Below are 68,681 nucleotides of genomic sequence, written 5' to 3'. Positions count from 1 at the left end.
AAGACAAATTAACATTATTTATGAACTTCATTCTCCATAAATAACTGATAAGACAAACACCTCAAAACTAAAAGATAAATTTCAAACAACAATCACAATGTTCAATGAGAAACTACCCACACATAAATATATGAAGGATCGAATAATCATAGCAAGAAAATTAAAAGAAAAACGATCCAATTCGAAAAAAAGTAGTAGTATCAGAATTATACGTACACATGTAAGATGAATATCCAACCTCGTGTTGCTTGACGACACACATCACCCTTTGAAGTTTGAGCAAATTAACCGACATGCTAACTCCAAGATATTTATAAATATCTGCAGATCCATTGGAAGATATTTTTTGGGACAACAAACTATCTCACTGCATTCACTGATCTAATCACGCTTTTACTTAGATACTTTTATAATTTAATCATCAGCCTGCAATTTAATTCATTTTTATACTCACAAGTCTCTAATATTTAACTCCATTTACTAATTCGCAAGGCTGTAAAGCACCAATCAAACTGATTCCGCTGTCTTCGCCGTGTTAATTGATTTTTTTACTACTTTAGTAAAGTTTTGGAGGATGATCAACTAATTAGTTCTTAATGTTTTTATGCATTAAATAATAGTAGTATATTTTTATCTATTAAAGTTATGTTTCACGACCTCAATATTTTTGTAAAACATACTATATGATTGTTTATATATAGTGTAAAGGTCACAAGTATTATTACACAAAATTTGTAGTACTATGATTATATTAGATGTATATCCGTTTATCGATAGTTAATTTAAACCAATGAGATAGAGACCACAAGCAATTTCCCAAGTGGTGGGTGAAGCAGTCATAAGCCATGACGATTTTTTGGAACACTAAACTTGCAGTTCCACATGGAAAACAATCCCTTATTTGGCTAAACAACAAAATAACTTAGATCTACAAACTGCCTAACTAAGATTCCTTCAGATAAAATACTACAGATACGTGTCGAATGTATGTGGTCGGATAATAATATAAACTTTTAAAAATTACTTCCTCTCCCTCCTACCTGTAGGGTCACTTTAAAAATTACTACCTCCGTCCACAAAAATTTGTCCATTTTTCCATTTCCGTCCGTCCTCCAAAATTTGTTCCATTTCACTTTTACCACTACTATTTTTGGTAGTAAACCCCATATTTCACTAACTAATTCCTACTCACATTTTATTATAAAACTAATATATAAAAGTAGGACCCACAATCCACTAACTTTTTCAACTCACTTTCCATTACATTTCTTAAAATCCGTGTCCGGTTAAATCGGGATGAATTTTCGTGGACGGAGGTAGTACTTCCTCTCCCTCCTTCATTTAGGGTCGCGCCTGGTGTGAGTATAGATTTTAAGAAATATAATGAATAGAGAGTTGAAAAGGTTGGTGAAATATGAGATCTATTTTATTATATTGGTTTTGTAATTGAATGTGAGTGAAATGAGTTAGTGGAGTGTGAGACCTACTTACCATATGGTAAGAGTGAAATGTGACTTTTATTTCAGGACGGACTGAAAGGATAAAATGTAACTCTTATTGTTGGACAGATGAAGTATTTGATTGAAACATACCAATTATAAGGTTATACCCTCAATCCAAAAAAATAGTTTTATCCTGAACTATATAAATAATTAGTGAGCAATTAATAATATATACTTCATCCATCCCACTATAAGTGAGACGCTAAAAGATAAAAAATAGTTTACTTTGCCCAAGATAGTTGAGTTGTATTCATTTTCTGTTTGTCCCAAGGTAGTTGAGACATTTCTTTTTTTTGGTAAAAACTTTATTCAATCTCTTATTTTACTCTTTCTTCATCCCTCCTACTTTATTCCGTCTCTTACTTTACTCTCTCCACTTTAATATTTAACAAATCAACTTCTCAAATCTTATGTCCAAATGAAATGTCACAACTATCATGAGACAGAGGGAGCATAAACTAGTAAAAATAGTGATAATCGTACATAATTGTACGTACATAACGAACTTTTTTTCAACATTTTACATTGAAAATCGATTATAAACATTAAGACATTTAAAATAAATCTCATACTAATAATTTTGACTGAAATATTGCAACACTTAAAAAAAAAATTGAAATTTTAACTGAAATATTTGTATATTTAAGAAAAAAAACTTTTTACTAAATATTGTATAATTAATTTGAATCAAGCTCGAAATCATGTTACTAATTGACATAAAATTTCTATATCACTTCTTTCTTGTTGCAACCTATAATACAAAAAATAACAAAACTAACTTTTTATTAAATTTAATTTAATTTAAAAATTTAAGAATATTATATATATATATATATATATATAATTTATGTACATTTGTCTTTTCTCTAAAATAGTTAAAATAGATTAGGGAGGTAAGGCACATCTTTGCAGCAGCCACCATGGTGGAGTGCAATATAATAGTGAAATATAGGAGTAAGAATTTAGTTGTAACTATCATGTGTTATGGTTTCACATGTAATATAGTTGGACCTTTTTGGGTTATGGAAAAATGGGCTTAGTTGATAAATTAAAAGAGAATGAAAAGGAAAAAGCCCATTATTTGAAGCCCAATAAAGAGATGATGTGGAAAACAAACCCATTTTTCTTTCTCACATCGTTCAATGTTCATCATCCATTACTGTGAGAAATAAAATTGGGAACTATATATCCTAGTTGAATTCATGTGAAATTAGAGGAGATTTCTTTCAAAAAAGTGGAAGAATCGATCAAAAAAGGGTCAAAATTTGATTTAGTTTCATTGTTGGAGGAGAGAGAATTGGGGATGGCGAGAAACGCAGTGAAGAAAGCATCCTTAGTGGGTGAAATGGGCTTCATCAAAGGCGGCGGTAAGATCAATTGGTTCCCCGGCCACATGGCTAGTGCCACTCGGGCAATTCGCGACCGCCTCAAACTCTCCGATTTTGTCATCGAAGTCCGCGACGCCCGTGTAACAATTCTCCCCATTTTATTACTTTCTTCAACCAATCCACCTCAGTTTAATTTGAGCTGTATTTGTTGAAGCCATCGAAGCTAATCGAGCTTCATTAGTTTGATCTTTCCCATGTGTCAATTAATAGTAATTTTTTAGGTTATCAAGTTTTTCTGGAACTGGGGATGTTAATTGAGCTGTATTTGTAATGTTAGTGAAATTAGGTCATTCTATCAGTTGAATTTGGGAATGAGATTATTGCAATTGCTGTGAAGATGATTCAGATGAATAACTTATTATGAGTTTATAATGTTTGTTGCCCCAAAAAGGTTTTTTCCGTAAAAGAATAGATTTTTGTGATATTTAAGTAATGTAGATATGATGTCTTGATTATGACTATGAGTAACCAACTCCTGACATAACTCTTTTTAAATTCGTGTAGATACCATTGTCATCTAAAAACGATGAGCTGCAGCCTTTGCTGGCGGGTAAGAAGCGCGTTGTTGCTCTCAATAAGAAAGATTTGGCCAACCCCAACATCATGCATGTAATACTTTGGGATTCAAGTGTTAATCCTTTGTGTGTGTGTGTGTTTGTGGGTCTGTGTACATTAAGCTGTTTGGAACTATATATATTTTGTGATGTTATAGAAATGATAGTTAAGCGTCTGCCCTCTGTTCTTTTGCAGAAGTGGGCTCGGTACTTTGATTCAAACAAACAAGACTGTTTAGCGATAAATGCACACAGCAGAAGTTCTGTTCAAAAGGTTGGTTTTGTTTTCTGTTTTTGTATACGAATTAGGAGCATTCTGTTCAAAAGGCTGGTTTAGTTTTTCCTCAAATTATAAGTATTCTCAACCATGTCTTGCAATCAAACAACTAAATGGTGTAATGAATCAAGATTTTTCATAGATTCTCGTCAATGTAACTTTTTCGACCTCATTGTTGTAAGTTTCTTCCTAGCGTTGCTGACTTGTGTTTGATGTGCAAAAGCTTCTAGATCTCGTCGAGTACAAAATGAAGGAGGCTATCTGTAAGGAGCCGACCCTCCTTGTTCTGGTGGTCGGAGTTCCCAATGTTGGAAAGTCTGCACTGATCAATTCCATCCATCAAATAGCATCATCTCGGTTTCCAGGTGGGGTTTCGTTTTCACTAACATTTCTAGCTTTCCCCTACTCTTAAGCTGTGGTAAGCAAGCAATGATGGTCGAAGCTCCATCATAGTGCAGGAGAAAAGAAAGCGAGCTACTGTTGGACCCTTGCCCGGAGTCACTCAAGATATTGCTGGATTCAAGGTAGACTATGAGATTCTTTGCTCGCCATAGTTTATGTCCATACAGTTTGCAAAGAAGCTTCACAAACTCTGGATTTGTACACTGTACATATTTGTATCATTTGCATGGCCGTTTGTGTCACTAAGATATCTATTCCAGCATTATATCTGATTTCAAGATTTTCAACTGCCCACTACTCTTCTCAATGACCTAACTTTATGCTGAATCTTCTTCTAGATTGCGCATCAACCTAGCATATATGTTCTTGATACACCAGGAGTGTTGATTCCAAGTATCCCAGATATAGAAACCGGGTTAAAGCTAGCTGCAGCAGGTTTGTGTTTCTTTCTCAAGGCTGTTTTTGGTTGTTGTGGATTTGTTTTTTTTGAAGATTCTACATATATGTATAGAAACATGTCATTACATTATTGTACTCATCATATCTAAAATACTTCAAAACTAGTGGTATTAAATTCAAAATTCTATCAAAGTGTTCAACCTCGTCTAAAGTTGTTCAGGAATAAGTTAATCGTGGAAGCTTCAAGTGGGAATGCTCTGTATAGCAGTTATTGTCTCATCAAGTTTACTGTTATCTTTGGCAGGTTCAGTGAAGGACTCTGTAGTTGGCGAGGAGCGGATAGCTCAATACTTGCTAGCAGTGTTGAACAGCCGAGGCACTCCTCTTCATTGGAGGCGATTCATGGATGCAGGAACTGACAGGCATCTCGAAAGTGCGGATAAACCTGATTACAGCCTTGAAAATCTTTTGCCAAAGCGGAAAAGACCTCCTAGTATTAAATCTGATGTTGTCTACATTGAGGTAAAGGAGTGTTGAATGTGATGAATATGAAACTATTGCTATCATTCTTACTTTTTTCGACTAATTTGCAGGATGTTGTGACACGCGTTCAAGGGGCGCTGTGCAGGACTCTAATGGAATTCAATGGAAGCTTGGAGGATGAGGGCGAGTTTGGAGATCTTATAGACCAACAGTTTGAAGCGCTGCAAAAGGCTCTGAAGATACCCCATAAAACCTCAGAGGCTCGAACAATGGTATCTAAGAAATTCCTCACACTGTTCAGAATGGGCAAGCTTGGGCCCTTCATCCTTGATGATGTCCCTGATCAATGAATCCACACCTGGTACGTGCTAATTTCTCGACTTTTCCTCTCCTCGTACGGATACATGTAGGGTAAGTAGTGTATTTCACCGGGTGTAGCTTCTCGATGCAATCTTGGGAGTGAGGTCACTTTTTCACCTCCTTGCTCCAGCAAGTTTTGATGATTTATCTATTACAGTATTTCTTGGTTTCGGATAAAATATTTGAGCTATAAACCATGTCTATAAGATGAACACCTGAGTAATTTTTTTCAGTTTTTAGTATTGTAACTTTTGTACACACGATTCTCATAACCAGTGGTCTCCAATTTTGGATTTCATTTTTTTCTAAGAAAAAACAAGCGAATGAAGAACTTTTTAATCCATTTCACCAACATTTCTTTCACCAGTATGAAAAAGGCAAGAATGGTTATAAATTTGCCTAAATTGGTATTGTAGCATTTTCTTATAAAAGAGAAGTCCAGCATAGCGATGCCTTCAGTATGATCACTGTGGACCTTTTTGTGGCCAATTTTCTGGCAGAATTTCGATCAAAATGCAAAATATTTGGTCGAAAATTAGTTTACGAGAATTTTTGCAAGCATAATATTTGTGCTCGCAAACGTACATTTGGCTGTGCTTACTTTCTCCAATGATAGTTTACGAGTGAAAGAATACTTTTTCCAATGATAGTTTGCGAGTGAAAGAATTGTTACTTGCTATATTATTCGATTATTTGCGAGTAGGTATAAACAATTTAAGTTCTCGCAATTAGGCTGAGAAAAAACCCTGCATATTTTTGGGCTAAAATATGGGCTCACCTTAATATACACTGATATATGGAGTAGAAATACCTATCAAAATGGAGTAGCTTTTTCATATGCTTACTCGCTGCCTAATTCACAATTGCCACCTATCTCCCTTGCTCTGCCACCAACCAATCTCTCATGATCATGAAGAAATGAAAATTTTACTCCCTCCGTCCCATAATAGATGTTACACTTTCCTTTTTTTATTTTCCCCTACAAAAGATGTTATATTTTCTTTTTTTAAAAAAAATTCTCTCTCACATTAATATAAATATATTATTTTTTTTTTCCACTTAATACACAAAACAACACGTCAACACATGCTAAAATTATGTGCCAATCTCCAAGTGTGATATCTACTATGGGAATAGAGGGTATATTTTACAGTCTAAAGGAAAAAAGCACTCTGCATAACCCAAGTAAGATAAGGTGCAGTGGAACGTGAAGTCACAAAGAATAAATCAATTTTAGTTTGTCTAGTACTCCCTCCGTCCTAGATAATTTGTCCCATTTTTTCATTTCAGTCCGTTCCACATAATTTGTCTTATTTCACTTTTCACCATTTTTTGTAGTAGATCTCATATTCCACTTACCCATTCCTATTCACATTTTATTATAAAATCAATATATAAAAGTAGGATCCACGTTCCACTAACTTTTTTAGCTCACTTTTCATTACATTTCTTAAAATCTGTGCCTGATCATAGTGAGACGAATTATCTGGGACGGATGGAGTACATTTTAAAATTCAAATGATAAATTGGGAAGTTTCAAAATTTGAATGATAAATCCGTTTACATCTTGGGAACATGTAAGTTGACTTGGCACGTCGCGAAAATGATGTGGCATGAACTTCCGAGAAGTGAAATAATGTTTTCTTGTGCTAGAAATGATAACATTTCACTTAATTTATCATTTTTCCTCAATCAAATCAAATTTCAGGGCTTATGGCTTCTCTCTTCACAACTTCATTTTTCGACTGCCTTGCGCCACTACTTCATGAGCCTTTATCGTGGGTTTGGCTTGGATTTCGATTCTCATCACAAGGAATGCCATGTTTTACATGGAAGAATGAACTTCCACACGTGTTTCACTATAGATGATAAAACAATCACAGCGTAGATCTCTTCTCTTTATTTCTCGAGCCTTATCTATCCTCTGTCACAACATCATTCCCCTCAATTTTTGCAATAAACCTTAAAAACTTCCACAACCCGATACCTCTAGCCATACTCTCATATCAATTTGCATGTTGTTGTTTGTTGTTTTAACTATCGAATAATTAGAAAATGGAAAGATACAATAACAATATAAATAATACTAATAATAATGACAATGAATATAATAATAATAATAATAATAATTGTTCCTAAATTAAAATTTTATTAAATTATATACTATAAACATAATAATTAGTAGCCTTATTCCTATCATAATAATAAATAGTGTATATATTCCAAATTATAATAACTGAAACTATAATATTAAGAGTTGTGATCAACGTTGAACTAATTTTAAAGATCGAACTAGAGACCAAATTAGGATTAGATCTAGTTTTTTTGATGAGATTTGCTAATGTGTAAATTATTTCGGTCTTCATTACAAACACATTTTACTTCATTCTAACAGATTTATTACTTCATTCCGGTACATAATACCTTGAAACTACAGTATGTTTTCACTTACTTTCAGTATGTTTTGAAATGATTCAACACATGCTTCATTCGAATTTATTGAACTGGGTTTTCACTTTATTGACTTCAAAAAATATAATTTATTTTAGCTTTATTACTTCATTAAAAAATGTTATTAATTCATTGGACATGGTTTACTTCATTTCAGCAGGACTTCAAATACTTCTACACATACATCATTCTATGTGCTTATTAAACTATTCAATTAGGCTATCATTCCATTTTGTTGTCAGCGTCGTGGCGGCGGTGATAGACAACAGTATGCGAGGCGAAACCGTTTGTACGTACTGGAATGAAGTAATAATCCTATTGGAATGCAGTAAAAACCTAATGGAATGAAGTAATATATTTTGGAATAAGTTAAGTACTCCTGATGTGTATTTTTCGAGCTTTTATATCAATGAACTAATAACACACAAGTATATCAAATAGCTCTAAAATTACAACTTTTCTGCAAAAGTACAGATGTAGTTGTAGTAACAGAGTGTCGAACCACAGGGAGGCATACGATTATCTAATTCGAAAGCAAGTAAATTTTTGGAATTTTTGGATTGAGAAACCAAATTGAAACAAAAACAAGTGAAGAAATAAAATGATAACACAAAGTAAAACCAAGAGAGTGAGAACATTGCTCCTAATATGCTCCAGTTGTGAAATAACTTAATGGACCAATAAAGCTAGCTATGGATTAAAGATTAATCTAATGAAAGTTGTAAATATCTCGTTCATTCTACTCACACTGAACATGTTCACAGATGCTTGAATTTAACCTTGCTGAACACTAAGATCAAATTCGTACTCATCGGATTATCACTCCTACGGTAGCGTGATAAGCTCTAACCCAACTTCTAAGTTCCAATGTACATGATTCATTTACAAAATCAATTGAACATTCCTACGAAAGCACAGTAAATGTCCAACAATTATTGTAACGACATGTAAATTAACTTATCCAAAATTCATATGTTGAACACAATACAAATCTCAAACTCTTTATCTACGTTTTCACCTTTTAACCAAGTTAAAGAGACATTGGCTAAAAGACATGATTGAATAATAAATCAGGCCAGAATTATAATTCAATGTAAAAAGCACCGTAGAAAAAGATCACAAATTAATACTAATCCATATAATCCAAAAGTAATTCACATCTTTCACAAATTAGGAGCAACGTAAGAGTTTAGTTACACATCCACAACCAATAAAGAAGAACCATAGGACTCATGAAATTGATGTGTAAATGGTAGCAAATCTCCTCTGGGATGATGGAAGTTGAATGATTGCACCTTCAATCTTCCTCTCTTTCTTTCTCCTCTCCTTTCTCGTCTGGAATATCTGAATAACTCCCTAGAAACCGCTCCAGAAACCAATTTGAAGACTAAATTCGGCAGTTTCCGAGAAAAATGCCCGACCCAACGTTTTTTATGCCAACCCGGGCGTTTCTACTGGACCCGGGCGTTTTTGCCGGGTTCTCACTGCTCCGCGCAACCTTCGTCAAATGGCCATAACTTTTTCATCAGACCTCCGATTGAGGCGTACAAGGTACCCACACGAAGCTATTTCAAAGACGAAGTTAATGGTGGTAAGATAAAAGAATTTGGACGCCGTCTTGATAGGCAACGAACACTTTGAATCAAACCCCACCGCTTTGGCTCATTGTAGTCACTCCACATGTACATCTATCAACTAATATATAATAATCAAACTTTAATGATTAATTGATAGATGATTTTAATATCAAAAATAGGAGAACTCTTGGAGTAGGATTAGCATCATTTGATTCACATCAACTCCTAATATGTTATGACTTAATTGCCCTAGGCTGAAGTAAAATATGCTCATGATGAAGGCGAAAATATATTATACATTTGTGCATCTCATCCAAATAAAACTGATCTAAAAACCCTAATTTGGTCTAGTTCTGCAATTCTGCAATAAGGAGTGGATTTACATACAATGAGACTAATAATATTAATACATAATTCAGTTCATATAAAAAAGAAGAATGCACAATAACCATTTTTCTTCTTCCTCTTCCTCTTCCTCTTCCTCTTCCTCTCCTTCGCCCTCCCCCAAACTTATTACATGCATGTCTCACATCATCTTCGCATTCACTGAATCACTGGACATTGGGCAATTATGATTTTTTGAAACTTCATGAATTGTAATTCAAATTTTAAAATGAGCTTGGCCAAACTTTGTAATTTACATGCAATTTTGCCTTTAAAAATAGAATTAATTACTGCTCCCAGCGAGACAAGGCTCATTCAAAATTATTTGTTGTTTGCATTTTGGGTTGTTAATGAACATTTAGCTACTCGTTAGTTATTCAAGCCTGAGCTCGTTACAAGCTTTCTTGAAGCTCATTGATAGTATACAAGTTGACCCAAACCTAATTTCGAGCTCGAGCTTTATGGTGTTTGGTTCGATGGGCCTAGTTCATTGTTCACAAACATGTTTGCAAGCTTCTGTCAATGATCACATGCCAATCGCAAGCACATTTTGAATATTGCACGAGATTGAGCTCAAACACAAATTTACTAATATAGACGAGCCAGGCTCGAGCTCAAATACAGGATCATCCAGTATCACACAAATCGAGCTAAAAGCAAAGCTTAGATGTCAAGCCGAGCTCAAACAACTTAATTATAAAATTGTTTGATTCAGGGTTCTATGTTACACTGTAATGAATCGAATCCTTCCTTGTATTTTCCACCTTCCATGAATCACAAGTAACGTATCAATAATACGGACAAATATCATACAATTCATTAAATAATATCATCTGCACTCCTTCTAGTCTCATAAATAGTGTAATAGCAATACATTGACACCCTTTCGATCAAACGCTAGTAAATTGTAGCAAAAAATAAAAATGATCACAAGGATGCAGAAAAAGAAAAAGAAAAGAAGAGTAAATGCAGAGAAAAGTTGAAAGCAAAAGAAAGGAACCAAAACCAATGCCTAACAATTTGCAGCTTTATGAGTAAGTACTTAGGTAGTTGTAGTAAGAGATATATGAGATGAGGCACGAAGACCTGAGGGAGAAATGCGCGTTTTCTAGAAGAGCTCAGCTTTCTTTTTGAGAAGGTCTTGCTTCCATTTCGGGGTCTGGTAGAAAGCTTCTTTGCTCATCTCAAACACTGTCTGGAATTCTTCCACGGAAAGATAGGCCTAATAATCAGTGCATGTTCAAAAGGGATTAGTCTCATTGTGATGATTTTTGTTAGAGATGAACGTGATCAAAGATTATGTAAGCAACCTCTCGGTGTTTGGAATCAATCCCTGGGATGGACTTGGATTTGAGCTGCTCATAACTATATGTACCCTCAACAGCTTTAGAGGCACCCATGTATTGCTCGTTTTCCTCCTCATTAGCATCTTCATTAGGCTCAGCTGGCTCCGAATCCTTCCCTTCCAAATTTTCTTTGGCTTCTTCCGCAAAGGCAGAAGCCTCTGTGTTCTTCCTTGGAGTTCGAGCTGTAGAATAACAAACATTTTGCCTCGGTTTAATTCAGTATTCAATCAAATGAACCTTTAGTTAGAGAGAGAGAAAGAGATACCAGTAGGGCTAGCTTCTGCACGTGGACTTCTGAGCCTTCGACCTGGAGATGATTCGGGTGATCGTTTCTCAGCAGTCAAAACAGAAGATAAAGCAGCCACTGCAGCAGCTCTCTGCCCTTGGCCCCTAGGGGCTGTGACTGGTTTCGGAGATGAAGTAGAATTGAATGCAGTGTTCAAAGCTGCCAAAGCTGAAGCCCTTTGAGTTGGTCCCTCATTATTCGAAGAATTGGACTTATCCTGAATTTGACACAGCTTAGATCAAGCAAATGTAGTTCAAGAAAAATGCTGAAACTTAAATACAATAAACTGAGCAAAATGCCTCATCAAATGTAATATTGCATAAACTGGAAATATACCTCATTGCCATAACCAAAGAGTTGCAAAGCCTTCTTTTGGAATGAGTTCCCACATACCTGTTTAAGGAAAATAAGAAAAAAAAAACCCTCATTTCAACGAACAAGCACAAAAATGTCTTTGGGAAATTATAGAATTTTAAGCACATTGTGATATCATTTAGTACGAAAATGAATATGTGTAACATACATTTGCTTTTGCAGGATCCCACGAAAAATATGTGGTAAAGAAGCATGGCTCATTTCCTTCAGAAACTTTGTAAAGTGGAACATTTGGGGCCAATCCGTCAAGTGAGGCAGCCATCTCCACGTATTTCTGTTGTAAGTTTCAGCAGTCAATAGAGCAGTTCTTGAGAGAACAACTTTAAGAACGACTTGAAAACATTTTAGATGATGATCACTAGTACTACCTGTCCAATCTCGAAAGCAGATTGCTTCTCTTTTGTGTCCACTAATTGGCCAACCCAAACAATCACTTCCGCATGTGTATCAAGTATCAACATATCCTCCGTTAACAGATCATCTTGAGAGAATCTGTATATTTCTTCAACCTGTCGTATAAAACACAGTTTTTAGTGCTTGAATTGCTACAAGGGTACTTCATGAATCATGAAAAATACTCGTTACATCCTGTACCTCAAATTTTCCTGGATTCCATAAGCCAGCATGTCATCATAAGAAAATGATTCAGAACAAGCAAAACATTGTTACTTCCAAGATATCCAGGGAGGAATGAAAATTGCATCAGAAATTTGGTACCTTTATTAATGGAGTAAGCAAACAAGTGAGGATCCCTGGGAGTCTCCGGTGCGGAATTCTTACTGGTGTGGGGCTTTTTTCCTCCGACAGCACCCCAAAAGACCGAGCTCTCGGTTCCTTCTTTAGTGTGCTTGATTGGTGATCCAGGCTAGGTTCACAAAGAAGCACGGAATTAATATCATCAAATGCAAAACGAGATGTATCTTATATAATAAGCCATTCAAAGTAGAAAAGATCTTTTTAGCAAGTAAAATCCATAATTTAATATTCAAATAAAAATAAAGGCATCTTATGTATGATTATTTATAACTTTGTAAAGTGCATACCTTGAGAAATTCTGCAACCTTGACTCCTAATTGCTGCTGCTCAACGGTACTTTGATTCCCTATCCAACAGAAATTTGTTGTTCCAGATTGAAGCACAAAACACTGATTCGAGTTCAATGATGTGGCCACCTACAAAGTCAGAAGAGCTTTGAGATAACCATAGTAAATAAAGATGATCAGATCACATGATGAAACCAATGACATACAATAACGTGAAACTCAGGTTTTTGGAAAATGTCGAAATGTAATAACTTCAAAATTAAGAATCGCATTGAGCATACCGCATCAACTTGCTCAGCTTTATTATTATGCACAGAAGTTCCAGATATGCAGAATAATGCAACACCATCGGCAGTGTAGGTCTCATCTTTTCCGCCCTTTTCAGCTATACGATCCTTGTAACCAGAGCTCATTCCACCCTTAAAAAAGATTTAAGGTTGTCAAATAAATGTTTTGACACTCCTTTTATATTTGTCAAATAAATGTTTGACACTACTTTCCAACGACAAGTAGTGAAAGGCACCTTAAGGGTCACCATGGGCTGGAATATGGCTATAAATTGAGGTGGCTCTTTCCCTTGATATATCCGGCTCTGCCAAAAGATTCATCATGTCATAACTTTGTAATTCACAAGTATCTAATTTTAGTGAAAACAGGTGGAATGTTACCTGCACTGGTCTCCCTTTTAGTGTGTTATACACTGTATTACACAATCTAGTAGCTGTCTCTACTACTTCCTGGGGATTGGAAAAGTCAATATGCTAAAACGATAAAAGGATTATTTTCCATTGAGTATAGATCGCTTACATAATGTTTAGGAAGCAATGTACCTGAACACTGTCTTTCCCAATCCAGCTACACAAATAGAAATCTTCCTTTCTTTCATGGTGATTATATGTGTAAAGCACAATGTAGCAATCCCCACTGTAAAATTTTCCTATTTCTTCTGCTGGAACTGCGGTTTTCTCACTGCCATTGATTCGCCAAACCTGGAAATATCACTCAAAAGTTCAAAACATCTTCAGGTAAGAAAGTACATTATACCAGTCTCAAACATGAAATGAAATTAAACCTCCAGTTTTCCACCTCCTTCAAGCAAAGGAGGAACGATGTCCTCGACAACTGGAGCATTTTTAGTAGCTGCCTTTACGCCGCCACCTTTCTGTTTCAGTAAGGCTGAAAGTTTTTTGGTAGAGAAGTTCATACCTCAGCCGACATGTGAGTAAATATCTATGTAGCTCAGGACTAAAATGTACCTGCTACTTTCCCCTTTCCCTCCTCAACAACAGTAGTAGATGATGCCACTGGCCAGGAGTCAAACTTGGATTTGAAAGCATGATTCTCATGACCTTGAATAAGCCGGATTATTTGTGTTGATTTTGGTCTACTTTGGCTAGTAACAAACACCTGAAATTGTCACTTGGCTTTGAGAGATCAAATTAATCACATTATAGTATGAATATGGCAGGTAAGATTTCCACCTCTGCAGCTTGACTAGCAGCTTTTCTCTCATCGACTTGAGTCACTCGGCCAACCCAAAGAAATATCTCATTGCCACAATCCAACAAATAACATCTGTTATTTTCAAGAAGTGACTTGGAAAGCTCTCCTTCTATGGCATTAGCATTGCCATCTTTTATGCTGCGAAGAAGAAAAGCAATTCGTTGACATCCAGTAAATAATTAGGACAATCATTTGCACCTCTACTAATACATTGAGGAAAAGAAGAAGGTTTGGAAGAACACAAGACAACATGGATTCTAACACTCCGTATACATTTTTATGCCACTTGATGGTAGGCATACAATTTAGGAAACTTTTGCAATCAAGAACTGCGACAGATATTGTTAAACAGCTACCTGTAAAGTTGTGGGGAAGTCTTATCTGCAACAACATCATCATCGGTGATAACTTTTTTACCAATGGGAGCAAAACCTCCGAAGAGAACCCAGAATTCACCAGAATCTGATTCAGCTTTTAATTTTCCATCATCTGTAAAACAGAGGAAATACAAATAACAGATATTATCATTACAGACACATAGATAGAGAAGTGAGAATTGGAAACAGAAAACAGTTCTCACCAACGATTGCAACATCACAAGTCCCTTCGTGGTACTTGTCCTTCAGAAACTGGACTACTTCTAAGGCCTTTCCCCTTTCTTGAATGTTGGAGTTTGCACCATTGAACTGATATATCTTGTTTTCAGTGTCGAGAATAAAGACATCGTCGTGATTCAATGATGATCGGGAGAACGGGACCTGCATGACACAGAGACAAGTTATTATAAACAACCAACCAATCTTCGGGTGTCTTAAACCCGGGTGCGAGACCGATTCTACTGGTCAGCATATGGATGCTGCCTACCTGTTTCAACCTTACAACACGTTTTCCTCTACAGATGTATAATCGAGTTTCAAACTCTTCTTCTTTTGGTGTCTTAAACCCGGATGCAACACCACCTTCTAGTGGTATGATACAAGGTTTAAAGTATGACAAGAATTTGTCGGACTCGTGTCCTTGCAATTCTCTGTACTGAACAGCACGGCCGCCAAGAACTGCATCAAGTTCGACAGTTTTGATAGCCGCAGTCCCTGCTTCATCCTAAGAATATGTGGAACATCATGTATGAAAAATAAAACGTGACTTGAGTGCTTCTAATAACAATAGAAAAAATAAACAGAATTATACTTGGCTAGTATCCTTTCCGAGCCAGAAGTGTACATCATAATGATAACCGCCTCCTCTTCCAGCAATTGTCTAGGCACAAAAGGACATGGAATTAAGTCTAGATTGCATATTTATTCTCTTTCTATGAAATAGATACATTACTTAAAATGGACGAACCTGTAGAATGATATAAGAATCTCCGCAGTAGAATTTGCCATAGTCAGGTTTTGGCAAGGGAACTGGTTGGAAGTTCTCAATTCTCCATATCTCAAGCCCTCTAGCTTAGAATTAAGGTTAACAAGATAGGTAGATTCACAATGAATAAATGACAAAATAAAGATGCACAAACCATCAAATATGTACAACACTTAATTAGGCAACAAGAATTGTCTCCATAAGTAAGGATACGCTTTTTGACCAACTCCCTGAAAAGCAGGTTCCAGAGATTTTGCTGCGTTAGACATTAGATTATACTGTTCTTGGTCGTGAAACAGGAACAAGATTTATCCGAGCAACTGATGGTTGAACTGGCATCAGCAGATTCAATTGCTGAAACGAAGCAACGAAAGAAATTCTTCAAACAGCTATCCAACACAAAAATTGACAAAAAATTATAGTTTTCCTACTAATGATTCAGTTATTTCTGTTTAAGTGATGATATCTATTCGGCAAAAATAATTCAGCGTTTACTAACACCCCTACCACGCAAAACTAGAATCCCAAACAACTACTACATGTTTCTTGGTGAATGGTGATCATACTAACAAAAGACAATGGAGGGGGAAACCGACACCACCATTGCCTACTAAGTAGTCAGATATACAACACGATGTTGATCACAGAAGCCTCAGTTATATTCAAACACTTGCTGTCATTTTCACAAACCTCAATTATAAACCAATTAATAGAGCCAATCAAATCACACTATTCTATACCAAAACATCAAGCTGCAACTCCAGCGTCAAGGCATTTCCCTCAACCAATTTACTTTTTAAACTCGATGATCATTCTACTCTAGGTGACAAATCAAACTCAAACATATACTACTACTAATTAACAAAAATCACCTTACTCTTCAGCACTGCTTCAATGTATGATCATCTATATACATTACATCTATTGCAGAAGATGAAGTACTAACTTCTTATAACAGTAATTTAAAGCATTTCCACCTCACAATCAACCGATCATACCTCCAATCGACAACATTCGGAAACAAAAAACGGCAATCACAGTCATGATAAAAAAAATTGGACGAAAACATAATCAGAATCCCTAGAAAAGCACAATCCAATCACCGAAACCTTTTGGAAACTCCTACTTTCAGGAGGTGAAAAGTAATGCGAAAAAGAGAAAAAAAGCAAAGGTGCTGGCAAAATGAAACGACAAGTGAGAGAAATGATTCACATTAATAGAGGAAAAGGTAATTGAATCATTGCTGCATGTAATCCACACGGGTGAAATCAGCGATTCTGTGATTGCATCTCTGTTTTTGATCACACGATTCCAAAATTCGACGATAATTTGATTTTACAATGGCATTTTATCGAGGCAGCGTTTGGGCAACAATGGAGGAGGAAGTGATAAATATAGAGAGAGAAACGTTGAGAGAGAAAGAAGGTGAATGAGAGAACTGAGAAAAGATCCGGTGATGGTGGCAGCACCAGCCATGTTGGCTTTTCTTCTTTTTATGGGCCTCCTTTTTCGCCTTCTTTAAATTCATTTCTCTTATTTTTTACTTTTCGAGAAATAGTGTTGTCATTTCTTTTCTTTTATATGCTTATCACATATTTATGTTTAGCAAACCGAAAGAAAAATTATGACGTAATTTGATCAAATTTAGTTTTGTTTGCAGAAGTTGAAAAAAATAATAAAGTTTGAATTTTATTATACTTATAACAAAAAAATTTAGCAGATGAAAAATAATGCCGGTGTGTTATTATACTGGCGATGAGCTAAAAAATGTTGTCTATTTATAAATATTTATGTTTATTTGAAAAACATAAAAAACATATTTTATGTAAGTAGTTAGATTTTTGCTGATTGATTATTGCCAATATATCCATGTATAATAATTTTTTAGTGATTTTTAAAATTCTTAGACTAACCATAGTCTAACCAAATTTCATTACTTTTCCAACAAAAAAATTGTCTTTATATTTTTATCATTTTTTGCATTTTCAAAGCTTGGCTAGAATGATATACAATTCCTTTATTTACTAATACTAATAAATACTGTACTAGTCATAAATATTGAATTGTAACCTGATAAATCTAATTCAACAAATGACTTGGTTTAATAGAATATTATGATGGAATTCTTCGGTCATTAAAATTGTGATTGGTCAATGTTTTTATTTAAAACGTGATGATTCCATTAAGTGTGACCGCGATTTTGACATGGTTGGTTACTTAAACACAAGACTAAAATCCATTATTATCCAAATCATAATAGTAATATTTTACGTTTTACAATATTAGATAAAGGTGTGGCTATAATATAAGATAATTTTAAAGAACATACTTGTATATTTTCGCACTTTAATGATAGATGAACAGATATTTGTTCGCCTTTTTTGTCTGCCGGCTTCTGCATTCATGTGGTTTGTGGCCCATGCAACCCACACATAACTCACCTTGTTAGTATTTTGCTCTTTAATTATTGGAATATTGACATCTAATATCATAAATTTTTTAAAAAGTTGAATTTTTTCCACAAACTTTAAAATTAGCAATATAATATCACGAATTTTATCCCGAGTTTATAATTTCAGTCAATAAAGAAATTCGACTATATTAATAGATTGAAGAACAAATTTGGAGAGTTTGCTTCAAAAAACTATTCTCAAAGATTGAAAATCTTGACACTCTCAAGTTGTTGTCGAGAAATTACGAAAAAATGATATTATTTGCTGGAATTTTTTCATTAGTTGAAAATAACAAACTCAGGATAAAGTTCGTGATATTATTTGTCAATTTCAAAGTTCGTGGAAAAAACAAACTTTTTGAAAGTTCCATAATATTCGGTGTCAATATCTCATAATTATTTCTGTTTTTTGGAGAGAGAGAATGTAGTAAATAAATTTAAATGTGTATTGAAATTAAACAATTATTTAATTGCATGTCATTATAGGCAACACTAAATTTAATTGCGTATATTTGATTTGTTTGTTTGCATGCATGATGTGAATAATAGACTTATTTCTCAATAAGAGAGCAAATTGTAAAAAAAATTAAGAAGTTCAATCAAATTTTGGGATAATCAACAAAAGAATAACGTTGGATTTAAATGCATCTATTCCATGATGATTTTTCGTATAAAATTGTACTAGTATATCTGATGTATAATTGAGAAACATGTACGTCATTGTCGGTGAGTTAAACGACATGATCTTTTTTATAAAAGAATATAATATTATTTTATTAATCAATAATATATTAAATTTATAATTGCAAATAAATTCAAACTGAAGTTGAAAGTAAAGTTGCCATTGCTTTTATTTCTCTTGTGTATATATACATTTTCATTGATACTATACCGTCGCATATAAAAAATTGCTTCATTAATTCAGGAAAACTCAGCAGTAAAAATTCCTCATGTATGTAAATAAAAGTGTGTTCATTTTGTGCGTGTGAAGTAGCCAAGCGGTAGACTGAGGTCAAAGGTCTCGGATTCAATTCCTCCGTGTCGTGACCTTTAAATTTATATTCATATAACAATTAAAAAAAAATGTGTTCATTTTGGTGGCAACGAGCTCGATTTTAGCGCCAAAGCAATTTGCAGAGCAAAGTGGGCATAAAGAGCACGAAATCAGCCACTGCTCTATCATCAATGTACTGCATATGGAAACCATGCCTGTACTTCTCCTCAACCCTAATTTGCTCCCCAATAGCCAACTCCGACAAGCAGATCGCGAGCTTCATCCTCTCCGAGTAAATTAACTGTGGAACCTTGATCGCCTTCTCCCTCAACACGCATGATTTATCTCCGGCGGCTACGATTGGCCATTCCGGACACCGCATTTGGTCGGCGGCGGTGAAAATCGGCTGTTGCCGGCTGGTCAGATGGTAACGGTCTCATCCTCTCTGTCTAGCTAAGCTGCTATTTACTTACTCTTTCTGTTTACTTTTTAGTATCTTTTACTTACCTTTTTGACTGATTGCATTTTCTGCTAAGGAAGTATTGGAAATTAGGGGACTGAGTGATTGAGATGAATAGAATAATAGAGATGCTGTGTGATTTTACAAATTTTCACGCATTATCCACTTAATGACGAAGAAAATGATTGATTTCAGCTCTTAATGCCACATATTAGAAAGTGAATTATGCAAATGCTGTTCTTCTCTAGAATAAGTTTAGTTAATTTAATAAAGTAAATATGATCATAACTTGATCATTGCTTGAAACAAGAAGAGGCTAACTCACAAGATTTTGTATCACTTTTTTCCATTGCAAGTAACGGATTTAGATCTTGTTACTTGGTCACATTTTTTAGTTCTACAAACAATTTTGAGCATCAAGTACAAGTCCAATAGGTTCCATTTATCTATTGAGTTAATCAGTATTTGGTGGGGTTCTTGTCTTCATAATTTTTTTCAGTCATCATTATCCTGCGACGAGATTTTCTGTTGTTAATGATGTTTGTATTTCAATATTGGTAGTGAATATTACATGGATAATTATGACTACAGTGATTGTAGAGGAGATCATTTGATTGAGAAAGGTTGATTTTAATAGAAGGGATATATACATTGAAATGTATGTCAACCATCTAAACTCTGAATGATCCCAGTAGATCCACAACTCATTGCCATCCACAAATTTTTCCAGTTTGTCCTAAAACCTTTGAGGTTGAATGATTTATCGATAAGGTACAGGGTGTACATTCAGAAAGGAAGTGCGCTGCGAAAAGGCAACTGATATGATAAGGGCAATGCAGCAAGTCTTCAAATTTTAGGTTGGGGGGAAGTTAGGTTGGGTAGGGTGGCGACTTAAGTAATTTGACTGTGTCATCTTATCTACTTTATATTGTGTTTCAATATTGTTTTGGTTTTATAAGTGAAATTTGTATATCTTAATTTAATTGCAATTATATGCAATCAAATGAGGTATTATAGGACTGTATGTCGTTTTAATTGGGCTATAAATTGAATAGTTTCGTGTTGGATAAAGTGTCTTTTGTGCAATCAGAAGGAACTAGTACTCAAGTAATCATTTTTTGTTTTTTTTTTCAATGAAAAACAACTTTGAAGAATGACTCGAGTCACTCTACATCATTTTGGTTCACCTTGTATTCTCTAGTATATTCATTCAGTGAAATTAATTTCGGTCCTGTTTTCTGATGTATATTTGAGTTAAGCATTGGGCAATATCATACACCCAAGATTCAAAAACAAAAATTGTATAAATAACTAACTCGCTTGCAAAACAATTGAAGTTTTTATTGATATCATCAATTTTTGTAACAATTCAGAAAGAAATGAAACACTTTATAGAACTCAGGAATGTAAAATACGGCTGTTTTGGGTAGTTTGTCACTCTTAGGACCCTTTCTAAGCTAAGCAACTGGAACAACTTTCACATTATCAATAACAGGGCCACACATATGACCAAAATCATACATCTTAGTATGATAAAATGGATTCCAGAATCTAATCCTTGTCCTGTTTGAAACTGCTTCAAACCTAAGGCTTGCATTCTTGAACCACCCTTTTCCCTGAGATGTGAACGGAACACTTACACTTTTCCCGCCTGCAAAAGCTTCCACGGTCATCGTCCCGTGGCATCCATTATTAGCATCTCCAACGGTGAATGTGAGTTCGTACCACTTCTTTTCAACTGTTCTAATAATTTGTGAGATTGCTGTTTCTCTGCCTCCCACAAACTCAATTGCTGCAAGTCCCGATGGCACGTTGAAGTGCTTTGAGTCAATGTATTTGACAGGTTTGAGTGACTCGACGATCCATCCGGGGATCGGTGAGCACAGGTCCTGGCGCATGGGGAGGATGAGGATTCCGGTGGAGTAGTTCTTGAAGACGTGGGGGCCTGACTCGAAGCCTCCATTCTTCACCAAATTCCCTGGGAATTATTTATCGAGTCAGTTTTTTGTTTGTTTAGATCTTTGTTCCTCGTAAGTCAGAGTAGCTAAGAAAATGAAGTTTGAATACTTACCTGGTGTTAATTTCAGGGGCAGCTTTTCCTTGATAGCGATGGAGTCGAGGAGAGGTCCACAGGTTGGATCTTCTTGCATCCCGGGATTGTGGAATGTGACCTTCACAACGCTGGAATTCGCCCTGAAACTCCAGGCGTACGTATCCCCTCCGTCGGTGCTGTACAGCGTCTGGATCGGGAGATCGCTGTACAGCCCGGGGACGGCAACCCTCAGCACCTCATCTTGGGCGCAGGTCCTGGTCGCCCCGAATGTGAGCGTGTAGCTTGCGCCTGGCTTCAAATTCCTGACGTACTGCGTTACCGAAGCCTCATTTCCGAGCCTCACAGCGTGGGCCCCACGTGGGACGGCGAAGTAGAACCCGCCCGGCTGAGGCCCACCATGGATGTACTCAACTAGGCCGGAGATTACCCATTTGGGGAGGGAGTACTTCCCAATTATCACTGTTTTATTCAGGTGCGCTGGCTTTGGCCCTACTTCAAAGTCTCCATTTGGTAGTAGTCCTGTTGAGATAGAAACATTTGAAATAACATTAGTAGAAGAATAGCTTGAAACTAAGTTGAAAGAAATGGCATTTAGAAAACATTAAGTTGTGGGCTTTATGTACATACCATCAAGATGAGGAGCTTCTTTAGCAAAAGCTAGGGTGTTGCATAGGATGAATAGGGATAGGGACAAAAGAGTAGGATAGGCCATTAAAGCTATCAAGAAAACAAATGAGCTTAGTCTTAATAGATTGGATCAAGCTTGTATATATATATAGTATATAATTAATCTTGAACACTTACCAAAGCTGGAAAAATTAATGAAACTAGGGCCATGTTAGAATCCCATGAATTTAGGCGGGAGATGTGTTTGACTCATGCAGTTTTTTCCTATATTTTAGTGCCTTTTCCCACACATTACCACATGAGTTTGTTTTCAACTTTTAAGTCTTTCATGGGTTGCCGTGATTATCTCAGCCTATGTTGAATTCTTGTTTTCAGAAATACTCCACCATTCTGTCTCTATAGGATTATCTATTCTTCCACTTTTCTTTTCTTCTTTTTTTTTTCATTTTGGAAAAAAAGTTTTAAAGAAAAATACTCCTTGCCTTTTTGTGTAGGAACATGTTGTATGTCTATGTAAGAGGAAAGAGACATGTAACTTCTACATATAGTTTTTTAAGGATATAGTATTGGATTCAAAATGATATTCAATTGTAGACTACTTTTTTAGGTGTTTGCAGAAAGTACTGTAGATGTAGAAACAGTTTTTACACATTGCTTATTTAAATATTGAGAAATATGATGAGTTGGGAAGTTGATCCGGTTTTATGTATTATCCGAGTTGAATGCAGTTTGGTATGATAGATAACTCATCTATGTTAGAGTTACATGACCGAAAATGACCTAAAATATATGATCATATCGTGTTTTGTTTATCTATCATACCCTACTTATTGAATTCAAATTAAGGAACTTATATATGTGGGTGATCAGGAAAAAAATAGTTTTGGCATTTAATTTCTGGGATCTTAGATCAGAACACACACCAACAGCTGGTTGGTGTAACAATAAATGAGCTAGAGATCTCACCATAGTCGGATTAAAATTTTTAAATATGGGAAAAAATTACAAAAATGAAGTTGCTTCACTTGTATAATAAGTGATTCCTTAATAAAAAATAATAATTATAATCTGACATGTCATAAAAATTAAATTCGATTGCTTGCTAACAATGAATAGTTCCATTAATGCGTGAACATAAAAATATACCCTAATATACGAAAGATTAGTATAAAAAATTGGCCAAAAAAAGAGTTTTAAAATTTGGTGCGTGGAAATCTAGCCCTACATGTTCCTCTAATTATTCCACCGCCCACCATTTTCGCAGCTTTGAAATATTAACAAACTAATCTTATAATAATGATTTAATAATACATCATTCATGTGCATCACATCACATTCGATATTAGTATTTTCATAGTGACCTACTGAAAATAATAGATTCTCGATATTCATTATAATGTTATATGGAGTAACTTATATTTATATGTATTAGAAACTATTTTCCATTTAATTACATTCATGCATCAGTCTTTCTTTTGTGTGGGAGGATTAATTTTATCTTTCCTTGAACTTTCGCGAACTAGTTTGAGCACTCAAAAGTCAAACATATAAATAATTTTTTGATTTAATTCCAAAAACATAACGTCGGTAGCAGAAAAAAATTACTACTATGATACACTTCGAGTATAAATAATATTTTTAATGTTTTATAGCCACGTTCGTAAAAGTGTCATTTACCAATATGTAAAACTTCTAAACAAAGCGCGCCGGACCACTGCTGGATACCTCCTTATCTCATTTTTATTCGAATCTAATTAAAATGTATTAACAATTCTCTTATTTTTATTTGAATCTAATTAAAATGTATTAACAATTGATTAAATAATGTGTTTTCACCACTGCTAGATACACTTCCTTCTCTCATTTTTATATTGGGGTTTCTAAGAGTGTCCACAGTGGTGGCGGCACAACGGACCACTGTTGGATATACCTCCTTCTCTCATTTTTATTCGAATCTAATTAAAATGTATTAACAATTGATTAAGTAATGTGTTTTGTGGTTGTGGTGTTGCTGTTATTGAGCTAGACAAGTTTTTATGGCTGTGGAAGTATTTTTGTGGCTATGCTGTGATTGTTCCGCATCACTGTGGACACTTACTTAAGCTTTCAGCTTAATTAAACATGAAAGGAAAATTTTCGTCTAAATATTGAGCCTTTCAAGTTTCCAAAAATAATTGAAGATTTAAAACATTTTGTCCTTAATTGTTAGCTATATGGGCCAGTAATTTTCTCAGTCCAATAAGTGTGTAAGATTCAAGACTACTATGAAATGTTAGCTATATTGGGCTTGTATATTTTCTCAGTCCAATAAGTGTGTAACATTCAATACTATTGGGCTATGGCCTATTCTCAAAGGCCAATTGAAGCCTTTACACCTACATAAAACATTTTATAACTTCATCATCTCAAATATTTATAAAAGTATATTGCCTTTTGCATATAAATAGATAAAGTGGGTAGACTTATCAAAAAATAAAATATTTTACAATGAAATTCAATTGTATCCATCATGTAAATTGTAAAGTAGGTTTCTTGTGTGATCATCTTACGAATCTTGATATGTAAATATTTAATTATACTATCATTCTTAATTTCCATTTTAACAATAGATGGGGGGGACCGAGTATGCCAAGGAGAAGAGAGACAGTGCATGATACAAGTGTCATGATGTATGTCCCATAAAGGGGGAGCCCCATCTCAATCACATAGAGATTTCATAGTGCAATTCTTCCTTGCCCCTTTTTTTCTTTTATGGGCCATACACATGGATGACATGCACATAAAGTGGATACCTATCACATCATGCACATGCCATAGTGGTTAGTGGAGTCAAATCCTATGAAAGCTGTCCTTGAAAATGACTCTTATTTATGAGAAACATGGTTTTAAGATTATTTTTTCTTTTGTCCTCTTTTTTCTGTGTTTTTTTAGTTCAAACCATGTACAGACAAGTAGAGGATCGAACTGAAAATTGAGACAATTTTGAGATGTGGGGAACTGCATCATTGTTCATAAAGAAGCTGAAGTTTGGGTCTTTTGTAGGATATTGGTGCATTGGGGTGTAAATAAATTGAGTCTGGTGTGCAATTTTTAGCCAATACCCTCTTTGTCCGTCCCTAATTATGTGTCTCACTTTTCTAATTTAGGGCATTCCCTATTGTCATCATTTTTACTGGGCAAATGCAGCCACATTTTACGTAATTCATTTAACTCACATTAAATTATAAAACTAATATTCTGTCCATCCACAATAAATAATCTCATTTGTGCATGACATAGATTTTAATCTATAATTGGTCAAGTATTAGAGAGAAAGAAAAATAGAATGAGTAAAGTACTATTTTGATTCTAAGCATATGACTGAAATACGAAGTTGGTCAAAAACATTCAATTTTTGAAAATTGAGTCCTACAGAAATGAAATCGTCGTCGAATCGGTCTGTTTTTACGGTTTCGTCAAAAACTAACCGTCGAAATTTTGACTAAATTATAATATTAATCCATAATTAATTAAAATAAAATAAAATAGAAAATAAAAAATAGAGAGAGAAATAGACGAGAGAGAAGAAGAGAGATAAAAGTGATTTTTTTTCTATTTCATTAATTTTAATTAATCATGAATTAATATTCTAATTTAGTCAAAATTTCACCAATCTTCCGTTGACCATTTGTTTTTGATGAAACCGTAAAATAGGATCAATCCGATGATGGTTTCAATTGTTTAGGTCTCGATTTTCAAAAAGTGAATGTTTTGGATCAACTTCGGTCATATGTTTTGAAATAGTACTTTACTCCTACATTTATTCCAGTTGAATTTTGTTTGTTATGAAGTTGGTGAGAATTTTTTTTACTCATCGTGAATTCGTGATACTTATTATTACGATGGTGATATTTTAAAATATTCATGCATGAATTTGCTGTGAATTAACCTAATTAATTTATCCACCGTCAATGTTCTTATCCAAGTGGAAAAATTACTACATAATGTTTATCTCGTGTGATGTGTGAACAATTTAATCCACATGAGACATAATAATGAACTTCAAATAGTATGGTAAAATTTTGTGTGGACTAGATGCACGCACTCATATTTTACATGTACTTGTAAAATACGTAGGTTAAGAGTCCGAAGATGGAATTAATTTCTTTTTTACAAGTAATATGCTAGTGAGATTTGTTTTGACATTATATTGTATATGTTATTGTATTGATATTTTTTTAAATATAAATTTACATTGTTGCTAATATTTTTAGACATTATTATTGAGAAATTGATATTTATATACAATAAAGTTGATATTGTATTTGTTAGTGTATAATTGATACTCCCTCCGTCCACAAACAATAGATCTATTGTTGTTCGGCACAAGTTTTAATGTAGAATTGGTAAAGTAAGAGGGAGGAGGAGAAAAAGTAAGTAAAGTAAGAGAGATAGGAAGAAAAAGTGAGTAAAGTATGAGAGAGGAAAGAAAAAGTGGGAAAAGTATGAGAGATAAACTTTTCATTTTTAGAAAATGGTCTATTTTTTGTGGACGTCCCAAAATGGCAAAAGTGATCTATTTTTTATGGACGGGGGAATACTATTTTTATAGATACAAGTTGACATTGTTGCTAGTGTCTTTTGATATTTAAATATAACGAAGTTGACATTTAAATATAATGAAGTTGACATTGTATTTGTCAGTGCATGTTGATATTTAGATACAAGAGTATACTCGTGAGACTTGTTTTTACACTCGAAAACTAGATCTCATATTACTGACTACGTTGATAGGCTGGTTTTACAAAGAGTATGCTCGTGATATTTGTTTTAACACTTGGAAAATAGTTCACAAATCATTAACATTATTGTTGGTACAGTGGACATTATATGATACTCCATATCAATTGACATTAACCTAAATATAAAAAATATTGAAAGTTCCAATGAACATCTCAAACTTTATTATCCAAACATATGCAATCGGGATCTCATTAAAATACTTATAAATTTACCTTTAGTTTGAGATAAATCGGGAGTATATATTTTGTGAAAAAATAATTTAAATTGAGATACTTATATGAATTATAAGTTTTGAGATAATTATGTATGAGTTAGTTATAATTAATTGAGTGAACTATCAATTATACTCCCGATTGACATTATTACAACAACTAGTTATCGCGTGGAAATTGATCTTGGTCGTTAGTTTTTAGACCGGATGGATTATATTTGGTAGTCGTTATCAATTTAAGAAGTACTCCCTTTGTCCGTGAATAAGAGTTTCGTTTTTCTATTTTAGTCTGTTCTGCGAATAGGGGTCTCGGTTCACTTTTACTACAAAATAGTAATTAGGTCCCACCTTCTACTAACTCATTTCACCCACATTTTATTTAAAACTAATATATACAAGTGAGACTCATATTCCACTAACTTTCTATTACTTACTTTTCTTAACATTTCTTAAAACACGTGTCACTCATAAATGAGACTCCTAATGACCGACGGAGAAAGTAATAGTTATCACTCTAATAGGATTTGTTATTAATGATGTACTGTACATTACTTAGTAGTAGTATTTTTTTAAAATTTCAATTATATGACCTTTTTAATTTTAATTGAATTCATATTTTAAAATATTTGTATATGAATTAATTATGATATATAAATTTAAATAATTATAAATTAAATGAAATTAAAATGAATTATAAAAATATGACTTATGAATAGTGCCATTAATATGAAATAATTACATGATCAGAGAAAAAATAGGAATGTAACTTAAGATGAAATGGTGATAGAGTTGCAAATGAGGTGGAGATGTGGTGGTTAGGTTGATATTCTCCATGTTTCATGTAATTGTGCTATTTAAATTCAAGACAAAAGGAAAAAACATAAGAAAAGCCTAAATGAAATGATTGGCTCTTTTGAAATAAGCTAAAAAAAAGGATGATGTATGGCCATCATGACCATCATCATCAATCATTGCTAACATTATTTTCCCGCCAAATTCCATGTTTCCTGCAAAATTTTTGCCTTAACTACTGCTTCGTGCCTTAATAAACCTCATCATTAATTATGCTAAAAGCAGCCGACTAACAAGACATTATTAAAAGAAAACAACATAAATTAGTACTCCTTTATATTATACACAAAGGGATATAAAGAGTACAGCACAAATAAAAGAAAATAAGCAAAGACAGCGGGACAAACACTGCAATTTTTATTCGACAACAATAATTCACTATTTTTAGTAGTCATCTTAATTATTGAAATTCACCCATTAGTTTGTTGGAAAAAAAATTAAAATAGTTGGGAATATGCAAAATAAAGATAATAGTAGTAGTAAAATGAGGTGACCGTTGCAAATAGATTATTGAGACAAAGTGTATGGCCTACTTTGTCGAGGTATGGCACAATTCGAAGCCCATCAATCGCTACGTCATTTCAATTGCTTTCATTCACACTTGATTCATACTACTATTATTGCAAAATGTATAATTTCAAGGTAAAATAATTCGTTGCCATGGTAAAATTTGCATTGCCAAAGTGGAAGATAAATGGGACATAGGTAAGTAAAGGAGTGGTGGGAGCTTATATAAAAAAGTAGTTTGTGGAATTGATATTTCTCTATTTTGAATTTGAAGTTTTGAAAAATCATTTGCCTCAATCTATGTTAGTACATCTTATGTAAACAATTAAGCGTTATCTTTTTTATGCATGTTTATTGTTGCTTGTTTTATTTTGTATATTTAATTTGATTTTAAAATATAAAAATATTATTGATATTTTTAATTTAATAGTAAAATCTATAAAAATAAAAGCTCAATTTGTTATTTTATTTATTTATTTATTTAAAATTATAAAGAAAACGAACGAACCGATCTTTGATTTTATATATTTTGTTAATGTATTAAAATCAAACTAAATACTTCATTCGCCTCGTATTACTTGCACTGTTCTTTTTCGGTTGTAAATTAAGGATTGAGTAATTAATTTAGTTAAATTAGTATTTTAAGTGTAATAAAAGAATTCTTAATTAACTCTAATATCTTGATTTAATACGCTAATTTATACTTAAAATAAATAGTGCAAAATGTTTAGGATGAATCGAAAAAGAAAAATGCAAGTAGCATGTGACGGATGTAGTATATACTAGTATAAAATAAATATACAACGTTAAACGTGCATCAAACAAAATTGATGCTCACATAAAATTTATAACGTATTTTAGTACATTTTTCCCAATATACATAGATCTCGTTTTATGCGGGTGATTAATATATCTATTAGTAGTATATTTTATTTCTATTTTTCGATTTATGCATGCCATCCTTACACATGGACCATGCTAATCATTCTAATTAAATTTCTATTTATAAAAAGTATCCAATAATGTTTGGATTTAATATAACAGGCCAAATAAAATCCTTACCTATTTTAAGCACTTTAATAGATTATATGAGACATATAGTACACTCTCTCGTTGTTTGTGAGGGAAAAATCAAATAGACAATAATTGACATTTAAGAGTGTAATACAAATACAATTTAAAATATGTTGGCAGTTTATAATTTGACACTAATTTAAATTAGTACTCCTCCATAGTCCATACCATATTCTTGTAAATGGTGTGTTTTCTTCATCTTTGGACGTGACATTTATTGCTATTAAAAGGAACACAATAGTGAGTAGTAGTATATTCCTTAAATATCATTTTTAGCCGTCTACAAGAAATAGAGCACATTCATTTAGAAAAACTTTTCATCAAGTAATAATCTTTAACATCATTCCACTAACACTATTTCTCACTTACTTTTTTCCCTTTTCTCTTACTTTTTTCCATTCTCTCTTACTTTACCAATTCTATATTAAAACTCATACTATACACAAATTGCTTTATTTTTTTTGGACGGAGGGAGTATAAATTTGAAAAGGGATGATTGCATAAATTTCCAATTTGTTTTGGCCTATGCAAATAAGAATAGGTTGATTATTTCTCGTGACGCTTTTGCTATTCTACACGTACAATACACAGCTTTCTTCTTTTAACACTCAACAATCACTCTCTCTCTCTCTCTCTTTCAAGAATCACAAAACACCTGACCCGTGAAAAACAATTTCCCAAACACTGCAACCACTCTTGTTTCATCATCTTCTTTCCAAATCCAAGGAACTATCTTTTTCCCTCTCCTGCAAAAACTTGCACTTCATTGTTTTAATTAAGCCTTTTGGAATCATTGTTAAGTCATTTATTAGTACTACTAAAACTGCATTTTATTCATCACTCTTTCTCTTCGTCTTGTTTGCTTCTAAATTTCAGTTCCTTTTCCACCAAAAGTGTTGCCTTTTCTGCATTTTTTAGGGGTGGCTGTCTTTTATCAACAATTTTTTACTCTTATAATTCCTTCATTTTCAACTTTACTAGAAATGGGCAGCGCTGAAAAGGTGGAAATTCTTGAATCTTTTATGCCTCATGGCTTTTCAAGGTTCTGCTTTACTGAAAAAAATCCTGTCTTTAACCTATGAGTGACATTCCACCGTAGTAATGCCTTTCATGAGCAAAAACTTGACAAAAAGAGTGAATTTTTTTACTGCCCTTTTGGTTTCTTGGTAGCATAGGTAACATAAGGCTAAGAAATCTTTAGTTCCAATTTCCTTTTTTCCCAAATTGAAGGCAACCCAAAAAATGCCATTACTCAGTTTCTTGAGCATTTTGCTTTTTGGGTTGCTCTCAAGGTCTCAACTTTTGAACGCCCAGATCATGAGTGATCAAGCTGCATTATTAGAAATTGGGAAGGAATTTGGAATTTCTGTGTGGAATGGGAATATCTCTGATTATTGCTCATGGCCTGGCATTTCTTGCAGCTCCAATAATTCAGTTGTGGAAAGGCTTGATCTTTCTAGTCATGGGCTGCAAGGTAATCTCACTCTCATCTCTGACCTCAAATCACTCAAATGGCTTGATCTTTCATACAACAAGTTTCATGGCATGATTCCACCTTCTCTTGGGAACTTATCTGAGCTTGAGTTTCTTGATTTGTCATTCAATGCCTTTGAAGGATCGATTCCTGTAGAGTTTGGTAGGCTTAGGAACCTCATGGCGTTGAACCTTTCGAATAATTTGATCAATGGTGTGATCCCTGATGAGCTTGAGAGCCTAGTGAAGTTGCAAGATTTGAGGCTGTATTCGAATAAGTTGAGTGGCTCTATCCCTTTATGGTTTGGGAACTTAACTAGCTTGAGAGTCTTTACTGCCTATGAGAATGCACTGAGTGGTGTTATTCCTCATAGGTTAGGCCTAGTTAGTGAGCTTAAGTCGTTGAACCTGCATTCGAACTATTTGGAGGGATCGATTCCTGAGAGCATTTTTGCTATGGAGAAGCTTGAAACTCTTGTTCTGACTCAGAACAGACTGAGTGGCTATATCCCTGAGGCGATTGGGAAGTGCAGAGGCCTTTCGAATGTTCGAATTGGTGACAACAATCTGAGTGGAGGGATTCCTAGAGAGATTGGCAATATAAGTAGTCTCACTTATTTTGAGGCCAACAATAACAATCTATCTGGTGTGATTGTGATGGAGTTCTCAAAATGCTCGAATCTCACGCTGCTTAACCTCGCTTTGAATAGCTTCTTTGGGACCATACCGTTGGAGTTTGGCTCGTTGAGTAATTTGCAGGAGCTCATTGTGTCCGGGAACAGCCTGTTTGGAGATATCCCAACTCCGATTTTAAGGGGCAAGAATTTAAACAAGCTTGATTTGAGTAATAACTGGTTGAATGGCACCATTCCTACGAGTATCTGCAATGCATCAAGACTTCAGTTCTTGCTGTTGAGCCAGAATTCGATAAGAGGGGAAATTCCACGAGAGATTGGCAACTGCACGAAGCTGCTGGAGTTGCAATTGGGAAGTAACTATCTAACCGGGACTATTCCCCCTGAGATAGGGCATATCAAGAACCTGCAGATCGCGTTGAACCTGAGCTCTAACCATCTCCACGGACAGCTGCCCGAGGAGCTAGGGAGACTGGACAAGCTGGTCTCTTTAGACGTGTCGAGCAATCAGCTCAGTGGGAGCATTCCATCTGCATTGAAAGGGATGATGAGTTTAATAGAGGTTAACTTCTCCAACAACCATTTCAGTGGGCCGATACCCTCATTCCAACCCTTTCAGAAGAGCTTCAATTCGAGCTTTCTTGGGAACAAAGGGCTCTGCGGTGAGCCTCTGAGCGTTTCTTGTGGTGGTCTCAATGACTCTGCCCGCGATGCTTACCATCACAAAGTCTCTTACAAGATTGTACTAGCTGTGATTGGCTCGGGATTGGCTGTGTTCTTGTCGGTGACAGTGATTGTCTTGCTGTTTATGATGAGGGAGAGGCAAGAGAAAGCTGCCAAAGATGCAGGGACAGCTGAAGATGAAGAAGCTAGCGCCAATCCCGTGATCTTAGCAGGAAATGTGTTTGTCGAAAACATGCAGCAGGCTATAGACTTTGATGCTGTTGCACGAGCAACCATGAAAGACTCGAATCTACTCAGCACGGGCACTTTCAGCACTCTATACAGAGCAGACATGCCATCCGGGATGACACTGTCGGTCAGGAAGCTGAGGTCGATGGACAAAACTGTGATCAACCATCGCAGCAAGATGATACGAGAGGTCGAGAAGCTAAGCAAGCTATGCCATGACAACTTGATGAGGCCAATAGGGTTTGTCTTGTTTGAGGATGTTGTTCTGCTGCTGCATCAGTATTGCCCCAACGCGACACTGGCTCAGTACCTCCACGACCAGACCAAGAAACCGGACTGGTCCACGAGGCTCAACATTGCCATCGGTGTGGCTGAAGGCCTGGCATTCCTCCACCATGTAGCCATCATCCACCTTGACATCTCTTCAGGCAACGTGTCTCTGGACTCGAACTTCACTCCATTGGTCGGTGAAGTAGAGATCTCGAAGCTTCTAGATCCATCTAGAGGGACAGCTAGCATCAGTGCCGTTGCTGGCTCATTCGGATACATCCCTCCCGGTACATACATCGATCAAAATCATTTCTTGCTAATCCAGTTACAACAATACTGACTCTTTCTTGAACTTGTTTGACAGAATATGCTTACACAATGCAAGTTACAGCACCGGGCAACGTCTACAGCTATGGAGTCGTACTTCTAGAGATCCTCACGACACAGCTGCCCGTAGACGAGGCCTTTGGGGAAGGGATCGATCTGGTGAAGTGGGTGCACTCGGCTCCTGCTCGGGGCGAAACCCCCGAGCAGATTCTTGATGCAAGGCTAAGCACTATATCATTTGGTTGCAGGAAAGAGATGCTTGCAGCCTTGAAAGTAGCTCTTCTCTGCACGGATAGCACGCCGGCGAAACGGCCTAAGATGAAGAACGTTGTGGAGATGCTTCAAGAAATCAAGCAAGATTAGAGAGAGCTCATTCTTAATTAGAAAAGACAAAGACAACTCTGATGATCAAGAACACATAACAATCCCTTTCACAGATTGGTTGATTTTAGGGGGTGTGATTGCATCACCATTGTATCAAGAAATTTCACTAAAGAGGCATGCTATCTACCATTGTTAATTTCCATATATCATTCTTATGGAGAATGTTGGCAGCACGTTCATATGAGAATGCCGCATTTTATATTGAAAATAATATTTTTGAAGAATTTCATATTTTATGTCACGGTGGACTCAAATTCGAAACCTTCATCAATGACTCTCACTCAACCCAACTCCAATCATTTTCCTTAATAAATTCTCATTTCTCTCTCATCCACATATATAACCCCCAACTTACTGTATAACTTTTACTTTCATTAGTGACCCAACTCAAACCCAATCCAATTAAATATTTATCTTTTATATATATTTAATTGATATAAATTTTAAACTTTATTTAAATATATTAAAAATATATAAAATACTATTTAGAGTTCAAATTTATAATGAAAATTATTAGACAATTATATAATTGAAGTACAACATAATAAAATACACAAATAAAAGAAATGTGGTAAGATAAAAGAAAATAAACAAACCAAACTACAAATTAAAAGTGAAGATTAAGAAAGATAACTAAAACAAGATAAACATTGCATGTTCAATTATTTGTGCCAAATACGCTCAATCAAATCTTCTTGAAGAGCATTATGGGTTTCTCTATTGCGGAATTGATCTCGATTTGTTATATAAGAAACAAGCTCTCGATACATTGAGTAGAGTGGCAAAAAGCTTCAGCATTTCCTTCTTATGCTCTTGTAGGTGTGTTTTGGAAAAAACTCAGTACAATCATAATAATTTTGATATGTATTACGTTCATTTTCTACTATCATATTATGCATGATGATACAAATAATCATAATTTTTCCTATCAAAATCTTGTCTGGACAAGACATGGCTTCTGCAAAAATGTGTAATGCACTTGTAGGACTTGAAATCCTAGCTCAACATTTTCTCTATATACACTCTTGGTGTTGAGCACACAATTTATGCTTTTGAGTTTGTGGAGAAGTGATTGACTTGACAAATGTAGGCCATGCAGGGTATATGCCATCATTGAGATAATATTCCCTATTATACTGATGTCTATTTACTATGTAATTAACATATGATGCTCGACCTTCTAGACATCATCAAAACAAAAGACCGATGGAGTATATTAATATCATTGCACGAACCTGGAATTCCAAAGAATGCATGCCATCTCCATAAGTCATATGATGCAACAACATCCAAAATGATCATTGGTTTTCCACTTCTCATTGGGAGATATTTTTTTGAGGTGGAATGAGTAGTTAGTGTTATTTTCAAAAAAAATGTAAAAAGCTATTTATAAACAAAATATATATACACGTGACATTAAACTCATATTTCTACCAAGACATGTGAAACACACTTGAAGTAATGCATGTGACATATCAATAACTTTTGTAGGATAATGCATGTGACATATCAATAACTTTTGTAGGATACTGCATGTGACACCAAACTCATATTTCCACCAAGACATGTGATACACACACTTCCAGTGATACATGTGACATATCAATAACTTTTACAGGATGATGCATGTGGCACCAATCTCATGTCTGCAAATGCATGTGATAAAGAACTGACGCTTGTGATATCTCAATTACTTTTGCAGGAAAATGCATATGACGACACCAAACTCATGCTCATGACATCTCAATTACTTTTGCAGGAAAATGCATTTGACGCCAAACTCATATCTGCAAATGCATGTGATAAAGAAGTAATATTTGTGATATCCCAATTGTTTTTGCATAAAAATGATGTGACACCAATATATATTACACAAACAAAGATCACATGTTTGATGTTATAATTTAATTGAAATTTCTAAAAATACTCTCCGTAGCCTAAAGCCCTAAAAGTCCCATGATTGATTATTTTTGTCATAAGTACCAAAATACCTTTAAAAAGATCGATGACTATTTTTGTTCAAACTGTGAAAGATCAATGACTATTTTTGTTCAAACTGTGAAAGATCGAAGACTATATAGTTCACTCTAAAAATAGATTATTTTTCAGGTAGGAAGAAAATACAAATTTAGAAAAATAATGTAAAGGGAGTGACGAGTTTAGCAAATTGTGGACCGCACTTTAATTTGATGAAAGGTGTATGTCTCGACAACGTCGTACGTATTCTATGCATTTGCATAAAATAATAAATACTATATTGTCACTGTCACACTACACCCAACTACTTATGATAGAAAAATCATAAGCGTTTATTAAACACGTGAGAAAATTAGATACTCCTACCAATTAGATATACATTTGGAACTTCTAAAATTAAAAATTTGCAAATAAAAGTCGGAAGTTTAACTACAATTTCCAAGATTAAAATTAGAAATCACCTTCTCAAAAGCATGATCAATGACCAAATAATAATAATCATTTCTTTCAACGATGAGATAAATTCCAAGAAATATGTCAAACATAGAAAACTTATTCGAAAAAAACTCAGCAATATAAAGTGGAGATCTACACTCAGATACCAACCAGCAGAATTTCAACACAAAAAGTTCACTCTACAAATTGTATGCCATGTTTAAGCATATGAGGTCTAAGTGAAAGGGCCGCATTTACTCATCGAGGTTGGCTTTGACGATGAAGTTCTGGCGGCTGATGGGGTTCATCACCACTGGTGGACCGGCGGTTCGGGGCCATGCTTGCATCTTTTTGTCAGTGGCCAGCTCCCATTCTTTGTTCGAAACAGTAGAAGGAGTGCTACCTAAGGTCGAAATGCAGTTGTTAATGACAAAATGAATTGAGCTCGAATTCAGCTATGACAGAATGAATTGAAAGTGAAGCACAAACCTCCGAAAATCTTCTTCTCAGAAATTAAATAGTCACACACATATGCAATGCCAAGTGATCCCACAAAAGCAGAGAAGATGGCTTTGCCTGACATTTTTCACTCCCAAAACTGCGAGTCAAACAAAGTAAGAACAAGCACAATTAAAAGGCGCAGTTATAGTAATACGAAGAATGTCGGAGAAGATTTAAAGGGATAATTTCAACTGCCTGCATACTAGATGAACTCAAATTCATCTAAATTAATGTAGATATTAAAACTTACAAAAATGAATTTACATAATTAAACAAATGTATGTTACAAGAGACTCGACACTCATTTCTGAAATAACCAATCACATAAAGCTTCAGATGAGAGAGTGCAATTAGCAGATTTGCACAGGAAACCAATTTATGTTTTCTAGGTTGGTTCTAGGACTATGTGAACCCAAACCATAGACCTTCTCGGTAAAACAAACAAAACTTATTATTATCAAAATGCAACTACGTGACATGCAAACGAGCAAACAGAAAATGGTTTTTGACCTACTGTGTTTGATACTCAACCAAGCTTACAGATACATACCCCTAAAAACAGCTTACTAGATACATACGGTCAAATCAACACACACACTGATCAAAACCTTCATATGAGAATTTAATGCAAAGTTAACATTAGAAGCATTGTTGGAGAAAGGCATAGGCAATGACAGTAAATTGAAGGGCTCAACACTACCTCGAAGACATGAACCCAAAACATTTGCAAAGATATCAATACAATGAGATCAGTGTGTTGAGAGAAAGAACAATAGTACTCTTGAAGAAATCATAGAGAAACATGCATTTTAATATTACAGCAAAAACAGGCATTTAAAGGGCATTGCTACATATCCATGAACACTAGAAACTAAAACTCTCATCATTGTATAGACAATATACTAATCACATTTACCAATAATTCTCCAATTAGATATACTTGAATAAGAGGTAGGACTACCAACATTTAACAGTTCAAACAATTTATAAGTTGAAACAAAGCACACAAAATTAACAAACCTAATACTCGAATAATCGTATCATTGATATATTTACCGAAAGCCAAAAACCGGTCCCAATATTGCCATAAGCATTGATATATTGATGCATGACAAAATTAAAGAAGAGGAAGAAGAACAAGGCAAAGGAAGAAGCGTGTTTTACTTATGAAAGCGTTGGATGGAATAAAGCAGATGAGAGGAGATTGTGACAACTCAGCAAGAAAGATCCAACGGTGGACAAGAGAGAGAGAGAGAGAATACGGTTAAGGGGAGAGAGAGAGAGGGCAGCTGAATAAGAGGCCTCTTCGCAGCTAGATTGTCATTCATGAGAATTGTGTGAGCTTGCGAGCTGTGGTCATCGTGAGAATCCGGTGATCCGGTGATTCTCCATTGAATGTATCGTGTTCATCTTATCCTTCTTTGAATGGTTTTAGTTCATCTTATCATTGTATCTTTTCTTTTCCATTTACATTTGAAGTTCCATTTGTGTAATACCTCAATCAATGCAGTTCATATTCATCCATTCTATCGATTTGTGTATTTGATTTTGGGTTAAGTTGCATCAAATCATGGAGGTGATGATCGATTGGAGTTCGTCGTGTGGTTATTACTCTGATACCGAAAAAAGGATGCAACATATATTTACAGAAAGCCAAAAACCGGTCCCAATATTGCCATAAGCATAGACGAAAATAATGGCGATACCCAAAGCCCTAATCCAAATCAAAATTGTTACCAGCTCTATGTTCACAAATCTAGCTGACCCAGATTATTCAGAAAAAAAATGGAGCAAGATACAAACACCGAAATCTCAACATTAAAAAAAACAAAATTTTAAAAACCCTAATTTTCTGATCCAGATTATTCAGAAAAAAAATTAACCGTCGCTCACGAACAATACGCATATTAAGAGAGAGAGAGAGAGAGAGAAGAGCTTACTCGACGAATGCGGCAGATTTGTGGAGACTTGAATCTTCCAGATAGTCGTATTAGGAAAAGTAGAAGAATGGCGATTCGATGAATTTGTATATGCATCGCGAATCAGGGAAATCCAAACGACGCCGTTCGACCTGACAAATTTCAATATTTAACTTTGATTATTGCTCTTAAAATCATAAAATTTGGCATGAAACTTTGAAAGCTATTTTAAAAATCATAAACTTTAAAATTGATGCTATTTTTTTAATGGTTGGTCAATTCTCTGAACCGGTAGATCTGCGAGATATATTTTCTCTTATTAGACACATTGTTTAACGTTGAATTCAAGAATTAGAGCGTTGAAATGATATTAAATCATGCTTAATTCAAACTAAATTATGTAAATTTCACGACTTACCACGTAACATTAATATCTATCTAAAAATTTCTACTCCTATTTGATTAGGAAAATTACGCACTTTTAAAATTTGTAATTTTTAAGACTATTTTTACTATTATTAAAAAAATATAAGAAATCGTCCAAAATTGATTTCTTAAAACTAGTATAATATAATTTAGTTTTGACAAGTTTCACATTTATAAACAAAAACCACTTACAATTATGTAAAAATCGATTAGCCTAAGCGCCAAATAAATACTCCCTCCCTCAGTCCATAGTTAAATACTTAAATGTGTCAGATTTAACCAGCATGAATTTTAAGAAATTGCTTTGCTTTATAAAATAAAATATGTATAAAAAGTTAATTGAACATGCAACATACTTTGTATATTTGTTTTATACTAATAAAATATGAGTGGAATGCGTTAGTCAGTGAAATAAAAGAGGATGAAAAAGAAAAAAATAGGATACTTAATGGCGGACGAAGAGAGGATGCTCGAATTCAAACGTAGACAAATTTGCACTAGATATAATCACAATATAGAGAAAAAATGAATGGATATATATATACATTTCCTGGTGACATGAAATGAAAAGATAATAGTGAAAGATTGGGAAAAAGAAAAAATGAATGAGGTTTTGTTTTGTACATGAGAAGGGTCTAAACTAGAGGAAAAGAAAACTAGTAAAGCCTCACATGAATATCCACAGTTTGTGAGAAAGAGGCTATGAATCTTCATACTCCTTGTGTCACCACACCATTATGCCGATCACCCATCATGGTTCTCTCGTTGAAAGCGACGTGATCAAAGTTCTGTTGTTACATCTCGTGCTTCACTATGCGCTTTTTTCCGGCTCATCAACATCCGGCTGCTTTCATGAAGTTGTCGTAAGGGCTCGAAGATGGTAGCCGGAACGAGACGGGATTGCTCTGATACTCGGTCGCGCATAGCACCGGAGGCCCACCCAATATCTTGTTAGCATTTTCGCCCTGCACGATATTAGGAGGGAGAGTAAGACGACTGGGGGAAAGGTCGAGCAGTGTCATCAAACTCAAACTTGAGTGATCAATGGACGCGATTAACTTTAAAAGCTATCCTTTAGAAAGTTAGAATTGTAATTATAATGACTCCAAAGGCTCACGAGCTCGTTACTCGAGTAGCCCTAAGCTCGAGCTCAAGCTCAACTTACTTCCTGGCTCATGAGCCCGAGCAATCAAACCCTAATCACTCAGCTCAACTCACTAACACCCTCTAAACATGGAAAAATGGATGAAATGCAGTCGTATTTTCAATTGGATACTACGTACTCCCTCTGTTCCATAGTAGTGGAGTCATTTTGGTACGTTCCATAGTAGTGGAGTCATTTTCCTTTTTAGTAAAAGTCAACAAATTTCTTCTCACTCTCTTACTCTATCTTTTTCATTTCTACTTTGTTCTTCCTTTACTTTACTCTTAATTAACACAAATTTTCTTAAATCGCGTACCGAAAAGAAATGCCTCCACTACGGAACGGAGGGAGTAGTAGACAAGACGTACCTTAGGTACACAACCATGTGATTTTTCTAGTCCGCTAGTAGCAGCAGCTCCAGCTGCAGCATTTCTTGAAGCTATGGTCAACAAAGTCATCTTCTGTTGCTTTCCCTGCTGAAGTGACTCGCATTGATTAGCCACATCTCTGTATGACGTCTCGGATCCCGTGCTCACGGACATTCTGCCCACATGGTGGGCTGTCTCCAAAATCTGTAAAGCAATGAGCACAGCTCAAAATGCATCCGCAGTTTTGTAAAAGGGACGCAGCCCAGCAGACATCAAACTTACAGATTGCAGAAGTTGATCGACACTGAGGAGATTGGGGAACTCGATGGTCAGCTTCGAATTGGGTGGACCATGGAGATCGTGATGTCCATCGTCGTCCATACTGAAACCTGAGATGCCCTGCATGTCCAAAGGAAACTCGGTTAGCTGTCAGAGACTACGAAAAAGGTGTAAATTCCAACAGAAGTAGTTTTACCTTAACGTTGCTCTCACGTCCATGTTCTTCAATGTCGTTGTACCTTTGGCTGCTGCCAAGCGTACACATGTCGTCTGGCACAAATTCCTGGACCAACTGTTCCCTTATTGCAACCTCCTCGTACTGCACGAAAACAGCACCAAGACGCAAACCATCAGAGAGAAACATCAAGAACAACAAAGCCCTTTCATGAGCAGACAACGAGGTTACCTCGAGTACATTCTCTAGGTTTCTAATAATAACAGAAACAAGGGATTGTTTTGTCAGCTCGCCACTGATATTTATTTCAGAAAGACACCTTACAGCAGCGGTGTTGTCTTCTTTTGATCCGTACACGTTCTGTTTTTCTAATCCGGCATCACTTATCTGCAGCTTTGAATCTTCAACTAAACACAAAAATGGATCAACCTGATAAAAAATGCAAAAAATATCGAATTTGAATGTCGACTTTTACAGTATAGACATGCTCATAAGAAATCTCTGTTAACAAGACTTAGAGACTGAGTAGCATACCACTTTATCGGAGACTGCAGCCTTGACAACTGGGATGAGGGGTAGAATATTGTAGACCTTTGCTGAGAAGATAATCATGGAAGATGACAGCACATACAGAGATCTCCGTCGTGATGCCGGCAGAGTGCCTGAAAATCAAGTGAATTTATTTAGAACTGGCTTTTACTGATAGTACTGGAAAGATAATAGGTTGCAAAATAGATACTCAACCCATAGTAACTCGTAATGGATCAAAGATGCTAATCACAAGAACTAAAATGAGAATCAATAAGCAAAATAAAGATTCACAAGAAATATTTGTAGTCTGATATTTGGATGTGAACGTTGTTTACTAGGTGTACCGTACCTCCTTTAAGAGAAACACCCCTCAATGTAAAAGCAAGTTGGAAACTTCGAATTAAAGCATCACGATAGGAGGTCTGAAATGAAACAGAAAGATAATAGCCATCAACAGTAACACACCAAGTCACCAATCATGCAGAATGAAGACCTATTAATCTTCTGGAACAGGAAACCCATTTTAGTGTGATAAAACATGTATTCATTGTGATTATACACCACAGTTGTTACATACTTTACCCTTGTAATGATTTCTACTTCAATGAATACCTCAAAAATACAATTGTAATGAGTCCGCCAAGAAATACAATAAAAGTAATTACCTTAGCTCGAGAAAACAGCATAATCAAGCTATAAGTGTGAGCAATAGCTTCAAAGTTTTCAGGCATGTTTTCAGGAGATAGAGATTGTGCCCAAATTGATGAAAGCAGGAGTGTTATTTGGTGGCTGCTCAGTCTAAGACGAACTGCATCCTGAAATGGAAAACAAGATAAATGCATGTGATAATTTGAAAGGAAATCTGAACTTTAGACTTAATTGATGACCACACCAAGAACATTTAGTAGCAATACTAACAAACGGTGACCTACCGCTTCTTTAATTGAGCTGTTTCCGGTATCACCATCTGGTGCCGGTGAGCTTCTAAAGCTATATACCCGACTGTAAGTCGATTTAATTCTGTTCAATACTCCACCTTGCTCGTCTCCATTCAATTCTGTGTAATTCTCCCTGGAAGGGGTCCTTTGGTTTTGTAGCTTCTGCAACAATGCAGCTGATGAAGAAAACACAGAGACAGTTCTCGAGAGCGACCTCAAGAGGTCAGTCCTAGAGGCATCAGAAGATGGCTGAGGACAGACAGAAGATGGAACGAGTACGACAGAGAAGATCTGATGAGCTCCAATTCGCGTCTGGTGATCAGGATGGTGCATAGCTGGAAGTAGCTGATGAAACAAAGACTCCGGGAATGCCTAATTATAGATTAACTGTCAATTAAAGCTTTTGGAGAGAGACTGGGAAGGAGAGAGAGTGAGATTCTACAGAGCCTTGCCTTGTTTTTGTACAAAACATTCGGCATAGAAGCTATAATTTGAGCAGTCCGATAGACAGCAGAAATAGTCGTTCTTGCTATTACAGTAATGCTCGAGATGTTCTCTAACATAGAAGCCATTACATCGAGGATTTGACCAGCATCTCCGACCTGTTAACAGGTACAACAATAAGTACTGTGATTCTACATGTATTTTAAATCCACAACGACAAAGGTATGATTTGTGAACCTTTGATGTCAACTCCGTGAGACATTCATCAACAACTTGATTGAATTTTCGGTTCCACTTGATAACTTGTTCTCCAAGATTTGCATCATCAAGTGAATAGTGTATACTTTTTCGCAAATGCCTCATGATGTCACTTACAGCACTGAGTATAGGTACAGATGACTGCTTCTTCGTCAGTCGAGCAAGAGCAGTGACAACCTCAACTACGTCGAGTTGCATATCGGGCTGCTTAAGGACATTTTTATGGTCAAGATGCTTGACTAATATTGATATCAAGAGATGTGTGCTCCCTGCACAGGCATAGGAATGGGATAATTAGTCCAAGCATCGCAATCCGTTTAATACGAGCAGACAAAATGAAAACAGATATTCACAGGGAAAAGGGTTCCCTATAAACCTGACCAGATTCATCCATCAGAAGCTGCATGTCTTTGAGAACAGGAAAAGCGATCCCACCTTGAACAGGCCACAGATTTCCACTATCAAAATACCGAAACAAAGATTCTAGTACACGACGCATGGTGGTTGCTTCTTTCCCGAGATTGGCCATACTTTGAAGGCACACCCTAGACCAAAACTGTGGACTCTTGGCAACCTCTCTGCGTAAATCAAGATTCACTTTACACGCATGCTCAGCTGCTAATAATAATAATTGAATAAATAAATAGGAAATGATCCGAGAGATTACGCAGCCACATTTAGTTGTCCTTTTTCATTTACAATGATTCTCCAAGAAGGAACCTTTGTTGCAGTATCTACGGAAGGAGAATTGAATCCCTCAGCTTTATTGACTTCTTGAACCCAACCGTTCTGCTCAGAACCACCGGACTCCTTACTTTGACCTTTGTAATTCTCCAAGACTACTGAAACAATCTGAAGAATCAGACAGTTAACAGTGATACTGCTCCAACCAACAGTAGAATGCTCTATTGTGGCAAATGTTATATGAAATATTCACAATATCAGCATCAAATAAGGGGATACGACATAAGCTTACATTATCAAATTCAACTGAAATATGGGAGTTTTCGCCCATGAACCAAACCTGTAGAAGACAACCACAAAAGCAGATAAATCCAAATGAATATATAGGAGAAGTGATAAAGACATAATAGAATCCCTGAGAAATACTTATGAGAAATTTAAACTGTCCGTCAATAAGAGTTCAAGAAACAATCAATGGATGCAAAGATGTTAAAAGAATCTTTGTATGACCTGAATGTTTGTGAATCGGAAACTAAACTAGAAGTTATTGGGACCATACAGGTTTATGTCATATCAAGTTATCAACTCAAATACATCCAATAAGCAATGAATTTCAAACACAAACCATTGCAGATAGAGCTTGCAGCCCAGCTGCCCGTAAATGTTCTGACTGCTCATCATCTCCCACTTCTTGAGCTACTTGGCAGAGCTTGGGAATTAGTCCTTCGAGATTGAACATATATGTTCCATCTTTCTGGAAAGCACGAAATTGTAAGCAGAGTAAGCCTAATTTATCCATTAAAGGGAACCAAATTCAAGAACTTACGCAGAAGCTTATGCAAAATCGAAGAACCAAACAGCAGTACCAACCTGGTTGTTTACAAAATCAAAGAGAGATTCACATCCAATAATTAATATTCCATCTTGGCTTGTCTGATCCAGCAAGGTGAACATGATACTCAATAAACTATTTGCGAACAAAGGCCTGACACAAAAATGGGGTGAATTTTATTGATAGAAGTTCCCCAAAAAGTCTTAGGTTTAAGAAAGAGCCGAGATAGATATAAAAATAGACACTGCCAACAAGAGAAACTACAGAGGCAAAAGCAATAAATGTCAGTGGGCATACATTTGATCCTTGCAGGATAACAAGAATTTCCGGTAGATCAACATAACAATCTTCACAAATCGATAGTTTTCATTTCTTAATTCCTTGTAGAATTTCTGTTCGAGGGAGTCTGCTATCTGTCATTTCAAGATAAACAAAACCATTAACAAGCTAGCTAGCTTCAATGCAAACTACATACACATGTAAGTTAGCTACAACTTCCGAAAAATATTACTATAAGATTGCCATATCAGTACACTGCAGTGACAGCAACCTACATAACCAAACCAATACCTTGGGAATGCGTAAAGGATTTTTCGAAGCATAGTCACATAATTTCCCAATCTTCCTCTCATTCACTTCCTCATCCTACAACGCAAACCAAAGAAAAAGGTTCAATAGCTAAGCCAATTCCGCAGATATCATATATATAGCCACTAATTTCAGATAGAATCCTTCTTGATGAACCAACATAACATCCATTCAATCTTGAATCCAAAAGAAAAACGAAATTCTGATCCCATTTGTGTTATGAATAATGAGCAAGAAATTACTCACCGGAGAGCGGGGGAAAATATCTGATATCAAGTGCTTGTACCTCTTGACCGGCTGCCTGGACCTGGTCCGCAGGGAAGGGCAGAAGAAGCAGAGGTTGTCACAGGCCGGCAGCACTTGCCTAGAGATAACCCCGGAAACAACGCTCATTTTGCTCCCACAATCCCTCAAATTGACGCTCTCTTTCCCTTCTCTACCTCAGAAAATATAGAAGGGAAAGGAAAGCTGGAGGTATCAAAATCGAGCAGGCAATTCCTGAGCGGCCAAGCGAAAAAGGAAGAATTGTGATCAGCCCATTCCAATTCCAAAATGCAGAAAAAGTAGGGGAATTTTGGAACATCCCTTTGTTATTCGTATCGTTGTTGATATGAATAAAAGGGAGTTTTGGTGACTTTACCTTGGGATCAATTCCTGTAAAGAGCAGACCAGAAGGCTCTGGTAATCCATCAAAGATTGCCAACAGTGTACCGAATTTCAAGCATTTTCGCGTAAATTATGAATCTCTCTCTCCTTCTCTGTCTCCTATATATGGCTGGAATGGAATATGGATGCTAAAATCAATTTTAAATTTGTCGAATGAGAGAAGAAGGTGGAATCATGGTGGGATGCTTAAGATTTTGTATTCTCTCTCATTTTGCCGTTTACGCGGCCCTACCTTCCCAAAATCATCAACAAAAACTAAATAGAAAATATTATTGATTTATTAGTGTAAAATATTGTGACCGTTATAATAATCCATTTCATACTATCATTGCAAACTTTTGATTTTGGGGTTACCTTGAGAAAAAAATTATGAATGAATTTTTTTTCATATACTCTATGAAATGGACACTCGTTGATGTTATTGGTGCGTTTGAAAAGTGAAACGATAATACTATTGGTGTGTTAGAAAAAACAAGTCAATGATATATTGATGTGTTTAATCGAGAGTAAAATAAAACAAAAAAATTAAAACTCGCCAATTGCATTAGTGTGTTTAAAGAGTAAACAATAATGCTATTATTGTGAGTTTTGTGTTTTTCATTATTATATCTTCTTTAATTACATAAAAAGTAAATATCTAAAATTTGTCGTCGTCATATAGAACAATGCTGAATTTATGCATAAGTCCACCTGAAATTATGATTTTATATGAAATTTTTTTAAAATTTTAATTGTGTGGGAAGAAATATGCAAAATTTATAATTTAATTAGCCATTTTTTATAAATTTAGAAAGTAGAAAGCTTAAGCCTCCTCTTTGATGGTCTACCATTGTTGAGGAGCGCATGACTATTTTATATCTTTCCATGACAAAGAGATAGTACTTGTAATATAGATGTGAAGAAATATGGAAGAAAAATGTTATTTTTGGCAAATTTTAAGAACTGTGAAGGAATCTAGATGAAAGGGTTAGAGGAAGTGAATGTCACTTTTATATACTACTCCTATTAGGTTTATAATCCCACGTGAGTGAAATGAATTGGTAATATACAAAATCTACTTTTAAATAAAGTAAAACTGAAATAAGATATCTAATATCAGTGGAGACTCTAAAATGGCCAAATGAGACATTTAATGACCGCACATAAATGAAGTATAAATTTATCATAATTTAATTGGATTTTCGGCGTGTGTTTGAAATTTTAAAGCGGGAGGTATTTGTAAAGGTCAAAGGAGTGGGGTAGGCAAAGACATGATGTAAACAATATATATAGTAGTTTAATAATTATTGACAATTATCATCAAATCATAATGAACAACAATGCATTTTTCCATTCAATATTTTTCCGCAACTTGCGGAGGAAAGTAGTTTGTTTGAATGGAAGATTTCATGTGGCCAAGATAAAGTAAATCAAAATACAAGAGCAATGTGCTAAAGAGAATCCATCCTTATGAACTCTTGTTTATTTTTTGTTCAAAATGTTGGGGTTTTTAGGTTAAGAAAACTTGAAATAATAAGATGGATCGGTGAATCATCCATACATTAAATTCAAAATTACCATGAAATAAATTTGAATGGAGATGAAGATATCTACATGTCAAGTGCTTATCTTAGTCATATCAATTAGCCTTAATGTGTCAACTCTATTAAAATCTACTTTACATGAGAACTGTATTGTACTTCTAAAATTTTCTTTTAAGACGTTTATATTCAATTTTGAACTTGATTGGACCTGCAAATAAAGTCCAATACGATTTTTCAATTGAATTTTGATGGATAAAATGTGAATCTATTTTTGTACAGACATGTTAATTTATATTTTATGATTAAACCTGTAGTTTTATTTTTTTTGTTTTGAACCCAATCAGTAGTTTTATTATATACCAATGAATAATTATAATGATAAAATATAATTGTGCAAATGAGATTTTTTTCTAAATGAAAACTTTGAGAACTGAAAAATATTCGGTTGGCATCACAAAATATAAGTCAGTAACTAATATTGTGTTAGGAACTGATATTTATGAATTTTTAACTGTATTGAGTTAGGAACTGATAATGTTTTATGATGATAAAGCTATGAAACTGAAAAGAACATCTCCTTAAGACTAGTATTCACATGGTTACATATACATACAGATAATATTAGCTTCCGGCTATATTACATTTGTTCAAATTCTGGTTTGTTGAAATATTAAAGACATACTCCCTCCGTCCCTGATAATTTGGGACACTTTGACCATGCACGAGTTTTAAAAAATCTAATGGAAAGTGAGTTGAAAAGTTGATGATGTGGGTCATATTTTTAAAGTATTAGTTTTACAATAAATTGTTAGTAGGAATGAGTTAGTGGAATATGAGGTCCACTACTAAAAATGGTAAAAGTGAAGTGCGATAAATTATGTGGGACAGACCGAAATGGAATACTGACATGAATTATCCGGAACGGAGGGAAGTACTAATATGAATTTTAAATTCTCGCTTAAAACTACTCCGTATGAAACAACAGGGGTGTTACTTCATACTCCTAGTTACTTAGTTTACAATTTTAATGACAATTCGAATTTAACAATGTATTTAGAATTTTGAAACTAATAACAAAATAAATGAAAATGAGAAGTAGAGTATATGAAGATGGAAAAAGGAGAAAGATGAGAGGGAAAAGTGATTGTGGGCGCAACGGCTTTGTTGTTCAAAGCTTCTTTTCAACAGCTATTGCTTTGAAATGTTATCAAACGATTTCATTTTGTTTTCACACACACACACACACCTCCATCTCCCAAATCAAGACAATTCTTTTCCTTTTCTTTTTTAATTTTTTCTCAAAATTAAAACTAGAATGGCTCAGCTGCCGCCGTTGGTGGAGCCGCCGCCGGTGGTGGAAGCAGAATCGGGGCACTCCACACGCCGCTCGATCGAGACTCTGGTGGTGGTGTTGGCGGCGATCACGATCATTGCAGTCGTCGCCGGAATAATTGCTCGTCTTTGCGGCGGACAGCACTCCGGCGGCGACCATGATGTGGAGGGATGGGTCGAGAGGAAGTGCCGCAGCTGCATCGACGGCGGCGTGCCTACGCCTCCGCCTCCACCGCCGCCGGCCAAGGAGGAGGATCCAAAACCGGCAGGAAATGAAGAAGCAAAGAAGTGAGAAAGGATTATGCATCAAATTTTTTGTATCTTACTTCTAATTATTTTTTAAACTGTAAAATTCTCCAATACCCAAAAATATGGATATATTTAGTCCATTCGTTACTATTTTTTTTCCACTTTGGGTTTCTACATTGTCCTTTTTATTTTGATTTCTGATTTTATTTTGTACAGTATGTTGATAAACATGAAACTCTAATAAATCCTTAAAGATGTCTACATTTAAATGAGGTAATCAGGTAAGCTACATAGTTAATACTACTATCAATAAAAATAGTAGTGCATTCTTATTTTTAGTAATATTTTAAGGATTTTTTTTTTAACTTTATTAATCGTGAGCTATGCCGTCTTATGCCTTACAAGTATTTATTTTTATGGGGCATTGAATAAATTTTTTATTGCAAAATATCAAATGGAAAAAGAAGCTAAAAAACAATGTATGAACTCAACGCAGATTAGAAGCTCCTACCAAATACTCTCTCTGTCTCCTATCATGGGTCCCAATTTTCCAATTTGATATGTTATTTATTAATTACTCCCTTAGTCCGTCATTAGAAATCTCGTTTTATGGTAGCACAAATTTTAAGAAAAATGGATGAAAAAAAATTAGTGGAATATGAGCCACACTTATATACATTAGTTTTAAATGAAATGTGAGTGTAATGGGTTAGTGGAATGTGAGACCCTATTACCATTTATGGTGAAAGCGAACCGGGACTCATGTTTGCTGACGGACTAAAATGGAAAAACGAGACTCCTATTTGCGGACGGAGAGAGTATGTCACTTCATTTTTAGTAGCACTACTTTTGGTAAGGAGTTCCACATTTTAAGAGTATATAAAAGTAGGATCCACATATTATTAACTTTTTCAATCCGTTTTTTTTTTACATTTCTAAAATCTCGTGCAGGGTCAAAGCAGGACACATACTGGGGCTGGGGGCGGATCGAGTATATAAGCTACTCCCTATAGAACTAAGATCTTATGCAAACCTGTACTAAAACTAATTTTATAGTAAATAAAAACTAATTTTATAGTAAAGAATCATCCAAATGACAAAAAAAAAAAAACGCAAAAATTTACACTTGAATGGTTTGCATTGTTCACGAACACAAAAGCTTCGGAAAATTGCAATCAAACAAATTCTGTTGTGTTTTAAAAAAAGCAAGACAGAAAAGAAAGAAAAACATAATTGAGTAATGTAAAAGAACATGGAAGCATGATGAAAGTGGGCCTCAAAATTTGGATTAGTCTGATCATTTGAGTTTAAAGTCATTTACTCATATTAATTAATTGGGCCAATAATAGAAGGTGTGATTGTGATAATTTAAATGTTCGTGGTTTTATAATTGGTCTCTCAAATTTGCTTTGAAAATTTTTGGGATGTTTTATTATAATTCAAATTTGAATGTTAGTAGTGTATTTATTTGATGATGTCTTTTTTTAAGTTTGTGTAATTTTTATTCAATATGGGTGGAATGATCCACTTCCTCACTAGTCACTACAATGTCAATACAATTGTGCTATATTTTTGTAAAAGTTAATGATACTATAATTATTAGTACTACTAGTTAGTTTCCACTTTCCAGAGTGTAACTATGATTTTTTTTGTTTATTTATATGTACATTGAAATGAAATTTTATCCATGGCACAAGAATTGGATGCTTCAAATTTGACTCTCTTTTCTAAACTTTCAATATATTTAAGTTTAAAAAATATTTCAGCATCGGTAGTAACTATTTCATTTATACAGAGTGATAACTTATTTTAAAGCGAATGTATTAATTTAATGAAAATTATCTTCATTCATAACTTGTTAATATCCTTTCATACATTATTACTTATTGAATGAATGAATAACAATTTCCTTGATAAGTCCTGCTCATGTACACCAATAACTAAGTAATTAGTCCTATATAATATACTACTATTATATTTAATACTAGCACATTAAAATTTTAAGGGCAGTGAGGTGAAACAGTGCCAATGCTCTTCAAATGGATGTTCTTGCATACAGCTTTAGATTTGCCACCATTTGTCCCTCCCAACCTCACATTATCCACCACTATTTCTTGGCATGGATGGCTCTTACTGCACTCGAAATCGACCGCCACTTCCGTCGCGCTCGTGCCCTTTATGTTTTGGTACAGAACGTTGCTGATTTTCACAGCTGATTTCTGAAATTAATTAGTAGTACTATAAGAAATTAGCTTTGATTTTATTTACTAAAAAATTCTTGTCATATTTTGACCTGTTGTTTGCAAGGGTCATCTTGATCACAGTAGTTTTGGTCTATGATTATGGGATTTTTCACATTGTGCATTTGTGCATTCTGAAATTTGATATTGCTTGCACTTCCATATCCTCCCTGTATATATATATGTTTCAACTTAATAAGTATTTTGGTTTATGTGTGTGTGTGTGTGTTATAGGAGAGAGAGAGACCTGCCATGTCTTGATTCTAACACCATTTGTGGTTCCAGAGAAGTTTACTCTGTTCACCACAACGTCTGATACATGAGCTTCTGAATTTCCAGCCCCTAAACTTCCAATGCTGATTTCAAAATCAAAAACACAATATTTAAGTTACTACGTTCTATTATAAAATTAATATTCTATAAAAGTGCGACAGACGTTGTGGTACTAACTTTTTCACCAATTTCTTTTATAAGGTTAAACAATTTCATAAAATCTGTGTCTAAGTTGGAGTCCAAACCTGATGCCGTGGCCGGGCCCACAGGAAATATCAGTGGCTTGAATATTCTTTGATCCACTGACAATGGAGATGCAATCATCCCCTTGCATCATTACACAATTTTGTTAACAAATAATGAAAAATATCAGTATATATATTGAATCAAAATTACAACTACATATACCAGTAGCTATGATACAATTAGAAATCATAATATCTTGAGTGTCTGCGACATGAATTCCATCTGTATTAGGACTCTTTTCTGGGGCATTCACCACAATTCTTGAAACCTCAACATCTCTACAACTCTCAATCGATACATGAATTTGCTGTCCATTTTCAATCCTCAAATGCTTCACTTCCAAATTTGTGCACTCGTAGAAGGTTAGTGCCTGCATCCAATTTTACAATTTAAATACTACAAATTATACAATAATCGTAACATATTCAACTAAAAGTATACATACCGTTGGAGCAACCTTGCAAGGCTGAGAAAGAGAAGGAAAAAAAATTAAGAAATAGAAAATGTCACGCAAAAAAAGTATCTAATTAAGAAATGAAATTTATTAAGTGAAATAGAAAGGAGTTTCACATCACCTTAGACTTGTCAATTTTGCAAGAATTTTTCCACCATATATTGCCATTGCCATTGATAGTTCCACCACCTCCTACCACTAGATTATCAACACCATGGAAAATAATCCAGTGTCTCCTATCTTTGCTATAATCGGCTCGATTATCCGATGCTATGATGGTTCCCCCTATCTGCACTTTGATTTCTCCATCACCATCTTCATATTATAACTAACATTTTAGTACTAATAATAAATATATACCTTGATAGTTATGTTGGATTTGCATGGTCCTGAAAATCTTGATGGTTTCAAGAGAAACTTTTTGTAGTTTGGTACCACAAAAGTGACATCTTCCTTGGATGAACAAGCTGATTTCCATGCACTTTGAAAAGCCTGAAAATATATTTTTTATGCCCATAATTAAGTAAAAATTGTAAAATTTGTATAGACAATATAATTAATAGACTAGCTAGCTAGTTACTTACCTTAGTATCATCACTTTTTCCATCACCTTTAGCTCCAAAATCTACTACATTAGCAGTCTTAGCAACTCTTCTAGTGTCTGAATTCCATGGTTGGATTTGAATAGTGAGCTCAGCATGACTAATATACAAGGGATAACCACCAAGATCATATCCTAATTCTTGTTGGAATAAATGGTTTGGGAAATCATCATCATCATCATCATAGTGATGGAGGCTATTGGTGCAAATTGGGCTTAAACAAACATACACAATCAACAATTTCAAAAGATTATTTGCATTGCACATATCTAACTCTTTTTCTAGAGCTACCAAATGAAATGACGATTTAATTTGTTTGTGTAATAACAAAATTTGGATATATAGTGACAAATGCATACCTACCTTGTACATGTATACAAGTTTTGGGATGAATTGGGAGATGATGATATCATCATTTTTTACTTGAAGTTTTCGAATGCAAATTAAATGAGACGTGTGAGAAAAATTCTTTAATATTTTCTAAATTTCAACCATATTCTGAGAATTTGTGTTGTTCGTTTTGGTCATGTGGACTTGGACAGCCCAAAATACACATATATATTGACTATTTTGTAATAATGAAAATTACAATAAAAAAAACTATAGAAGTGGGCATATATTTATTTAGACGAAAGGATATGTAAGTATAACAGTTTGCTGACTTCTGTATTTATTGCTTTAGCATTTTCTTATGTTTGATAAGGTAAAGTTTATCGGCTGAGGGATTTGGAATAGACAAAAGAGAAAGTTATTGCCATTATTAAATGCATGGTAATATAGATTAACACGCATTAACAACAATTGCTTTCCCGAGATTAGAACTTGCGTAACTTATTAAGGACATTTTTATTTAAAAATGATACTAATGTTAATTAATCTAGAGAAGTATATTTGTTACTATAGTTAATAATATATTTTGATAATCGAAGTATTTTTTTCGTGCAAAAGTCCTCAAAGAACCACTTCTCCCTCTCTCAAACATGTATGCTAAATTGCATCACTTATAAGTTATAACCACAGAAACTACTAGAAGTATATATTTATGTGGAATTTTAGACTTCGGAGAAAATGATTATTCATAGAATATTAATCAGTAATTACTATTATACTCTCTCCGTCCCATAAAAATATGGGCAATAGATATAGCACGAGAATTAAAACAAAATTGACAAAATAAGAGAGAAGAGAAGAATAGTATGATAAAGTAAGAAAAACAAAGAGAATGATACTTATAGACTTATAGTAGTGTTAATGGATAATGAGACTTACATTATTAAATTAATACTGTATAACTTTTCAAAAATGAAATGCACATATTTTTGTGGGCAGATGAAAATGGAAAGTGCATGTACTTTTATGAGACGGAAGGAATATCTAATTAATGTGGATGTATCCTCTCTCGTGAGTTGTGACATACTAGTAAGTACTTTAATATGGTTAGTCTATAATTATTATTATTATTGAAAATAATTAGTAATGATTCCTTATTTACTCGTGATCGTGATGATTCAAGCCCCTGACATATTAGTCAAAGGAGAAACGTTTATCAACTAAAATACTTTCTAATTAGTCTCTCATTTTGCAGCTCACAATTCACCAAATAAGTTGATACAAAATTATTTGGTATGATTAAAACTAAACATTATGTAAAAAAACGCCACTTTCCATTTTAAAGATAAAAACGTTAAGATAAAATAGATTCAAAAAGGATATAATTTTGTGCCAAAGTACTTATTTTTTTCGTGGAATGTCGTAAAATAAAAGGTAAAAATGAAATTGCAAGAATGATTATTTTTTCAGCCTTTTTCTTAGTTAATAATATTTATTTTTACAAATTACAATATCAATATTATTATTTACTTTTACTTCACTTTATTTTATTTTTAATAGGCCACTCTTACAAATTCACTTTTAATAATTCACTATTAGCTCTTTATGTAAGACATCTTTTATCTCCTTTTTTTTTCATTTGTAACTATTTTTGTATATATTTACAACTAGGGATGTCAATGTAGCCCGCAATTTGTGGGCTGGCCCGAATAGCCCGCTAAATTTATAGAGTTAGAGTCGGAAATTTCTAGCTCGATAAAAATAAAACACGATAAGCTCCGCACCCGATTACGCAACCCGTTAGGGCCAGGCCCGAAAACCCGATGGGCTGGCCCGATAACCCGCTAAAATTTATATTTTTCAATTTTTTACTCCTAATTCAACACTTCGTTGACTAATTTTATGACATAGATAACTAAAAAAAGATAACTTTCAATTTTATGGTAAATATATAAATTATATATTGATTTTTTATTAATATAATAATTGTTAAATAAACTAATCTCACTAAAAGAATATTTAAATTTTTAACATGCATTAAAATTTCACGAAATATCACATATATTAGTATTTTATGATTGAGTTTAAGCATATATATCAAATTTATCATAATTAAATATTTTATATTTTATAAATATAACTAATTTTCATCATGATTTATTGGATTGTTCGAGCCTTAACCTTATCGGTAGCAACCCGATTAACTCGTCGGGCTAGCCCGAAACCCGAGTTTTTAGGGTTAAGGCCGAACTTTTACAACCCGAAAGAAATCACAACCCGGCAAGCCCACACCCGATTGACCCGCAACCCGAGTAGGGTTGGCCCGAAACCCGATGGGCCTGCCCGATTGACATCCCTATTTACAACAACAAAGCTAATTTTATATTACATGTGTTATTTGGGCCGGGCCAGATATTGGGCTCATAACACGAAAGTCCACTTTTAAAACCGAAATTATACACTTCTTTTGTCTAAAAAAAATTGAGTTTTATTACAGTAGCAAAAAGAAGGAAGTTTTGAAATCAGCAGAGCTGGCTGAAGAAGAAGAAGAAGAGAGATTGGCATTACTGATCAAAAAATGTCCCAACATGAGAGTTCTCGATCAAATCCACGCCCAAATTCTCACTCATCCCCACTTCTCTCCCTCCACCAACGCTTTCTCTCTCTCCAAAATCCTCTGCTTCGCCGCCTACAAAAACGCCCATTACGCCAAGCGCCTCCTCTTCCACCTCCGCTGCCCTAACATCTTTGCCTACAACACTGTTATGCGAGGATTCCTGCAGCATACCCCCTCCCCGGAGCCGATTCTCCTCTTCCGGAGATTGATTAGGTCCAAATCCCCGGCGTCGAACACCTTCACTTTCGCCTTCGTCTTCAAATCCTGCTCGATTCTGGCGGCGTTTGATGAGGGCCGCCAGGTGCACAAGCACGCGATTGCGTCTGGATTGGGGGAGAATTTGTTTGTTCAGACGTCGTTGCTCAATTTCTACACGAAATGCGAGGAGGTGGATTTGGGGCGGAAGGTGTTTGATGAAATGTCTGACAGAAATGTGGTGGCGTGGAGTGCGATGATTGGGGGTTATGCTAGGGTTGGGAAGGTCAATGAGGCTTTGGAGTTGTTTAGGGCGATGCAGAAAGGCGGGGTGGAGCCGGATGAGGTGACGATGGTGAGTGTGATCTCTGCTTGTGCGATGACTGGGGCGCTTGATTTGGGGAAATGGCTGCATATGTTTATTGATAAGAATGGGATTAAGAATGACCTTGAGGTGAGCACGGCGCTTGTGAGTATGTACGCCAAGTGTGGGTGCATTGAGAAGGCGCGGGCTGTTTTTGAGGCGATGCCGGTTAGGGATGCAAAGGCGTGGAGCTCTATGATTGTTGGATTTGCCATCACGGGGATGGCGAAGGAAGCGTTGGATTTGTTTGAGAGAATGGGGGAAGCTCAGGTAATGGAGAGGAGTTAGTTATTGTAGTGATGTTTGTTGGATTAGAGAATGGTAAAGTTTAGATCTTTTTGGTAATGGTTAGTGATTATTGCCACGTTGGTTTAGCTAATTGTGATCCATTTTCAAGATTTTTGTGTTGCTTAGCCTCAGATAGTGCTGATGCATGGATAGTGTCAGATTGTGTTCAATCTTGGCATCCATTCTTCATGAATAGTTTGTGCTTTCTTGTGATTGAAATGCTCTCTCTCAATGTGCTCAGTGTTCAAATTAGTCTCAGCTTGTGTTGGATCTTGGCACCCATTCTTCATGAGTAGTTTGTAATATGCAGCGTTTTGAATATTTTTTCAGGTTGAGCCTAACCATGTGACGCTTATTGGAGTGTTATCGGCATGTGCTCATGGTGGGCTTGTAGCCGAGGGGAGAAAGTATTGGTCGAGCATGCTTAACTGTGGGATGGAGCCGTCTATGGAGCATTACGGCTGCATGGTTGATCTATTTTGTCGCGCAAACAAGGCAGAAGAGGCATACGAATTTGTGGCAAGCATGCCCATTGCTCCTAACCCAGCAATATGGCGGACATTGGTGGTTAGTTTCAAGAAGAACAAGATGTTCCACAAAGGCGAAGAAGTAGCAAAGCAGCTTATTCAGTTAGAGCCACATAACGCAGAGAATTATATACTGCTTTCGAGCTTGTATGCTTCTATGTCAGATTGGGTTAAGATGAGTAGCGTTAGAAGGCAGATGAGAGACAGAAGAATCAAAGCTGTGCCAGGGTGCAGCTCCATTGAAATCAACGGACATGTGCATGAGTTTGTGGTGGGCGATTGGTCCCATCCTGAAGCTAAGGCCATAACTGAGTTCATACGCGAAGTTTCGGGGAGGGTTCAGGCCAGCGGGCATGAACCATGGATTGCGTCTGTTTTGCAAAATGTTGGTGACGAGGAGAAGCTGGGAGCTCTCTGGGAGCACAGCGAGAGGTTGGCCATTGCATACGGTCTGTTGAAGACAAAGGCGCCAGTAACTATTAGAGTAGTGAAGAACCTTAGGGTCTGCGAAGACTGCCATGAAGTGACAAAGACTATAAGCAAGTTGTACAATCGGGAAATCGTCGTTCGGGATAGAATTAGGTTCCACAAGTTTGCCAATGGAGTCTGCTCTTGCCAAGATTTCTGGTGAACTTCATTCATTGTTTGATCTCTAGATTCTTGGCTCTCAATTCAGAATAGAAGTTTTGGATCACATTCACTGAGGTGAACCTCTTCACATACAAATATTTATATAACTGTCTTGATTCTTGAATTGAGCCCACGCTCTTATACAAGGACCAGTTTGGTCTGTGAGCTGTGGAGCTTGTATATGTAGTGTGGCATCAACAGATATTGACTGAATCAATTATTCAAGAGTACTGTAATTATATGGAATATAGTGCTCCTTAAGAATTTTGAAAGTTGGAGAATAATACGTGTATATACAACTGCAAAGGTATTACATTTCTTACTAGAAACATACACATTGAAAGATCCTTAATATCTGTGAATCTTTATCCCAGAATAACCAACCAACGAACAAACCACACAAATCAGAGTAAACATGAACGTGAATGACCTATTTATCGTCATCCTCAACAGCCAGCCATCTTAACATATACAATCAAAGAAAAAAATAATTAGAGCCGAGACCATACTCAGTTTTTCGTTTTAAGTCCTTGCGTACTGATCACGAAACGATCATTGGTTTTCCGTTTAAGCCGAAGCAAGTCAGTGTCTTCTCATCTATCTACTCCTGGTTCTTGTTTAAGGATCCATCCTCCATCAATTTCAAGCTAAGACTGTTATATCGTTCTCGTGAGTATTGTCTTGACGCCTTTCTCCAATCAGTGCCAGATTTCATCATTGCAGCGAACTCCTCATAACTTATACGACCATCCTGCAGAAATACAAGACACATTCAATCCTCTTAGTTTCAGATGATAGATTTGATGGAACAAAATGATATAAGATCATATTTTAATGTGGATCGGATAATTTAGAGTTTGTTTAAATATGTATTGACGATGTAACTCATTACTCAGAGCAAACACCCAATATGTGTCTCACAGTTCTAAAGCTCGACGCTCTAAACAGCTCCATATGGAAACGGAACGAGATAAACTAGTGATGCTAACCTTATCGGTGTCAACGTCTTGAATAATAGCATTTATGACCTCTTCACTGGTAACTTCTGCCTCATCAGCGAAGGCGTCCCTCAGCTCTTCAATCTCTATATACCCAGTTCCGTTTTTATCAAAGAAGTCGAAGGCCTTGCGCAGATGGTCTTCATTGCCCAACTTTCTTAGGTGTACAGATATGGCAACAAACTCCGCGCAGTCGAGATATCCATCCTTATCCACATCACCCTGAAAGAAGAGAGAATTGTTACTTCAGCATAAACCAAGATTGGTTGTATTATGGAAGGGAAAAACAGGACGTAAAGGAAACAACCAATTGGACAGAGAATGAATGTGATTTTTGCGACGAACGTGGCTATAAACTATCTAACATTTCGGAGGAGATGTGAAATCTAAAATTTTAAAGTCAAAATGGCACTTACCGCTTCCATGAGAACTACGAGATCAGATTCGGGGATTTGATGACCAAGCTTATGTAATCCAACTCTCAACTCATTGATGTCGATCTTCCCCTTGTTGTTTGTATCCATCAATTTGAACCCCTCCTTTATTCCTGCCACTTCTTCTACTGACAAATGCTCAGCAATCACCTGAAATTTGAATGGGATATTTAGTACGAGATAACTGCAAGAGCGCCACTAGTTCAAGTTATAATACAAGCCAATGGATTTAACTCTTTGCGATTTATAAAGCAAGAATTTACCCTTAGAGCTCTTTTCTTCAACTTATTCATCATCGAAAATTGCATGAGCCTAGCTCTGACAGTTTCACCCAGAGAAACATTAGGAGCACTCTTTGCATTTTGTAACCAGGGATGATCTACAAGTCAAAAGAATTATGCATGTCAAGAGGCTTCACATTTGATGCAAGGAAATCATAAGGGAGGACCCAAGTAGTTTACGCAGAAAGCTCATCAAATACACTATAATTTACCGAGAACTTCTTGTGCTGTAAGCCGTTTTTTGGGATCAGGATTGAGCATTTTCTTCACCAGATCCTTTGCTCTATCAGACACTTTGGGCCAAGGGTCTCGTTTGAAGTCCACGTTAGAACGAATGATCGCTTGGGCAACTCCTTGTTCGGTTTCTGCAAGTCATGAGCAGTTTATGTAATGATTAAGTGAAAATTAAGAGCATGAATGAAGAACATGATATGAATCTTAGACTTCCAGATATGCTGATCATTTTAAGTATACAAGGATTCAGTCAATTTCTCTAAATCATATAGTACCAGATTAGGGTGACGGTGTTATTGCATCAACATATATTACGGAAGCTTACCAGCCCAAAATGGTGGAACACCGCAGAGTAATATGTAGAGAATTACACCAGCACTCCAGACATCAATTTCTGGACCATAGTTCCTTTTAAGCACCTCTGGAGCCATATAATAGGGACTTCCGACTATCTCATCAAATGTCTGGCCTGTGGAATTACTAATGAATCAGTTATGAAAGCAAGATAGACCTATATCCCGTTGTACAACGAGTGCTCGAATGCAAAGGCATTACCAGGCTTGAAGAAGACTGACAGCCCAAAATCAATAGCTTTCAGTGGTGATGTTTCCTTTTTATTGCTAAACAAGAAATTTTCAGGTTTGAGATCACGATGTATGACCCCATGCTTGTGACAATTCTGCGAAGAAACCCAACTTAATTAATTCACTGCTTGCAGAACAAAAATATAGATGCCACATAGACAGATTCCCACACTAAAGAGAAAATTCCAGGATGAAATAGTGGACCAAATGATAATAATAACCACCTGGGCTTCTATAGTTCCTCAAACGCATAATCGAATGAATAGCAACAAGAAACAAAAAAACACAAGCATTAATACATCAACCTCAAAAGATCATATCCAGTTACTTAGTATATAAGACACTTTTTTTGCATTTCAATGGCATATAGAAAATATAACACCTAATAGAATCCAATTTCTCTAAAAACCTAGATGTTCAAAGTTAAATGAGATACATACTATTAAACTGAATCAGCATTCATCAATCCATTCTACTAACAAACCTTTCAGAGAAATGTTATAACACTTCATACTAATTAAACTACACAACCCCTAATACTAGAAGAACAGATGTCATGTATTAGAAGAAAATAGCACTCCAAATAAAATATGTCACTGAAAAACACTCAGCCACAAAAATCCTCACCTGAATAACTTCAACAATCGTACGAGTCACAGCTGCAGCAGCCCTTTCAGTATAATGCCCTCTAGCAACAATCCTATCAAACAACTCACCACCCTCACACAATTCCATTACTAAGTGGACTGCTTTATCATCCTCATAAGTGTCCTTCAACGTCACTATATTAGGGTGCTTAGGCAAATGCTTCATGATCTCGACCTCTCTTTTAACATCCTCAATATCCACTCTAGTCTTCAACTTCTTCTTTGATATCGACTTACAAGCAAGAATATCACCAGTGCTCTTATCTGTACACATATACGTGATCCCAAATTCACCCCGTCCGAGCTCCCGCCCCAGCTCATAAAACTCATCTATGTTATGCCCTGTTGGATTCTCCAACACATAAGATTTGAGCCCACCATTCGGAACAGGTTTCCCATCGAAGTAAGGGTTTGGCTTCTTCTCATCCGAGGTTTGCGGTACTGCACAACAATTACCCATTACAGAAGATGAACCAAAATCAACCTGTTTAACGAGAAATCCCCAATTTCTCCACCAAAATGCAAATCGACTAAAACCCTAGCTTATCAGTCGATCAAACAAACCGGATGCAAAACCCCAATCTAATTGAGCTAAATAATTTCTCAACTAAATCTTCAAATCTCAGATTTCGTTACTCATCCCGATCTTTCAGCCAGTAGGGTTTCTGAATTGCAGTAAACAGTAGTCAATAACCGCCAAAATTAAATCTTTTTCACATCTAAATAAACAAAACAGTATAAGGAAGCCTCGAAGCACACCTGAGAAAAATCGATAGAGCTGCCGATTTCTATTCAGCCCCAAAACAAAATCTGAGCTGCGATGCAATCAAGAAATGAAGGGAATTTTTAATCTAAACAGATAATATTGGATAGCGAGACTACGAATTGGGGGAATTTTTGATAGGGTTTGAAAATCGAGATTGAATAAATGCTGAAATTATAAGTGTTGAAAACATTTTTGGAGAGTCAATAAAATTTCATACACACTTTCCTTCTACTACGCCGTATATTAAAATTTTTCTTTCTCTTTTTCCGTTTTTCGTCAACTACTTTTACTTTTTTTTTTAAATCCTATTACATGATTTTTGTATATAAAATATTCTCAATATTTTGTTACCTTCTAGAAGATAATTTGGACAACTCAATTAATTAAATCTAGAACAAGTTGGCCTAAATCTTCAAAATTTAATTTTATAATACATACCAAAATAGAAGTCGTTCACTAAAAATAAAATAAAAAATAGCGGGTCAAAATACTTTATTTAAAACCATTTAACTAAATAGAGTTGTAATTTTTAACTTGATCATATACGAGTTGTTTGCAATAGTAGAAGTCTGGTTAGAGTCGAAATCCAAAATAGTAGTAATACTCCATATGGATATATTTATTAAAAGGTTTGAAGCAAAAATGAAAATTAAACTTTTAATTTTATCACAATGTCAAGTTATGATATTTAAATAAGATATTTATAGAATTTAATTTATCATACCATAGTCAAACCACGAAGTAATCATTTGGTTGCTCAACTGTTTTTAGTTCAGTTGCATAATATGTCCAGCCATTTTGGTTGACTTTTATGTTTGAATGAATATTTAAATTTCACACTAGGCAAAATAAAACTTTGGGTTTTATTTTATTTTATTTTATTTATTTATATAATATAGTGCATCACGTTAAAAATGAAAATGAAGTGGCTGGCTGATTTTTAGAAGCATATTTATTTTGGAATTACTTTTTCGGGAACGGCCGGCCACCAAGTCAAACTCGGTGATTTGACTCATAAATGGGAGGCTCAATTATATACAGTACATTATATTATACTACTATATATGTATTTTATTAAAAAAAAAAAAGAATATCAATACAGCATACACATGTAATTTTAATGGGGTTGTAAGGTATGATAAACTTGTTTTCTCGTGTCGTTTTCTTTTTCTTTTAGGAAAAATTCGACAAAGATTTACTATAGAAATGAATTATTTTAGGGCATATGTATAAAAATCAGTAACAAGTATAGGGTTTCTCATTCAAATGAAATTATGATATTGTTATGAGTGGTCCATAGTTTTGATTAAATTCAACACCATATCACTCGTAACGATTTAGAACAATTATATATGTCTGACTGTAAAATAGGATATACTTATAAAAGCAGTGGTGGAGCCAGGAATTTGTTGGTGGGGGGTCCAAGAAGAAGAAAAATTTTAGCGCTCACTATTAATAAATATAGGTATCTCTTGATAATTTTGTCATCGAAATTAGTCGTAGGAAAACCCTTTTATGTTTTGCCTCTTTTCATCATTTAGAATTAGAAGATCTTAAAAATAAAGGAATATTTTTCAGATATTTAGTGCATAACAAATAAATGCATATCAAGAAAATTTAATAAATAAAAAATAATTGATATAAGAATTTTGTGATGACCTTAAAAAAATGTACCTACTAATAAAATTAAGTTTTTAATAAGTAAACTAATTGTTTAAGTTTACATATTAAAAAAATTTGATAAAAATTAATTATATTACAATACTAAAAAAAATGGTTTTAAAATGTATATTACAATATTTACAAGTTATTGAACAAATAATATCATTTCAAACTATACCCTTTAAAAGTCATAAATTAAACATATCTCTAAAAAATGAATTCACAGGAATAGTTATTGAATAAATATATCACATCTCTAAAATATAATTTGACCAAAAAATTTAGAATATAGCATTAGATAAAAATATAAAAATAATCTTTCATAGTGATTAGGTAAATATTGCAATTTATTTGATAAGAAATGGCTTACTAAAACATTGGGCAGTTTCCATAAGTAAACTAATAATTGTTTAAGTGTACATATTAAAAATTGACAGGAATAGTTATTGAATAAATATATCACATTTCTAAAATATAATTTGACAAAAAAAATTAGAATATAGCATTAGATAAGAATATAAAAATAATATTTCATAGTGATCAGGTAAATATTGCAATTTATTTGACAAGAAATGGTTTACTAAAACATTGGGAAAATATTCAAAATATAATTTGACAAAAAAAATTAGAATATAGCATTAGATAAAAATATAAAAATAATCTTTCATAGTGATTAGGTAAATATTGCAATTTATTTGACAAAAAATGGCTTACTAAAACATTGGGCAAATATTCAAAAAAGGAAGGCGTGGCTGAGATTCAAACTTAGTACATTCCCCACAACTAAGATCTTAAGGTGACAAACTTGCCAACTGCACTACCAAGTCTCACGGTTAATGGTTCTGAATACATATAATATACTTAAAAGTAGAATGGCTGGGGGACCAAGGGCCCCCCCATGCCCCAACGTAGCTCCGCCCCTGTATAAAAGTATACGATTCGCGGTTCTCACATATTGTATCTGGATTTTTTTTATCAGATTTGTATGTTAATTTGAATTTAAAATTTTTAGTACTAATAAAAAGTAAGAAAATCAATTTATCTCTAACAAAAGTTCTATTTTTTTTCTAATTGAATTTGGATCAATAGCTGCAAAATCATTTATTGGTGAAGACTTAAGCTTGGTTTTAAAATTGAAGTAGTAACATTTAAGGTGTTAGGTTGCATAAAATAATGTTTAGGGAGTAGAGTGTATTACTCTGCCCCCACCTTTTTTTTCTATCGAAGGTTGCCAGCCTATGAAAAAGCGACATTTATAATATAATAAATTAAATTTTATTATCTTACGTCAACTTAATTAATTTGTTTTCAAGAACCTCTACAATATCTACGATGACTTTTGTTGATTTTATAATAAATCCTTGTTAGTAGCCTATAGCTTGGGTTTAACTTTAGAATTTCGTCTTTGCTTTAGTAGTGAAAATCAGTACTGTATTTTCTTCTTTTATTGAAAAATTAAAATTAAAAAGATGAAGGTCGCGTATAAGGTTATTAATTAATAATTAAAGCTTGATCTCTATCTCATCATTTAAAACAACGACTAATTAATGCAAATTAAGTGCATTTACATTTACATAATGATAAACTGATATAAATTGTATATATATGGCTGAGGTATTTTTGTCATTTATTTCATTTGCAAAAAACAAGAAATTGATCTATTTTAATTGTACTTTCATTTAGATTATAATCCCTTATGTTAATTAAGGAATTGACAATAACACTTTCAACTAAAATTCAAAAGAAAAATGTTTAGATTTTTCCTTACAAAAAAGTTTTATTTTCAAAACTATAAACCGTGCTTTTTCTAGTTTAAGCCAAAAATATGGAAACGAGATAAAATAAGTAAAAAAGGATAAAATAATAAAATAAAATAAAATAAAAAGACAAGGAGTTTGAGAGAACTTTCATAAATGAAATGTGATCTTTTTATGGATGGATGATAAAGAAAAGTGTTCTTTTTTGTGGGAATGAAATCTATATGAATTCAGGTGGTTTGCTTGGACAACAACTTAGTATTTTTTTCCTCGTCTACTAGTGTATTATTCCTATGCTCAAGATCAAATTTCGAGGACAATCCGTACCAAATTTATATGACTTTCATATGAAATTTAGTTTAGGAGTGGAAAGAAGGTATTGAAATAGGCACACTGAACTTACTGTATCAAAAAATCTTAATTTTTTTTTATAAGTCATTTTTGTCATGACATGATGATGCGTTAGCAGTAAGTTTCGACGTGGTAATGATATCACTTTGCTTGATAACACGATATAATGGTGTATACGGTGTCCTAATTTACACAAACAAAATCGATAAATACTAGTAGGGTCTGTTTGGTACATGAAATTAGAATTGAATTGAAATTAGAATTATATAAAATTGAATTTGAATGAATTGAATTATAATTTTATTCGATAACAGAATTGAATTTGAAGGAATTCATATACTATAAGATATAGCAGCCCATGAAAAGCCCATTATTCTTTTACACAAAAATTCCATACATAAATACAGCTCCTCCTCTTCACCGGCGTCTCCGTTGGAAATATAGGTTCTCAATTGTTATTTTTATGAAATTTTTTCTGTGAAATTGCTAGCGCAAATGAAGCAAATTTCCGTACACTAGAGTTTCTGATCTCGTGTTTGACGAAACAACCCTTGGCTGTCTGAGCATACTTCCATTTTTTCAATTTTGTGCGTATTTATCTTATATGTATTTGATATGACATGATCTGATTGTTACACGCAATGAATCAAATCCTTTTTTATTGTGGTTTTCATTTTTTACTATGACGAGATAAAGCACAAGTTCTGTGTTTGGGGCAGTGGATTCCGATCATAATTTTTAAAAAATAATATGGTTGGATTATTTTTTTTTTGATAAATAAATCAAATGGAATTAAGAAACTAAAGAGTACACGAAATCTCTCAGGCATACCCGAGGCAAAACTAACCGGACAGGCCCAGGAAGTAAGAGAAGAGCAAAAAGACTCGAGGGAGAAAACCCAACGAGGAGCAGATACAGTGCATAATAACTCAAACTAAAAGCCTTCGCAACGGTACTACCGACTAACCCAAGAGGTGGGCGGGCCTCGTTAATACCTCCTGGAACCAAAAATCCGTAGGAAAAAAGATCCCAAGAGGAAAAAGAGTACCCACGTAAGTAGTACCAGAAGGCTATCCAAGGACCGAACACTGGTCATGTGAATCCAGGTCTTCTTTTTAAGGCTGACTCCTTTGATCCGGAAGAATGTGCGTGACTTGATCATCGGAAAAACGGGTATAGAGTAAGGTGTAGGTGGTTGATTTGACAAGGAACGCCAAGCGCACCATGTCAAACTTCACTCCTTCGTTGATGAGCGCATTCCAAGCTTTCCAAATGAAGTAGACCGATGCCATTAGAGAGATTCTTCTAGCCTTTTGGGTAATGGTTGATTGAACCTGTACGGTATCTCGCGATCCACTTGATGGCTCCTTTGATCGTGACGGGCCGGTGTTGCATACCCGTCCAGTCTCTAATAATATCCTAGAGTTTCCTAATTTCTGCACACTTAAAGAAGAGATGGTCAATAGTTTCGGCATAAGATTTACAGAATTCGCACCTCTTTTCGGTTTCAGTCCAAGTGACACGGTCTCGGGTAGTCAATCTCCCCCGAATGGCCAGCCAACCTATAAAGGAGAACTTGGGCGAGAATGGATCTTTCCACACAAACTTTGCCCAGAACCGGCGTTCCCCATGGGGGCGGAACCAATCGTAGGCTGTCTGGGTTTCCTTTCCCCAACTCCATTGGGTGAGAAGGCACTCCACTTCTTGTCTCGGCACTTTGCTTGCCATCTTGTCCCTGATAAAGATAAGATGTTTTATGAGCGTAGAGTCAATCTTCTTCCTCGGCGTCCAGTCCCAGAAGCCGGTTCCGTTGATGATCTTCGTATGAACCCACTGGATCCAAAGAGTGTCCTTCTTGGTGAAGATATTCCAAAGGATCTTCGCATGTAGGGCTGTGTTCCAGCTATCTAGGTCTCGGAGGCCAAGTCCTCCCTCCGAGGTAGGGAGGCAGACATCCTTCCATGCAACCTTTGCATGCTTTGATCCCCAAAAGAACTGCCTTGAGATGGCGATGAGTCTGGAGGTGATCGTTCCCGGCAGGGGGAAAGCTTGGAGCCAATAGGTCTCCACACCCTGCAAACATGCACTAATAAGTTCGAGTCTGCCCACAAAGGTGAGAGACTTACCGTTCCATTTCTTCACAGTTGAAGAGAATTTCTCCATGAGATTGGAGTATTCCACTGTTTTGAGCATCCGGGATGCCAGTGGAATGTCGAGATACTTAACCGGAGGTGTCCCTCCGAAAATCCAAACATGCCGATGAGAGTGCTTCTATGGATGTCCGAGATAGAACCTGCAAGGAATATGTTAGACTTCCCTTGATTCACTTCAAGACCCGAGCAGCTTGAGAATTCCATCATTGCTTCCTTAAGCACAAAGAGAGAACGGGTCTCCATGACAAAACAACATTAGGTCGTCTGCAAACGCTAGATGAGTAATGTTAAGCGCACCACACCGAGGGTGGTGGTAGAAATGAGGGCCATGAGTGCGAAGAGCAAGGAGTCTAGAAAGGTATTCCATACATAAAATGAAAAGAGCCGGAGACATAGGGTCACCTTGCCTTACTCCCCTTCTACCTTTGAAGTATCCGTGAGAGCTTCCATTGACTATGATCGAGTATGTGGGCGAAGTCACGCAAGCCATGCCTCTCTCCACAAAGATCGGATGGAAATTGAGACCAAGGAGTACCTCTTCTAAGAAGCTCCAGCTTATGGTATCATATGTCTTACGAAGATCGATCTTAACCGTGCAGCGTGGCACACCTCGAGCTCTATCGTATTGCCGCATGAGCTCCGTGGCTAAGTGGATGTTATCCATGATACTCCTTCCTGAAACAAAGGCTGATTGGGCTTGATTAACGAGCTTTGGCAAGAGCTGCTCCATTCTCTTGGAGATGATTTTGGTAATTGCCTTATAGACAACATTGCAACATGCGATCGATCGGAAGTCCCTGACTTTAGGGTTTTTGTTGGTCTTGTTGGGACTACCGCAACGGAAGACACGGAAATCAAACAGGTCCTTGACCGGATCTATTTAGTTGATTATGCATTCGATTCCAATTTCATGCAATAAACATAGATCTATAGATATAACATCAAATAAACACATAATCATGCATATTCGATGTAGATTCGATTGTTACCTCATAATCCATCATTGGATTGACGTTGCTAGCTGCACCACCCGGAGATCCTTGGTTTATCGACCACGAATCTTCCGTACTATTC

At 35.2% G+C, this 68,681-nt stretch overlaps 10 protein-coding genes and 1 long non-coding RNA gene across 12 annotated transcripts; 5 read left to right on the top strand and 6 right to left on the bottom strand.

Annotated features, from left to right (window-relative positions):
* Window positions 1-2,646: 2,646 nt before the first annotated feature.
* On the top strand, window positions 2,647-5,663 carry LOC125210780 (P-loop containing nucleoside triphosphate hydrolases superfamily protein). The gene is made up of 8 exons (XM_048110368.2): window positions 2,647-2,970; window positions 3,395-3,499; window positions 3,641-3,718; window positions 3,945-4,086; window positions 4,175-4,245; window positions 4,462-4,558; window positions 4,827-5,044; window positions 5,116-5,663. The coding sequence occupies exons 1-8, from the start codon at window positions 2,806-2,808 to the stop codon at window positions 5,353-5,355; spliced, it is 1,116 nt and encodes a 371-aa protein (XP_047966325.1). The 5' UTR covers window positions 2,647-2,805; the 3' UTR covers window positions 5,356-5,663.
* A 4,929-nt stretch (window positions 5,664-10,592) lies between these two features.
* Window positions 10,593-17,148, bottom strand: LOC125211590 (villin-3-like). 2 transcript variants are annotated; one of them, XM_048111454.2, is made up of 23 exons: window positions 16,905-17,148; window positions 15,906-16,046; window positions 15,675-15,774; window positions 15,519-15,587; window positions 15,195-15,431; window positions 14,911-15,088; window positions 14,687-14,819; window positions 14,309-14,468; window positions 14,084-14,234; window positions 13,900-14,003; window positions 13,658-13,816; window positions 13,496-13,564; window positions 13,351-13,419; window positions 13,109-13,246; window positions 12,828-12,956; window positions 12,502-12,649; window positions 12,379-12,389; window positions 12,153-12,293; window positions 11,933-12,058; window positions 11,746-11,802; window positions 11,389-11,626; window positions 11,088-11,305; window positions 10,593-10,999 (listed from the first exon to the last, which is right to left on the bottom strand). In XM_048111454.2, exons 2-23 carry the CDS (start codon window positions 15,959-15,961, stop codon window positions 10,886-10,888), a joined length of 2,805 nt encoding a protein of 934 aa, XP_047967411.1. In that variant the 5' UTR covers window positions 15,962-16,046; window positions 16,905-17,148; the 3' UTR covers window positions 10,593-10,885. The 2 variants fall into 2 exon arrangements, with proteins under 2 accessions (XP_047967411.1, XP_047967412.1); XM_048111455.2 differs by lacking the exon at window positions 16,905-17,148 and adding an exon at window positions 16,691-16,811.
* Window positions 17,149-20,918: 3,770 nt separating this feature from the next.
* Window positions 20,919-22,383, bottom strand: LOC125212270 (imidazolonepropionase (Protein of unknown function, DUF642)). Its single transcript, XM_048112384.2, has 3 exons — window positions 22,279-22,383; window positions 21,670-22,170; window positions 20,919-21,576 (listed from the first exon to the last, which is right to left on the bottom strand). The coding sequence occupies exons 1-3, from the start codon at window positions 22,361-22,363 to the stop codon at window positions 21,056-21,058; spliced, it is 1,107 nt and encodes a 368-aa protein (XP_047968341.2). The 5' UTR covers window positions 22,364-22,383; the 3' UTR covers window positions 20,919-21,055.
* On the top strand, window positions 21,469-22,983 carry LOC148931122 (uncharacterized). The gene is made up of 2 exons (XR_016136524.1): window positions 21,469-21,594; window positions 21,686-22,983. It is a non-coding gene; the product is annotated as an uncharacterized LOC148931122 (long non-coding RNA).
* A 7,322-nt stretch (window positions 22,984-30,305) lies between these two features.
* Window positions 30,306-33,932, top strand: LOC125211771 (leucine-rich repeat receptor-like tyrosine-protein kinase PXC3). Its single transcript, XM_048111691.2, has 2 exons — window positions 30,306-33,281; window positions 33,359-33,932. The coding sequence occupies exons 1-2, from the start codon at window positions 30,947-30,949 to the stop codon at window positions 33,682-33,684; spliced, it is 2,661 nt and encodes an 886-aa protein (XP_047967648.1). The 5' UTR covers window positions 30,306-30,946; the 3' UTR covers window positions 33,685-33,932.
* Window positions 33,933-36,163: 2,231 nt separating this feature from the next.
* LOC125211729 (uncharacterized) lies at window positions 36,164-38,690 on the bottom strand. The gene is made up of 3 exons (XM_089067400.1): window positions 38,559-38,690; window positions 36,607-36,715; window positions 36,164-36,520 (listed from the first exon to the last, which is right to left on the bottom strand). The coding sequence occupies exons 2-3, from the start codon at window positions 36,698-36,700 to the stop codon at window positions 36,372-36,374; spliced, it is 243 nt and encodes an 80-aa protein (XP_088923526.1). The 5' UTR covers window positions 36,701-36,715; window positions 38,559-38,690; the 3' UTR covers window positions 36,164-36,371.
* Window positions 38,691-39,478: 788 nt separating this feature from the next.
* Window positions 39,479-46,087, bottom strand: LOC125211005 (protein SEMI-ROLLED LEAF 2-like). Its single transcript, XM_048110674.2, has 20 exons — window positions 45,845-46,087; window positions 45,451-45,702; window positions 45,187-45,261; window positions 44,914-45,029; window positions 44,655-44,769; window positions 44,410-44,538; window positions 44,077-44,124; window positions 43,768-43,952; window positions 43,482-43,678; window positions 43,080-43,369; window positions 42,851-43,000; window positions 42,393-42,770; window positions 42,126-42,275; window positions 41,810-41,882; window positions 41,464-41,591; window positions 41,161-41,358; window positions 40,951-41,073; window positions 40,758-40,874; window positions 40,476-40,679; window positions 39,479-39,928 (listed from the first exon to the last, which is right to left on the bottom strand). The coding sequence occupies exons 2-20, from the start codon at window positions 45,595-45,597 to the stop codon at window positions 39,797-39,799; spliced, it is 2,955 nt and encodes a 984-aa protein (XP_047966631.1). The 5' UTR covers window positions 45,598-45,702; window positions 45,845-46,087; the 3' UTR covers window positions 39,479-39,796.
* A 2,482-nt stretch (window positions 46,088-48,569) lies between these two features.
* LOC125209309 (fission regulator-like protein) lies at window positions 48,570-49,246 on the top strand. The gene has a single exon (XM_048108909.2). The coding sequence runs from the start codon at window positions 48,709-48,711 to the stop codon at window positions 49,015-49,017; it is 309 nt and encodes a 102-aa protein (XP_047964866.1). The 5' UTR covers window positions 48,570-48,708; the 3' UTR covers window positions 49,018-49,246.
* A 1,551-nt stretch (window positions 49,247-50,797) lies between these two features.
* LOC125217142 (polygalacturonase-like) lies at window positions 50,798-53,096 on the bottom strand. The gene is made up of 9 exons (XM_048118976.2): window positions 52,772-53,096; window positions 52,548-52,679; window positions 52,309-52,476; window positions 52,179-52,199; window positions 51,896-52,103; window positions 51,733-51,814; window positions 51,462-51,570; window positions 51,268-51,384; window positions 50,798-51,193 (listed from the first exon to the last, which is right to left on the bottom strand). Exons 1-9 carry the CDS (start codon window positions 53,054-53,056, stop codon window positions 50,975-50,977), a joined length of 1,341 nt encoding a protein of 446 aa, XP_047974933.1. The 5' UTR covers window positions 53,057-53,096; the 3' UTR covers window positions 50,798-50,974.
* Window positions 53,097-55,610: 2,514 nt separating this feature from the next.
* On the top strand, window positions 55,611-57,814 carry LOC125210436 (pentatricopeptide repeat-containing protein At2g02980, chloroplastic-like). Its single transcript, XM_048109994.2, has 2 exons — window positions 55,611-56,565; window positions 56,914-57,814. The coding sequence occupies exons 1-2, from the start codon at window positions 55,708-55,710 to the stop codon at window positions 57,739-57,741; spliced, it is 1,686 nt and encodes a 561-aa protein (XP_047965951.2). The 5' UTR covers window positions 55,611-55,707; the 3' UTR covers window positions 57,742-57,814.
* Window positions 57,815-57,976: 162 nt separating this feature from the next.
* Window positions 57,977-61,914, bottom strand: LOC125212578 (calcium-dependent protein kinase 32-like). Its single transcript, XM_048112786.2, has 9 exons — window positions 61,678-61,914; window positions 60,899-61,583; window positions 60,243-60,366; window positions 60,013-60,156; window positions 59,666-59,818; window positions 59,436-59,551; window positions 59,155-59,322; window positions 58,730-58,960; window positions 57,977-58,491 (listed from the first exon to the last, which is right to left on the bottom strand). Exons 2-9 carry the CDS (start codon window positions 61,376-61,378, stop codon window positions 58,342-58,344), a joined length of 1,566 nt encoding a protein of 521 aa, XP_047968743.1. The 5' UTR covers window positions 61,379-61,583; window positions 61,678-61,914; the 3' UTR covers window positions 57,977-58,341.
* Window positions 61,915-68,681: the final 6,767 nt, after the last annotated feature.

Source organism: Salvia hispanica, chromosome 3, assembly GCF_029641045.1.
Source record: "Salvia hispanica isolate PSC_SH4W2 chromosome 3, Shi_PSC_v1, whole genome shotgun sequence".
NCBI lineage: Eukaryota > Viridiplantae > Streptophyta > Magnoliopsida > Lamiales > Lamiaceae > Salvia > Salvia hispanica.
This window is presented reverse-complemented; position numbering and strand designations above follow the sequence as displayed.

What these genes read in the sequence shown, in the direction of transcription:
- LOC125210780 (XM_048110368.2), top strand. Translation starts at nt 2,806, where the DNA reads ATGGCGAGAAACGCAGTGAAGAAAGCATCCTTAGTGGGTGAAATGGGC. An exon ending in GCAGAAGTTCTGTTCAAAAG is followed by an intron (nt 3,719 to 3,944) that starts GTTGGTTTTGTT and finishes GATGTGCAAAAG; the next exon opens with CTTCTAGATCTCGTCGAGTA. An exon ending in CTGATGTTGTCTACATTGAG is followed by an intron (nt 5,045 to 5,115) that starts GTAAAGGAGTGT and finishes ACTAATTTGCAG; the next exon opens with GATGTTGTGACACGCGTTCA.
- LOC125211590 (XM_048111454.2), bottom strand. Translation starts at nt 15,961, where the DNA reads ATGTCTAACGCAGCAAAATCTCTGGAACCTGCTTTTCAGGGAGTTGGT. An exon ending in ATTCTTATATCATTCTACAG is followed by an intron (nt 15,588 to 15,674) that starts GTTCGTCCATTT and finishes TTTTGTGCCTAG; the next exon opens with ACAATTGCTGGAAGAGGAGG. An exon ending in TCTTTGGTTATGGCAATGAG is followed by an intron (nt 11,627 to 11,745) that starts GTATATTTCCAG and finishes TGTCAAATTCAG; the next exon opens with GATAAGTCCAATTCTTCGAA.
- LOC125212270 (XM_048112384.2), bottom strand. Translation starts at nt 22,363, where the DNA reads ATGGCCTATCCTACTCTTTTGTCCCTATCCCTATTCATCCTATGCAAC. An exon ending in AGAAGCTCCTCATCTTGATG is followed by an intron (nt 22,171 to 22,278) that starts GTATGTACATAA and finishes CTATCTCAACAG; the next exon opens with GACTACTACCAAATGGAGAC. An exon ending in GCCCCTGAAATTAACACCAG is followed by an intron (nt 21,577 to 21,669) that starts GTAAGTATTCAA and finishes AATAATTCCCAG; the next exon opens with GGAATTTGGTGAAGAATGGA.
- LOC125211771 (XM_048111691.2), top strand. Translation starts at nt 30,947, where the DNA reads ATGCCATTACTCAGTTTCTTGAGCATTTTGCTTTTTGGGTTGCTCTCA. An exon ending in ATTCGGATACATCCCTCCCG is followed by an intron (nt 33,282 to 33,358) that starts GTACATACATCG and finishes CTTGTTTGACAG; the next exon opens with AATATGCTTACACAATGCAA.
- LOC125211729 (XM_089067400.1), bottom strand. Translation starts at nt 36,700, where the DNA reads ATGTCAGGCAAAGCCATCTTCTCTGCTTTTGTGGGATCACTTGGCATT. An exon ending in TGAGAAGAAGATTTTCGGAG is followed by an intron (nt 36,521 to 36,606) that starts GTTTGTGCTTCA and finishes TTTCGACCTTAG; the next exon opens with GTAGCACTCCTTCTACTGTT.
- LOC125211005 (XM_048110674.2), bottom strand. Translation starts at nt 45,597, where the DNA reads ATGAGCGTTGTTTCCGGGGTTATCTCTAGGCAAGTGCTGCCGGCCTGT. An exon ending in ATGTTTTGTACAAAAACAAG is followed by an intron (nt 42,771 to 42,850) that starts GCAAGGCTCTGT and finishes ATCTATAATTAG; the next exon opens with GCATTCCCGGAGTCTTTGTT. An exon ending in CTGCAGTCTCCGATAAAGTG is followed by an intron (nt 41,359 to 41,463) that starts GTATGCTACTCA and finishes ATTTTTTATCAG; the next exon opens with GTTGATCCATTTTTGTGTTT.
- LOC125209309 (XM_048108909.2), top strand. Translation starts at nt 48,709, where the DNA reads ATGGCTCAGCTGCCGCCGTTGGTGGAGCCGCCGCCGGTGGTGGAAGCA.
- LOC125217142 (XM_048118976.2), bottom strand. Translation starts at nt 53,056, where the DNA reads ATGTGCAATGCAAATAATCTTTTGAAATTGTTGATTGTGTATGTTTGT. An exon ending in GCAAAATTGACAAGTCTAAG is followed by an intron (nt 52,200 to 52,308) that starts GTGATGTGAAAC and finishes TCTCTTTCTCAG; the next exon opens with CCTTGCAAGGTTGCTCCAAC. An exon ending in CTTGCAAGGTTGCTCCAACG is followed by an intron (nt 52,104 to 52,178) that starts GTATGTATACTT and finishes AATTGGATGCAG; the next exon opens with GCACTAACCTTCTACGAGTG.
- LOC125210436 (XM_048109994.2), top strand. Translation starts at nt 55,708, where the DNA reads ATGAGAGTTCTCGATCAAATCCACGCCCAAATTCTCACTCATCCCCAC. An exon ending in AGAGAATGGGGGAAGCTCAG is followed by an intron (nt 56,566 to 56,913) that starts GTAATGGAGAGG and finishes ATATTTTTTCAG; the next exon opens with GTTGAGCCTAACCATGTGAC.
- LOC125212578 (XM_048112786.2), bottom strand. Translation starts at nt 61,378, where the DNA reads ATGGGTAATTGTTGTGCAGTACCGCAAACCTCGGATGAGAAGAAGCCA. An exon ending in TACAGCACAAGAAGTTCTCG is followed by an intron (nt 59,552 to 59,665) that starts GTAAATTATAGT and finishes TTTGACTTGTAG; the next exon opens with ATCATCCCTGGTTACAAAAT. An exon ending in TCGTAGTTCTCATGGAAGCG is followed by an intron (nt 58,961 to 59,154) that starts GTAAGTGCCATT and finishes CTCTTCTTTCAG; the next exon opens with GGTGATGTGGATAAGGATGG.